Here is a 65571-nt window from a genome sequence, read left to right as displayed (position 1 = left end):
GTTCAAACTGAAGGAGTACAGAACTCGGGCACCTTTAACCCTCAGTGCCCTTCAGTGCACTCAGTAATTTATCAGGATTCAGCCACTTCAACATGCTAATAATGGCGTTGATGAAGTTCATCATATTGGATACTCTGACTACCAGCCCAGATCCTCTCATCCTCAGCATATAGCATTTAGAGAGTTCAGCTTCCCATGAACCCATGTGTTCTGTCAAAGACATGCCACAGAAAGCATAATAATCAGCAATAGCACCTGGAAAGGAAGTCATGTCACACACACACACACACACACAATAAAAAATAAAATGAAATGCTTCTAGGCTGAAAATTTCTGACTATGTTTAGATATTTTACTGCAAAACAGCAAAAAATGCAAGTGTAATATTGAAGTAACAGCCCTAAATTTATATAATTAACCAAAACTATAAACTCACCTTCCACCTGGAACTAAATATTAATTGAAACAGAAACCGTGAAAGAGAGAGAGAGAGAAAGAGAGAGAGAGAGATGAGAGAGAGAGAGAGAGATGAGAGAGAGATGAGAGAGAGAGAGAGAGAGAGAGAGAGAGAGAGAGAGAGATAAGAGAGAAAGAGAGAGAGAGAGAGAGAGAGAGAGAGAGTAGTACGGTGCCCAGTGTGAGGTCTGATGTTGAAAATAAAGTGTACGTGGAAGCTCTCTGGTCCACATCAGCTGCTGGCATTTTTGTAACTACATTAAATAAACCCTCAGAAGGGTTCAGTGATGCATTTTTATTATCACAATTTATTACACACTCCCCTAGCTAAGCACAGGTCCAGTTGTCATTAACACATTAATTAGAATTTCCTCACTTTGTGTGTGTGTGGTTGTGTGAATACGTGCATGATAATGTTTGTGTGCACGGGTGAAACAAACCTTCCCTCCAGCCTACATGAACCACAGCACCTTTTTTTTTTGTTATTATTATAATTTTTCTGCACAACATCATCTTCTCTTGTAGAGCTTGTGTTTCTCTGTCTTGTGTTCTGTAGAGAGGGACACACAAACTGTGTTACATGTACTTCTCTGTCAGCCACTGTCACCTCTACTTTATCATTAACCCTCTTGAAGATATTTAAATGAATTTTGAATTAATCCATTCAAATTTCACAGGCAAATGGCAAACTGTTATACTCGTACTAATTACCTGTAAATGAATACACCACACACTTTTCTATTGAAAAGACAAGCGTGGTCACCAGCAGATTTGTTCTGGATGCTGGTGTGGGTTTGTAACTATAGCTTAACCAGCAAATCTCTCTCAGTCATAGAGTTTGTTCAAAAATATAATATTTTACAAGATGCCCATGCCGGTTCGCTAGCTAGACCAGTACCAAATCTGCACAGATCAGTTTAAACCTGCTTGGACCAGCATGGATTTCCATTTGGTCAAAACGTTTTTACCTGTAGTCCTTTATTTAATTGTAAGTTGTGAGCAGTTGGAAAGGTATCGGTATAAAAGACTCAGAGTTGTATGTAATGCAGTTAAAGTTGCACATAATGAATCAAGCCAAGTTTGTATTTACATCACCTGCTGTGTTTTTTATAAGTGATTTTCACTCATGCTGTTCCTCATTGCTGAAGTCAAGAGTCATTTATTTACCACATTTATTTACTTTTTCTGACTGTGCTCAATCTATGAAGAACAAAACAGCTGATAAGAGTCCTGATTGTTGTAAATGGTAAAGATGCATCATTTTCTTCACAGGTTCTGGCTTTAACAGGGCCACACACAAACTGTAGCTTAATAGAGTTGTCACCTGATTACGTAACTCAGTTGGGTCTAGTTTTGCTCCTGGAGGACCAGTGTCCTGTAGAATTTAGCTCAAACCTGCCCCAACAGACCAGCCTATATGTTTCATTGCAAGTCGTTGCATAGCTGGTTAAAGTGGATTTAAATTGGAACTAAATTTTGGAAAAGGTGAGCAACGGCAATTTCCCAAAGCATCCTACAACCAACTCCTGCTTTTCCATTTCACACTAATTTAAAGGCTCAATATGTGGTCAAATTTAATATTGTTTGACACATCTTCGTGGGTCAAATCTACTCATTTTGAACCAGAATCCACAAGATCAGGAATTTCATGCAATTATTAATTCAAGCTTCTCAAGTAAGGGAAGTTTATTCCCGAGGCGAAGAAGGCAGTGTGAGATTCTCTTCACCGATCGCGCTGAAAAAGTGCGCTGCGTGACAAATGTATGTTACAGTGATCTGAGTGATGGATTTTGCTCTGAAGTAAAACAGTTGATTGATTTCGCTTAGAGTGTTACAGTTTGGATGTGATGCAAGAATGGCTGTGTGACAGAGTTTTGATGAACCAGGCCCTTAAAGGCCTCGCTGAACATGAAGGAAAGAGAAAGTGTGAAAGTGAAGAAGAACGTTTTTGGGAAACAACTCCTGCGGGGAACACATGGCTCAGTCCGCAGAATTGTTCATATTTTATATGGTTCCTCTACTCACACAGGTTGTCTGTTGTGAATAGTGATCCATTCAAAACATTTTTTTTTTAAGTGAACTGGACATAACAGGATGACTGCTCACAGGGATTGAAGTCCTACTTCCAGAACAGAGCCTACCAGATATTATACAATGGACCGACTTCAACTACCCACCTGTTATCCAATGGTGTTCCACAGGGATCAGTACTCTGTATTCTCCTTTTACACAAAATCAATTAGCAAACTCATCACCTCTCATGGCTTTTTCTACCATTCTTACGTCTGTGATTCTCAGTTTTCTCTTTTCTACACCTCTTCAATTCAGTAGACAGCAAAATGTATTTACCCACACAGAAAGACAAGAACGTCACAAGACAGAACTTCTGCAGACTCAGAGCAGTGTAAAACAGGAGGCTAAAAGTGAAAATTCAAGAGGTGCATGTTCATTTTAGCCTGTTTGTACAAATGTAAAATATTATTTAACATTACTAAATTAACCAGAATACATTAAATAAGTAGCTCTTTAAATAGCTATTTAATATAAAAATTGTTGTATTGCAATTTAATTCAATAGTCCACTTTAAAATTCCACTAACTATAAATATATTTGCAACAACGTCAGCTAACTCTCATTACAATTCTTGATTGCTAACACACAGTTCATGAAACAATTCACCATTTTCTCACAACTATAAACACAATCTCAAAACTACACACCAACTTGTGCAAACTTCCAAAATACTATTACAAAAACCTCCTTTTGGAAAATAGGAATACTTTTGCTAGACGATGATTGTTACAGCATGTGGCATAAATAGACGGGTGCAGATACAGTAAAATTGAGAAATAAACTTTAAGAAGAGTTTACTGTCATTGCACTACTGTAAAAAGATCTTACAGTAAATGAAAAGCACAAGAGAAAAGTTCAAAGACCAAACAACAAAATATACAGTAAACGCACACTGGAATATACTGTCAGTTACTTTACAGAAATAAATACAATTTATATTTATAAATAAATAAGCATAGTAAATAAATGCATTCATTCATTCATTCATTCAGCATCCTCTCCCAATTTGCATTAGAGTATTGGGAGTATCCTTACAGTATTTGTTATAGCAGTTTTAGTTTTCTGACAAAAGACTACTTGGCTACAAATCAGTTCAAATATTTTAATTCAAATTCAAACAAAAAAAATTCTCTCATCTGAAGTACTGCTTCTATGTACTGCAATTATATTGTATGTGTCAGCAGTATTGAAACCTTGTTGGACAACTTCCCTCGTGGTCAGTCCATGCAGAAGAACATGGTCAACTATAGTGCTTTGTAGTTCATCAGGAACAAATGATCTTTGAGCTCATCCACTTCGTTTTTATTTTCCCCTCCTATTCCTCTTTGTCTCCCACTAGCAGGATTCATTTTTCCTCCTACTGTCTTTGTTTCAAGAACTGTAAAAAAATATTGGCCAAATTAATCAGTTATAGATTGTTAGCAATCGAGAAAAACAGTAACATTACAAAGGCAAACTTACAAAGTTACTTATAGTCAGTAGATTGTCTATTGAGGATAATCAATGCTATCTCAAATTTGTACGGTCTCACTCGTACGATTTTATAAGTGTTGTCTAAACCCCATTGTTGGTTATGTTCGGGGGTGGGGTTAGGTGTAGGTCATACGTACAAATTCATATGAGTTGTGCAACTCGTAAAATATGTATGATTTGGCAAAAATCGTATGAATTTGTACGAGTGTGGTCATACGAATTCGTACAAATTAGCCACCTCGTAAAATATGTACGAGTTGCCATGAGATCGGGTTGGGATAATCAAAATATACTAATACTAAAGTTTTAGTATATTTTAAACAAAGAGTTTACTAATAATCTAACAAGAGTAAGTTGTACTTACAATAACTATGTAATAACTAGGTACTAACTCTGTACCTACCCCTAAACCTAACCCTACCCCATGTAGTTACCTTGTGTTACCAGAACTTTCTTAGATAAATACACTGTAAGTACACTGTAAGTACATGTTAGTACACGTACTGTAAAATAAAGTGCAACCGTTAGTAGAACGTCTCAAGTGGACTACTGAAATAAAGTCTTACCCAAAAATAAAGTCTCACAGAAAAGACACACTGCAATGTTAAATAAAGCTCAAGACCTGGGAGCAGAGAAAGCAGCTAGTCAGATATTAGAGAGAAGAACAAAAGCATGCAGTGAACGTGAGGGCCACAGACCTGCTGGATTCATGAGCAGCTCAACCTTAATGATGCACCGAGACCATCACTGCTCAGCTCCATCTTTCATTTATGAGGGAGAGAGAGAGAGAGCGAGAGGGGCTAGGATGAGGCCGATTCATTAAAGATTAATTAAGACAAATGCAGGGACAACACTTACCTCCAATCGCTTCAGTGATCTCCACAAACTCTCTGTTACACACATACAGCGAGGGATAGAGGGAGAATGAACAGAGACAGATGCCAGAGGAAAATGACAGCAGACGCTCAGTATCTCACAAAGGCAGATTAACAATAAAATACAGTAAAATAAAATAAACTAAGAAAAAGTATGTGTATAGGTATTACTAGGCTGTTCTCTGCAGAATTTAGTTAGTAATCTGGCTTCAAAGGTAAAAAACAACAACAACTTTATATATAAAAATACGTAAAAAAAAAAAAATTAAATAACAAAAAAAAAAAGGTTTAGTGTTGAGGTCTATAGTAATGATGTGCCCCCATTTAGCTTGGTGTGTCTGTGTAATCTTGTTTTTAGTTATTTCTAAGTTTGTGGTGTGTGAGGTGTGTGTGTGTTTGTGTGTGTGTGTGTGTGCGTGCGTGCGTGCGTGTGTGTGTGTGTGTGTGTGTGTGTGTGTGTGTGTGTGTGTGTGAGAGAGAGTGCCAGCAGTAGTTCTGTCAGATGATGTATGTGTTTCTTCAGCGCTGTGATTACTGCTGTGGTGTGGGAGAGCTAGACTCACCTCATCAGTTCCACTCACTGTCTCACACACACACACACACACACACATCATATCACTCCACACTGGACAAATGACGTGCAGACGTGCGTGTGTATTCCTGCAGATGGTCGTGCATCTTCACACAGAAAGAGCTGAGAGGGCTGTTTTCACACACATCTACTCTCTCTGCTCCTTCACTCGCTCTGTTCCTGCTACTTTCTCATCTCTCCCTCCATCATCCTCAGAGTAGGAGGTGTGGTCAGGGAATGGAGAGAAGGGGCTGGCGTCAAGGTTTTTTGACACAATAGAACCACAAAAAAAAGTTCTGTCTAACATACACATAAACTTCTAAAATGTAAAGTGCCAAGAGTGCTGGGATAAGTTATTGAAATAATAGAACATATAGATTATATAATTTACAGTTTTGCACTAATCTTTGTTCAAATATGGTGAAATTTCAAAACTATGCCACCCTCCAAGACCAGCCTTAACTTCATTTCTGATCAACACAACAAACAGAAAACACTGTCATTTAAATCACCAAATAAAACTGGAGCCAAACCTAAAATAAATAAACTAGTGTTGTAAACTTAATTAGTGTTGAAACTGGGTTTGGTCAGTCATGAAAAAAAATGAAAATATGAATTTGTACAATATGCTCATGTCCCACTAAAGGTGAACCTTCATGTGTATTTTCCTCTCATAGTTCTGTACAAATCAAATTGTGCAAATTCATAACTGTCGACATTTAAAACAGATGTCATGAGAACAGAATAGTCATGATATTTCCTTTTGTGTGAAAAAAAAACCATCCAAAATGCCTAGCATCTCCTGCAAAATATTATTTCCTGAGATGTGATTTTTTTGTGTTTCATAGAGAACTGTTTGTTGTGTTTTCTGAAACTGAAAGCGGAGTCAAAGGCACAGAATTAGTGTATGGATTTTTAAATAAGGTGTGTGCTTCTGGTGTTTGAGTGTCAGCTTTCAGAAACTGTGTGACAATCAACGATTTTGTGTGTAAGCAGTTGAAAAAACAAAACAAAAGAGAGAATCTGCTGATCTCTGATCAGTTGTGCCTTTCAAAATTGCCTATGATTATATGAAATAATTGATGTGAAGATTTGCTTTCCGACCTCATTTGTCCTGTAAGTTCTTTTATATTTTAACACTTGGACTTCTCTCATCTCACTAGTCACACATGATAGTGATTTCCCCTTGTAGCTCATTTAGGTCACACTGATTGGTTAAACTGATGGTCATATAACACTGACTGTCCTATAAATATTTGATGTTTTGCATCTGCGCAGTATTTCTGTGCCATGGGTCTACTCACTCGGAGAGGAAGTATATTTCCAAATCATTTCTCATCAAGTAAAATACAGTGTTTCTAATGTTGTTTAAAGGAAATGAACTATTCCTTCCATAAAGCACTGTGAATAAGGTAATTAATAATATTAATCAATCTGGTGTTTTGTTTTTGTCTTATTAAAATAAACTTGCACTGTATTTTTGGTCTATAAAGCATTCCATATTAAATAAAGTAAACGCTGATAGCTGGACATCACTTTGCCTGTGAAATCTCATTGCTGAGGCTCATTTCTCTTTTCCATGGTGCGTCTCATTGCAGGACAGGGTCCTGGGGAGGGTCATACTTTACCAGGAATTTTCCAATGTAACACTATGCTTTAAAAAATGTTGAAACTTCCACATAGAAAAAATGTACCATCATTACAAATCCTCACAATGGTAGGTCTGTATAGAAATGCTTTCTTCCTTATTTTGAGCTCTGTTATGTAAGGAATGTTTGAACTATTGAAAAATAATGCAGACCTGAGATGGTAACACAGAAAGCACAGATAAACAGCAGCAGTTTGAAACTGGTTTGAGCAAATGTTAAGTTAGAAAGAAGCGCTTAGCATTCTCATGCTACATTATTAGACCAAAACACTGACGTGTTAAAGACGCTTTGAGGAATGTGCAGGTCTCGATGTGAGTTGAGTCTTTTAGACAATAGATACTAAATTATACTAATTATAAGAAAATGAATTTTTACTGCTGTTATTGTTAACAACGTGCTGGCTTGACAGCCATGCAGTGCTTTCTTCTCATACAAAATCTGAAGAAGCTACCTGGTCATTTATCAATAAAAATCCCTGTTATATAATGTTTCATCTAAATCTGTAATAAAATAAGATAAACGCCTCTCTATCCTTCACACGCAGTCAAATGCTACCTGCGAATCCTTGGCTTCAGTTCGTTTTCGCGCATGGCTCAAGTTTCCAAATCAGTAACTCGATTAATTTCATTTCATATGGTTTCAGGTGTTGTGTTTGGTTTGATATAATTTTCCAGCTGAAAACAATCTCAGTGGCACATGAGCCTGTTCAGGGCTGGGGTGCATGGAGCAGTACACAATAACAGCCAGCACTCGGAGGCATTCTCCAAACAGCTAAAAAACAACACAGAAACACAGTGTACACAGCCAGATGAATCATGCATGCACTGGAGCATGTCTGAGATGCAGCATTTGTTTCAGTTTGGTCTGGCTGGCTGAAGTCGGTCTCCTCGTCGGCCCTTGCTCATTTGAGCTGTGCAGTGGTGTGTGTAATGACACACTGAGTATCTCCTGATTGCATGATTGTACAGCGCGGGAAGAGGTGAAACGCTGTGAAACAATTGCTTGTCATGAACATTGTTGGCTTTGAATGGAAAAACGAAGTTGACATACAATGTAAACTAAACAGCAGCTGTGGTTGCCAGAACCAAAATCTGGTAGCAACATCTTAGGGTTTTCAAATTTTACTATGCAGTACATTTATATTTAATATGCAGAAAAATATTACAATAAATATATAAAAAAGTGATGTAATGTTACAGCTACCCTTAAAAGCACAGGTGGTTAAGAGAAAGGAAAATGAGGATTCAAAGTTCATCAAAGCTTTTCAACTTACGCAAGTAAATACAAACATATTGAAGTGTCCTACACACAAATACAAAACACACTTAACACTAAAATAATGCAATAAATATTCATTTAACAACATAAAACCTCAACATGCATAACTGATTAGAAAAAAGGAGAAAGAGAGAGAAAAAAACTATTATTTCAAATGTTTCAATGTGAAAACTGTCACACAGGAAATTCTGGGAATTGACCTTAATCAGGCTGTGAGGGATAGACTTGCAGTCTTTACAAAGGCATTGCATTATAGTTGTAGATCACATAATATTCACAACTCGTAAATACTGAAAGATTGATTTTATTTTTATTTCAGAAAGACATTTTTCAGTAAAATCCACTAAACACAGTGTACTTCCTCTCAATTAAATATGGCTCCACCCTGATAATGAATAACAACAAATAATAATAATAATAATAAATATAAATATAAAAAGTTATATTTTTGGCAACTGTAAAGGCCCTTTCACTACCAAAAATGAAATTAATAAACGGCAAGCTAAATAAAGTGACTGTATGTGAAGGAGAGAGGCGTTTATCTTATTTTATTACAGATTTAAATTTAAATTATTGATAAATGTAGCATCTTCAAATTTTGTATGAGAAGGAAATACTGCACGGCTGTCAAGCCAGCACGTTGTTAACAATAACAGCAGTAAAAATTCCTTTTCTTATAATTAGTATAATTTAGTATCTATTGTCTAAAAGGCTCAACTCACATCGAGACCCGCACATTCCTCAAAGCGTCTTTAACACGTCAGTTTTTTGGTCTAATAATGTAGCATGAGAATGCTAAGCGCTTCTTTCTAACTTAACATTTGCTCAAACCAGTTTCAAACTGCTGATGTTTATCTGTGCTTTCTGTGTTACCACCTCAGGTCTGCATTATTTTTCAATAGTTCAAACATTCCTTACATAACAGAGCTCAAAATAAGGAAGAAAGCATTAAAATCTCCATACAGAACTACCATTGTGGTGTTAACCGTAGGTGTCATCAATAGTGCTCAATCATCACTGGTAGAGTAATTCTACTTTATTTCATTAATTACAACAATGCGTCAGTGTTACTTTTACTCTCTATAGACCAGGACCCTATGGAAACTGAGCAGTGTTTGTTTAACCCTTTCACTACCAAAAGTGAAACTTATAAGCGGCAGACTAAAGAAAGTGCCTCTGCACGCCCTTCTGAACAATCCAGCATTGCTGGTCACCAGCACAAGGTATGTCTTATCTGCTGGGACCAAAGTGGGATGCTGGTTGCTGGTTGCTGGTTCCCAGCACTGTAAGAAAGTGTGCTGGTGGACCAGCATAAGGCATGTTTTGTCTGCTGAGACCAGCTTGGGATGCTGGAGTTCTGGTGGGCCAGCATTTATTGTCTTTTGGGTTCTGGTATGATCTCAGCAAGACAAAAATAAAATGAAAAAATAAAAATTTAAATTTAAATTAGTTTGTGATTGTAGTTAAAGACCAAGACAATTGTCCAAATTAATTGTAATAAATTATTTAATAAAGAAAAACACGTTGCTGGTTACAGATTTCAAAATTCCCAGAGTTAAACAAACACTGCTCAGTTTTGATATGGTCCTGGTCTATAGAGAGTAAAAGTAACACTGAAGCAGTGTTGTAATTAGTGAAATAAAGTAGATTGACTCTACCAGTGATGACTGAGCATTAGTGGTTAAACAAGCAGAATCACAGGATAAGAAACAGAAAAAAAAGTGAAGAGGACCTCACTGCACTGATATCATTTTTACCATGTGCACTTTTTGAAATCAGTGACTGGATTTGGACATGTGTTTTTTCATATCTCTAAATGATTTTGTTATGCAATGTTCACAAGCTCTTTTTTACTGTTTTTACTGTAATTTAGTTTTTTTCTGTGTACCGAGCTCATGAAACAGGAGACATTTCCTTTGATGCTTTAAAACGTTTTGCAAGCTTACCGGTGACACTGATTAATAATGTAATCAAAACAAAAGCAATTAAAATTGACATATCTTCTTTCAGCACAGGGAGCTAAAGAAAGTACATAATTTTCATATAATTCAATTAATCGTGTTTTAACCTTATATGGTTTTCCTTTGCATCATTAATGTGTTAAATAGAGAAATACTCAAGAAAAAACAGTTTGTCCCCAAAACACTACTTGCATACAGACAGCTGACCTACTAACACTCAACCCATCCATTTTGCTTACTTTACTACTTACTTTAAAAAATAAATCTGATTATATAGCTCAAGGTACTTATAATATGTACCCCCAACACTGATTACAGCTAACCAATGTTTTTACCATTGCATTTCAGTAAAATTATATCAATTTTTAGAGTGTATCAATTTCGTATATGTAAACGTCAACGCAGAAAGCAGAGCAGACAGATGAAAACTGCATTGTAGCAGTGACACACAGTGAACATGAGTCGTGTAACCGACCGAGACGGTTTTGATGGAGGACAACCGTGAGTGTGTATGTCTGCTGCATGAGCAGAACACCCAAGATAAACAAATATTATCGGTGGCAATGGTGGCGCTGTGTCCAGATACTAAGAGATAGTGTCATCGAAGCGAGCAGCAGCCTCCAGCAAACACACACACATGCAGTCACACACCACCACGGGACTTCACCATCCCTGGATTCCTTCAGAGTAAAATTGACTTTCACACACCTCAGTGAATAATGAAGTGCCTCCCTTTCATTTTAACACTCAGAAGGTATCTTTTCATTTGCATACGCAGCATTCAGCCCGGTCCGCAGACCTAACTGCCCAAACTGTATTAAATGACAGCTTTAAACCCCCTCAGAGTGGAGGCAGTGAAGGGCAGTAAGTCAGCAGTGAGGCAGGGCAGTTCCTGTGAGCGCGATAATTAATGTGTGCCTCCAAACCATGAGTACAGCTGGAGAATAAAAAAACCCTCCTCAGTGACTAAACCGAGTGCCGCTGCACGGTAACAGATTTATTTTTAGTTCGCACACCTATTTCGCCGGCCCCTGGAGGAGCTGGCAGAGTTTGGCGATCTGTTTGAGGTCGTGTGCCCGACTGCAGAATGGAAAACAAAGTAATCGCACATACACTCAGGTGAAGCGAGCTGTGTTTCTGGTTCTTTTCTCAGGAGCACCCAGCGCGCCCGAGATTGTGTTCGGAAGAGCCGGTCTGCGTGGGATGAGATCTGGCTCCGTCCCTCAGTCTGTCTGGAGCCAAACAAACTTTGGGGAAGGCCTTAAGATTGATCACCATGCATTTATTTAAACAAACATCAAGCGTATGAATCAAGGTAATTCCTTTGATGTGCCCTCAAAAGCCACTTGAGTGCGTTCCTCATGAATCAGCAGAAGAGAGGTGCCGTGCCTGTCTTAGAATCACAGAATGACATAAATCATGTAATTATGGTGTCAGTGTGGCGTTTAGACTCCTGATCAGAGAGATAAAACCCTGCTGCATCTTTGCACTTAGCTAAGAGAGTTTATGCACGGAGGCTTAGCAAACACACACATACATCCTAATTGCCCTGAAAACCACATACAACTTTTTTATTTTTTTTCACATAGAGCCGTTTTTGCTTTCTTGCCCCGGGGGGCACTAAAAAAGCACAAATTACTTACAAAAATGTACCAGGAAAATTAGCTTATGACACAACTGTACAGTTGCTATTGTTAATATAGTAAACTGGGGCATTAGCCAACATTTCTGTAAAAAGAAAGAAGGAAAGAAGGAAAGAACTGAATCAAACTGAATAAATGCATTAAAAAATACATAAAAAAAAAGAATTGAATTAATTAATTAATTAATTGGAACAATGAGAATGAAAAAGAATGATAAAGCTTCTCTCAACATTCCTGGCATAAATTAAACTCTAATATTAAAGAGGCATTTTACATTAAAAAATTAAGCTTATTTATATAGGATCCTTAATTATTATTATTATTATTATTATTGTGCATTGAGACATAACTGAGCACATTTATCTCTTTTCAGTAGCATTCTTTAATGTGAATACAATATACAGTAATCTCTTTAATATAATGCAAGAAAAATAAAAATATATATATTTTTTGAATAATTACAAAGTATATTTGTGCAGTTGTAAGCTTACATCATGGTGGTTCTACTTTATTATACTTTAATTTATACAGATTTTTTTTATAAAAACGACATATTGTTAAAACTAAAATAGCTTTTTTCTTTCTTTTCCTTTTCTTTTTTTAATATATATATATATATATATATATATATCAATAATGTCTTTGAAAATATCAGTAGTCCTTAAATTGGCTTTTTTTTTTTTTTCTTTACAGAAAATATAATTTCTCATTGTTTTGTTTTATATTGAAGGGTATCCAATGTATAATGATTGTTCAGTTATAACTAACACTTTAGTAAAAAATAGCATTTTGTTAATTTACAGCATTCACAATCAAAAAGAGACCAATCTATTCTATAGCTGTGTAATTCAGCAGCACCGTTTGCTTCAGATGTGTGTGAGTGTGTGTTTGTGAGCATGTGAACACACACCAGCACTGTGGCCATGACATACAGCGTGTGAGAACACTGCTCTAAACCTCTCTGTTTGGATGTGTCAGGTGTTGATGGGTCATTTTCAGGGAACAGCTCGCCCTTGAACAGCAGTCATTCAGCATGGAGACCAGTGCTCTCTCTCTCTCTCCTCCTGTGGATGCAAACACCAACCATAACATCAGAGCACCACCATTAGAGCCAGGCAGCTGGAGAGAGAGAGAGCTGAATATCATGTGACCTGCTGAAACAGATCCGGAGAGGGGAAGAGAAGTAATGAAGATGGATCATTGCGATGTCTTTATTTCTCATTCAGTTAACAGCCAGCATATGCTTTTATTACCACCAGAGCTCACCTCTCGGCCCTCTCTGCCCGCAAATCACACCCTCTCTGCCTCCACACACACACACACACACGCACACACACACACACACACTCAGCCGGTCTTGTTTGTCTGTGTGGGTAATGTATGCTGGAGAAAATGTGCCAGTGTAGTAGTTCTGGACTAACTATCCTCCCCAGGGATGCACAGAGATTCACACAAACAAACACACACAGACTGGGATGTGTGTAAGTGGGCCATGTTTTTGAGTGTGTGTGGGTCTCCTGTCCTCTATCAGGATGAATCTAATTCGGCTCGCGTTTGTTACTCTGTGTGGGGCTGAATAGGCTCATGCAACATGAGCTCTGGAAAATCTGGGTCTCTTGACCGTTTTCATGAGCTCTCGGCCCACAGATAGTCCATTCGTCTGATGCTTATTCTACACAGACCTGGAAAACACTTTCTTGATCTGGCTAGATTTAATCTAACTGCCTTTATCTAGTTCAGATAAAACCTGAAAACAACACAAACAGTGGTTAGGTGCATTATATTATGATCAGATGGTTCTATATTCAATAATCTCATTATATAACTATTACATTTAATTTATTAGTTTTATTAAATTTAATTTATGAATCTATATGCTCACAGAAATCTAACATCCAAAAGGTTCCATATATACTTTTAATAGTGTTTAAAGTGAACACTGAAGTGATTCTTTCTAAATAAATAAACAATATAATTTAAAAGTTTTTTTTATATATATATATATATATATATATATATATATATTATTCAGCAAGGCTTTGTTAAATTAAATTCAAAAATGAAGGTAAAGACACTTAAAATGTTACAAAAGATTTCTGTTGCAAATGAACCTCTTATTGATAAAAAAATGTGAAGCAGCACAACTGTGTTCAACATTTATAATAATAATAATAATATGACGCTGAAGACTGGAGTAATGATGCTGAAAATACAGCTTTGCATTTAATATATTCAACGGAAATCACTTATTTTAAATTGTAAAAAATACTTCACAATATATTTCACTAATTAATCACAGCATTTTTGATTATACGGTATTGTAGTTTTTTTTTTAATAAAAGCAGCCTTGATGAACATACAGTAAGAACATTTAAATAATCTTACCGACCCCAAAGTTTCAAGCGGTAGTGTATATGTGTGTGTGTGTGTGTGTTTATGACCTTGTCTGACTGAAGCCTCTCCATCTGCATCACATAGTGGCTTTCATAGTGGCTTGACTCACACAACCCATAACCACAAACATTAAAGTTCTGTACTTGTGATGGTTAAATCTAACACCAGGGATTCATCAATCAGCTGAGACTTTATCCAGAAGCTGACTGAACAAAAACTGCACTCACCTCATTAACACATCTGCGAAATACCACATCAGCATATCTAAAGTGCATACACTCAAAAATGAAAGAGACAAGTGAAGCTAGATAACTTCATGAACTAGTCGGTTCAGACACGGTGGTGTGTGTTTGTGTGCATGTCTGAAGCTGATGAGTGCTGTGCGATATGACCAGAGATAGGTCAAGAGGTCAGAGTTCATGACCTGCTGATGTCAGATGTAGAGTGACTGCCCCCTCAGGCTGACAGATACACCTTCACTTCACCTCTGCCGCAGCAAACACACATGAACTCTACAGCATGCACTATTCAAACGCTTGTTCACTGCACTTATTTGTGATATCATTTGAAATTTTGTGTAACAGTGTGAACATTTTTATTCTCCCCTTCGATCATATGAATGCATCCTTGCTCATTTCTTTCTAAAACATATATACATGCACATATAAAAGCAGGTCATATTACGTAAATAGCAGACATTTGTCAATTGGTATTTTTTTTCATTTGATTAAGTTGATGACTGGCACTGCTCTGTACTAATATTAATATTAATGCAGATATTCAGTGTATTTGTGGGACGGGCAGTGTGTTGCACTGAATAAAGAGAGTGCACTGCACAGACAGATGTCAAGAATGCCAATAATCAACAAAAGATAAATGTTGCTATTGAGTAAATAAAAATAGTTACAAACATGTTTCATATATCTAGCTATATGTTTTACATTGGATGGTCCCAATGGTCCAACAACAAAATATTTATTGGTTTTTCAACAAGGACAGCAAAGGCATTAAAAAAATTCATTGCATTCACATTAAATGAAAATCTTCCCTTCCACTTAAGACCAAAATTATATTTGTGTGCAAATTATTTATTTAACAGTATCTAATGATAATTTGGCATTACATTATATAAAATAAAATAAAAGAATATAAAATATGATATGATATCAGAATGTCTATGGCAGTTGAGAGTGTAAAATATGAACCAAGCCTGGATTTAAATCATACTGACAGCACTACTTACACAAACAGTGGCCTGCGAGTATTAAAAATCCTATCTCAATTTCTATGTAAAAATCATGACTCTTATGTGAAAAAAATAAAATGTAGTGTTTGACTTTCTGCATCATCACTTCACTGTTCACGAATAGAAGCAGCACGGAAGAGCAATAGTGGCAGAAGACTGCACTAAATCACACTAGCGATGGGCAGAGGACAGGAACTGAGCTAGCACAGGTAGATGAACTTAATTTGCTGGAGGTATCAGTGGCATTAAATTCTGACCATATAGAGAAGCGGGGGGGGGGGGGGGGGGCACTGTGGCATTAGGATGGGCCCCGGGATCTTGTGCAGCGCCCCTGGCTGTGGGACTATGTGCATTCATGTGTTGTCATGATGTCATATTTAATTATAAATATTATATTGTTTCTTTTACCACTTGACCTGGTTTTGAAGAATAAGTACTTTACTTTGCTCTCATTTCTTGTGATCCCACAAGCAGACAGAGAAAAAGAAAGAAAAAGGGTATTTGAGAAATGCCAGTCGGTTTCTACAGACTCTTAATGGAGCGCTCAGAACATCACAAACCTTCACGGTCATAGGCATCACCTTCACCCTATTCACAGAGCAGTAGATTTTACAGTTGATGTTTGAAATTAGCTTATATTTCTTTACATATTAAATCATATTACATTTCCATGTTTAATAATTGGAAATGTGAAATGATTTTCAGCCTTAATAATGCTAATTCAGTCATAACAATGCTCAGAGTAAATGATTTTGGGGATGTAATGAACATAAGCTTGATTTTGGTGAATGAGATTCTGGTTGCTACTTCTGCCAAAGAAATATAAGAATTTATTCAGCTTGGCCATGATGACGATCAAATGGACAGACTGCCTCAAGAAATAGTAGAAACCCTGAAGTAGATCTCTACAGGTGGCACTGGGGAGGAGGAGGGACAGAAAGAAGTTTTTATTATTGAGCGACATGGCAACGCAAGCTTATGGTATGGATGTTACATGAACAAGGAAGTACTTCTATATACTTTTATATACTGTATGAATGATTTCTGAAGAATCATGTGATACAGAAAATGGCAGCTGAAAATTCAGCTTTTGCAATCAGGAATAAAACAGAAAACAATTAAAATGTTTTACTGAATTTTGTACTGTATTTTTGGTTGCATTTTGGGATTTCAACTTTTGGGTCACAGGAGGGGATGCTCCCATCAAATTATTTAGGCTAAGCATCAGCATTCACAAACCAGTGTCCGCTGTTATTTTTAACAGAAAAGAATGCAAGGAGCTCGTAATCTTGACTTCATAAATGGGAAATAAGAAGTTTCCGATAGCACGTGAAGACAGCAGAGAAGCGCTCTCGCTCAACACAGTGGAGTGCATTGTTTTGTTAACTTTGTGGTTTATTATTTTGAGTCGTATGGGATGCGGTAACACACGTCCCTCTCACAATATGTTGCTTTACACATCTACCGCTCAGAAATATTCATGCAATCATGCAGCACGTATCAGAAGATCTGCACTCCGGCTCAGCTGACCTACAGTACAGTACAGAACAGTGATCTACAGAGCGATCACACTAGTCAAACGAACCAGGATTTGGGGGTTAAGTTTGTCTAGAGTGAGCACCCCCTAATTATTTTCCCGCATCCCACACACACAAGCCTCTACCCGCCCATTGAGTGTTGTCCCGCGCCGCACTCTGCTGCGTTGGGTCCCGCGATCATGCAGGTCTCTAATAGAAAGGTGCCTTTAATAATGTTATAATCAAGGCTCTGGACTCTGAGCATTACTTGTTTTTCTATATCAAACAGTTACAGATAGCTTGTTTTTCATTTAATTTAATTACATTAATGTTATAAGGTAAGATTTACAGGAAACATTTTACAGCTACTATGTAAAAAGAATACTGCTGTAAAAAAGCACCTTGTGTAGGTGTTTAACGAAATGTTATGCTAACCAAATGTTATTGCACTTCTGTTCATATAGCAGTACTTTTAAATGAAAAAAGTGCACAATACACTACTTTTAAATGCATTATTAGTTTTGTGCAGAACAATGCAATTAATTGTGATTAATCGCAGACAATTATGTGATTAATCGCAATTAAAACTATTATTTATTATATATACATCATCATAACATTATGAAGTGAAGTGAAGTGAAAGTGACATTCAGCCAAGTATGGTGACCCATACTCAGAATTTTTGCTCTGCATTTAACCCATCCGAAATGCACACACACAGAGCAGTGAACACACACACACACTGTGAGCACACACCCGGAGCAGTGGGCAGCCATTTATGCTGCGGCGCCCGGGGAGCAGTTGGGGGTTCGATGCCTTGCTCAAGGGCACCTAAGTCATGGTATTGAAGGTGGAGAGAGAGCTGTTCATGCACTACCCCCACCCACAATTCCGTCTGGCCCGAGACTAGAACTCACAACCCTTCGATTGGGAGTCCAACACTCTAACCATTAGGCCACGACTTCCCGACACTAAACTTTGTTGGACAACACATCCGTTACAGTTTGTGCATCTGAAGAAAATACAAAAATATTTAGTGTTTTCTAAAGCTTACTTGTCTCATTTTGTGTATTCATATGAAATGTCCTCATAAATCACAAAGACCATTTTGTTTAATTAACATCCAAAAACAGCATTTTTCCATTGCAGAGAGCGAATGCATCCTGCTTCTATTCATAAAGTGAGAAAGTGTCTCCTCTCTGTCCACTCTGAAGTGTTTGGCGATCAGAATAAGGGTTTCAGTGCTCATTTAGGGGCACTGTAATGGGCAGATGACTGTAATAATGGCCCGCACACAGCAATGTTATACAGTGTCTCTTCTGCCACCTGGGAGGTAGATGCACAGACAGGTGGCCTAGATTAGATAAAGCTGTGTGTGTGTGTGTGTGTGTGTGTGTGTGTGTGTGTGTGTGTGTGTGTGTGTGCGCGCGTTTGTCCTCCCAGTCTTAAACAAATCCATTGTGCTGGGTAATATGGAGGCCGCTGTTTCTGGCTCGCAGCGATGGGAGACGATGACCTTTTACTGTCAGTGTACTGTGTGACAAACGAGCAGCGTGGCCCAAGCGTGTTTTCCAGGAGTGTGTGAGAGTTCAGCAGCTGGTCAGGGAGGCAGAGCACCCTGAACACCACTCCCAGCCTTTAACTAACAGATAATGGCTGCAGTAATGTGAGGAGACATCGAGGGTTAAATATACCCATCCTGGAGGGGGTGTGTGTTTGGATCGGCGTGGGGCAAGAAGTGGATCAAATTACAGTGTGATGAGATCAGACGTATGTGTCGGACTGTATATGAGTGAGCAGTCAGTCATGAGTAGACCATGATTTAATCCAGATTATGACACTTGGAGACAAATGACATCATTTATCTCTACAGTCTTCGTGTGCGCATGCATATGTTTCAAAGACTCTGCACATAAGTGTGTCTGTGTATACTGTAACTCAGGGAAGGGGTCACTTTTAAACATTTCTGTAAGTAATATTCATCTCACGGAACTCAAATTCGTTTTGCAACCCTAGAACAGTTCAGGAACAATAACAACTTTTTAAACAAAATTGTACAAAAGTTCATATTTACAATAATAGCTGCAAGTAATACAAGTAATGGACATGTTATCCAGTTTGATGCTACAAGACCAATGTAGTAAAACTCGATCTATGTTAGTCATGTTATGTTCTTATCAGCAATAATCACAACAACATTGTTTGATAGCCTACTACAATAACAGAAAAACAGCTGTTTATTATTATTATTTATTTTTTAGCAACCCTGGAAGAGTTTGCCAACATCAACCACTTTTTAAACAAACAGTCTCTTTTGTGTTCATCTCTTCTTTTGGGGGACACATCACAAGAAGTATGTATCTAATAATAATAATAAATTATGAATAATAGGAAAACATGATGCCCCTCAAGTGAACAAAGCTTCAGTTTGGTGGTAAATTCAAGATCTGACAACATTTAGCAATGCTTTTTATCCAAAACAACTTAATTTGCATTAAAGAAATGCATTTTATTTTCAGTTTAGCTAATGCATTACCTGGGTACCCATGACCTTGACATTGTTAGTGCCTTGCTTGACTGTTTGATCTACACTACTAACAAATGCCATTAAACAAGCTGTTTTTAAAGGGTTAAGCTGTTTTACAATATTGTCACATTTTATGCAGTATAGTTCCTATTACTCTGTTCATTCATAAAAAAATATAAGTTTTTTTGTTTGTATCTATGGTTCCATGAAGAACCTTTAAAATCATTGCAGCCATGCATCCGTGCAATTTCCAATTATTATTATTTGATAAATCTATGAACTGAACTTTGAATCAGTCATGGCTGTATGTTTGGGATATGTGATGTGATGGACAGTTTGCCTAAAATTACCACCACTGTACACAGCAAAATGAAAAAAAGTGTGAATCAGACATGACTCAAACAAAGCACAATTACTGCTATTACAGCAGCATCTGAAATGTGACTATACTGGAGCATGAATGTATGTGTTGGATGTGTCTCTGCCACAGTGTACAGAAACCCTGCCTCCACATAATTTGTCTGCTCTGACAAGAGAAACACACACACACACACAGACAGACAAACACACACACACACACACACACACACACACACACACACACACGGGACATACATTTTGTCTTAGCAGGATTAGGCAGAAATTATTAACTGTGCAATGAGTTGAATTGTGAGCAAATGTCATGTTGTATTGGTCAGGATAGACCGTACCGAAACACCAAACTGACTCTTATTGTTGTCGTTTGTCAAATAGGCCAGAAGTAAGTACACTTCAGGGACTCCTAAAACAGCAGCTATGAAAGCTCGTCTCTGCTTACAGCTCAATAACCATCTACTGTACATCAATAAACAAAGAGTTTATTTCATATCAATAGAGTCTGTCCAAAGACTCTCATCTACATCACATTTCAGCACCAAGCAGAGCTCATCATCAATAAGGAAACATTTAATCATATTTTCTTATTTTATTTTTGGTATTTTTCATTTTGATTTAATTTGCATTAAAATGTAAATGTATCAGGAAAAAAAAATATTTATATGTAATTTTGTACATTGTTTTCTTACAAGCTTTTAGTTTTATTTACTATATATATATATATAAAGATAACTGGTTAAAAGATTTAAAAAAAAAAAAAACCTGGATAATCTGATGCTTCAGTTCTCAGATCAAATCTATTTTAGCCAGCAAGATTTTATATTTGGCATATTTAAATCATCACAAATCACATCATAAAAACATGCACATGGTCATGTGCAACAGCGTTCATATCAACTACTGAAGATGATGATGATTTAATTATTTCAGTATTTCAAAGTTGAAGTTATCCCTTTAAATGAAGAAATGACACTGAACATACACATCTGTCTAAAGTCTGTTTCAGTTCTTGTGAGGACTGGAGTAAACGAGTTATTTCAGGTATGTACACTTCAGTCCAGTGCACTAGAAAGGGTTTATTGGTACCAAACTGCGTGATGTTTACCGGGTAGGGAGTGCAGACAGTTTGAACCATGGACTTTCATATTAAATCATATTAAACACATTAGGTGAACGTGTGGTCTCCCAGTGAGAGTTCATTTAGCACAGTGTTGACTGAGGAGGACAGTGTAATCTGCAATCACAAACTTCACTGCGAATACAGCGCTCCATACATCCTAGGCTGAAGAAGAGAGATGGGATGGTCAAGAGACCATTTCCTCATCATTCTTCTCCTTAAGAGCACAAATATACCCACTTTCTCCCTGGCAAATATTGACAGTCATTTGCCTTCAGTTAAACCTACTTTACAGCTGACACAAACCATTTGAGGTAGTGCTAGGCAATTATTTATCTACATGTAGCTATATAGGCTACAGATGGTTTATGTAGTAGATTTCTAATTAGAGGACTGTGGGTGATCCTTTAACATTAAATGTAGCCACCAGTAGACATCAGACACCGTGTGGTGTGAGCCAGGAAACCAAACGTTTTCTAAACCATTATTTTTCTAGTCGAATTCATTCATAAATCACTGGATTATAATATCAAGAGAACATTGGAGGTAAAAGTGAGAGGCAAGTGACCTCTTGGATTGATAACGAACGCTGCTTTTGATAGACAAAGTCAAACAAAAGTAATTGACAACAAATATGTTTGAAACAACACGGCTGAAACGAACCGATTCTTTTAAACGAACACTATGAGCGAATCGATTCTCTAAAAACAGGAGCTCTGTGCTAATAATGTGTTCGGTTCCCAGGCATAGTGAACTCACACATGAGGACAGACTCCCCCAACTGGACAAAAGAGGCACTGCAGCTTTCCACCAACACACATACACACACACACACACACACACACACACACACACAGACGGTCTGAGAAAGTCTGAGAAACTGACCTTCTGATGTAAGGAAAGGCAAGAGCATGCCAGTCTGTGTATGTGAGAGCAATTATATGATAGTGAAGGAATGTGAACAATGTAATGTCAATGATGTAAAACAGAAGAGCTGGAGAACTCATCTCCGATGGCAATAAAGATAAGAGAGGTGGAGACAGAGAGAGGCTTCCCCTTCTGCCCAATATTTAATAGGTTCTGATGTTGCTTCTGGATTGGTTGTGACATTAGCTGAATATTTACATCTTAATTGCTCATTTTATTGTGCCATTATTTTATTTTGTTTATTTGTATTACTGTTACACTACTTTTATTCTACCTATTATGACCTGCTTAAATCAGATTCATCATTTATTTTCCTGTAAATAAAGCAGACTAGCAGAATTCAATTAAAATGTGAGAGAAATTGAATTGAAGCCTAAATCTCCGTTGTTGTATTTTTGTCTTATAATTACACATACACACGTTTACATTTGCTTTTAATCATTAGCACACACACACACAAATACATGCAGTTTCAATTTGCAGACACACACACACACAAATACATGTAGTCTCACACACATACACACGTGCCAGAAATGAATCTCTTCATCAAAGGCAAAATAAAGACAGGGCTGAGCGGAGGTGTGTGATGTGAGAGAGAAGAGAGCGTGAGACGGGACTGAGCATGTGTGTGTGAATATGATTGCATGTGTGCCCGAGAGAAAGAGGAAGTGCAGCCCTTTGGCAGGGAGAGCAACAGGAAGTGACCATCTATCATCGCTCTGACCCTCTGATCTCCAACTAAAGAGAGATTTCATCATTACTCACACACACACACACACACACACACACACGGACAATAACTGACCCAAAAGGTAAAACGCCGGCTCTGGGCTGAATTATTAACACACACACACAAACTCTCTCTCTTTCTAAGGAGACAGCTTGAGTCATGTACCATTTCCTTTATTAAGTGTAAAATGCTCCGCCAACAATGAATCTTGCTGTTGAGTTTGAGTAGTGCTTCTCTCTCTCTCTCTGCTCGCACAGATTTATCGTGGATGTGAGACACTGTGGTAGATGTTGGTGAGAGATGATCACTGTCAGATCCCGCTCAGGTCCTGAGATTTGTGGTAGGTGACGCTTCTGCATGCTTCATGAGTATCGATCGGTATTGTTAGCAGCAATAAAGCGGCCGTATGTCTTAATAACAGATACAGATGCTGAACCAGGATGCGCACACAGAGGAAGAGAGAGCTTTAGAAATGTACAGAGGAAGGCATTTTAATGAGAAGAAAAGGACTCAAGCCTTGAAAATGAATGAAGATTTACAGCAGCTCCAAAAAAAAGGTGTTTGGTCACTTAAGTCACATTTAAAGCTGAAGTCTTCACTAATTTTTAAACAAATTCTCTTCACTTTTCCACTTCTCTTCATAATTTTTCCACAACGACTTGGTAATTACGCTGATTTTTCAGTCACTGTTTTACAAGTTGGCTATTTTGTACAGATTCACACAACAATCTGTAAAACAGTTTACACAAACCTGCTTCCCACTGTAAAAATGTACAGTAAAAAAAAAAAGTATAATTCAGTAGCAACACTTCAAGTTTTGCAGACTAAAATTACATTTACAGTAATAAATAATAATAATAATAATACAATTACTAAACTCTATTTTCGACCCTAATGCTGACAACCACCATATAAACACTGGTGGTAATAAAAAAGTCACATGATGAGGTAAAAACTACGGTAACACTGTTGCTTATTAGCGTGCATATAACTGGCATATTGGCTGTTTATTAGTCCTTATAAAGCACATTTTAATGACTTATTTTGCATGACCCTATTGTAGATCCGCTAACCCTGTCCCACACTTAGCGATTACTAACCATTAATAAGTAACCAAATTAGATGAAACATACTTACAGAACTTACAGTACTGTTGACCAGTTCAGTTTTTTACTGTAATATTTGAATACTGTAATACTGTAATACTGTAATACTCCAGCCCTAATCTTCAGTGGGGCATGAGCAGATCGTATAAAAATCCAATGACATCTACAGATGTATTTCATCATATCAGCTAACCTGTTACAATGAGTATTGACAACCAAATAAATTTTGTCCTAATATTAAACACTATATCTATTGTTTAAACATTTTAAAATTGTTTAACATTTTTATTTTTTTGCTTGAATTCTATTTATTTATTTGCAAACACCTTTGAAATTTTGTCATGTACTATAATGCAACAAAATGCATTTTCAATGATGGCTTAACGTAGATAATTACTTTTTGGGGTCACTGTGTTCTGATTTATTCCTGTTCACGTGTCTTGTTTAAATTGTTCGTGTACTGTATTTGACTGTAGACAGAAGTACTGATAGCATGGAAACACTTGGAGTACGTTTAGAAGTTCAGACTTAAGGACACTGCCGTAGACCTGGATGTGTTTAGATGAATGTGTGTTTCTGTTACTGCTGTTTTTGCACTCACACAACCTCAACTCGGTTTTCTAGGGAAACTGTAAACGAATGTGGATAAGAGCTTAGGAAGGGATTTGTTTATCTGCGACTCAGTAAATCTGAAACTCCAAAGAAGACACATGAGAGACAATTTGAGGAGCAGAAGATGCAGAAATCTCTCCATAATCTATCTGCTGCCAACGAGAAACACCTGCGATATTAAAGGCGTCTCGTTTGTGATTGTTCTTTGCTGTAGGTGACAAATGGTGGGGGATTTGGACTAGGCTCGGTGGGCACCTGCGGAGCGGCCTGAACTGTGTAATGAAAAGAGCACAGCCCTGCTGGGGACAGACGGACGGGGTGCAATTGATTGTTCTGGAAACCGATGAGGGTTCAGGCACAATTAAATTGTAGGAGCTGTGTATGCGTGTGTGTGTTAGATGCCTGCTTGTTGATTGATGGTAAAATCATAACTACAGTGTATTAACTATAGGGTTCAGCGCAGGGTTAAGGTGGCCTGAAAAACAGACGCTCTTATTAGATTGCAATGGGGGCAAAACAGGGTGAGATTCAGAATAGATGCATGTATTACAGGATCTGCTGTTTACAAAATGTAGTCCAAATCTTAAGAGCCTTGTTGACAATTACAAGGCAGCAGTATAATCTCCATTCATGGTCGACCACGACGAGTGCTAGCGGTTAAAAGCATGAGGTTTCAGCAATGGCTCCTGCAGTAAGTTTTTACAAGAAAATACAATTTCAGTCTTCCTACTTTAAATTTTTTTCTAAACAGAAATATATCTATATATATATATATATATATATATATATATATATATATATATATATGTGTGTGTGTGTGTGTGTGTGTGTGTGTGTGTGTGTGTGTGTGTGTGACCCTGGAGCACAAAACCAGTCATAAGTAGCACAGGTTTATTTGTAACAATAGCAAAAATACACTGTATGGGTCAAAATGACCGATTATTCTTTTATGCCAAAAATCATTAGAATATTCAGTGTAGATCATGTTGCATGACTAATTTTTGATTAGTAATATGCATTGCATTAGACAACTTTAAAGACAATTTTTTTCAACCTATATAGGCAGCGTATCAAGTCAGTATAAATATAGATTAATGTCACAGTGTCTCATTATTCATGCTTTTTATAATTACATAATTACATGCTTTTTATAATTGATACAAATAAATACTATTTTCAGTAATAATCCATGTAACTTATTTAAAAGTGACAGTTAACATTGTTACAAAAGATTTATATTTCAAAATGCTGTATATAAATCAGATAATACTGAATTTATCATGTAAGATGTATCATGGTTTGCACAGAAATATTAAGCAGCACACCTGATTACAACACTGCTAAAAAGCACTGTTTCTTGAGCAAATCAGCATATTATTATGACTTCTGAAGCTCATGTGACACTGAAGACTGGAGAAATGATGCTGAAAATTCAGCTTTGATCACAGGAATAAATTACATTTTAAAATATATAATTAAATAGAAAACAATTTTTCAGTTTTTCCTTTGCTCTATCAAATAAAAGCATCTTTGGTATCCTGCTCACACAAGTCAATCTCTTGTGTTAGTATGTGTGCACAAGTTTATGTGTAAGTGGACAGTTTCTCTTTGCAGTAGTGTTCAGGTTTCAGTACAGTGCAGTCAGGGTTCGTGAGACACACTCCTGAAATTACAGTTCACAACAACGACATATCCCTGAAAACTAACCAATCAAGAGAGCTTTCCATCAGCCTTGGAGGCATGAGGCAGAGAGCCCTTCAGACAGACACATGGGACAAACACACACTGACCCAAGCACAGATTTTCCCCCTAGTGGACAGCAGCACGAATGAGAGACACAGTGCCACAATGCTGATGTAGCACTAAGCAGCTATTTAAGCTACTTTACAACCCAAGTGACAAGCACTGTGTTCTGCAGTCACAATCATTCAGAATGATTGTCTGTGGTAACTGACTGCATGCAGTGCATTACATTTCAAATGAACTGGAATATCCCTTAGTTATTATCTGTATGCATGTTAGCAGGCTTTTTTTTTTTAGGGAATGGCCAAAAACTTCTGTACACTAATTCTTGGCCATTGCATTACACGTAATTAAAGGGATAGTTCACCAAATAAATAAATAAATAAAATCTTAACTTATTTTCATTTTTTATTATTTAACACACACAACTAAAATTCCAAATGGAATTTACAGTTCAGCTCATGGACATCCAGTTTACTTAGAAGTTTCTCATTGACTTATGTTAATCTTTGAAACACAAATGAAGATAATTTTAATGAAACCTGAGGGCTTTCTGTCGCTCCATTAAAAGTCCAGGTATCCAAAACTTAGAAGCTCCAAAATGGTCATAAAGTCATCATTAAATAAATTCATATGAACAGACTTGTGAAGAGACACGATCACTTTATTCGATGAACAGATTTATTTTAGGCCTTTATTATTTTAATGGTTACCTGGACTTTCAGTAAAGGAACATACATACAAAGATCTTCATTTGTGTTCCTAAGATTAACCAAAGCCATTTGAGTTTGGAATGACGTGAGTGTGACTAATTGATGAAAGAATGATGGTTTTGGGGTGAACCTATCCTTTTATCATTTTAAGTAACTTTATCCATTTATATATTTTTCTCCACATTGACAGTAATTGACCTGAAAGAACCCACAATAGTGCCCCTCGCAGCAGAACAGTTCTAGTGTTTCTACAAGCATTTGTGCTAATGTCTTTGCACAGAGTAGAGGTCTGGAGAGACTGTGTGAGATGTGCAAGGTTTTCTCTCTGAACCTTCAACACTTCAGATAGAGCAGCTGCCCTTCTGCCCTCTCAGAGATAAGCACCAGAGATCCGCCGTCTGTAGCTGAGATCAAACACTGGACTCATGCTTTACACTGTCCGCTCTCTGAGAGTTATCATACACCTACAGACCCACGCACGTGCATGAGCCAGAGGAATTTCACTTACACTAGCATACACAAGCAATATATATATATATATATATATATATATATATATTAGTGCTGTCAAATGATTAATTGCAATCAATCGCATACAAAATAAGTTTTTTACATGTACTAACATGTCTATATTTATATTCATAAATATATACTACTCATCAAAATATATATATATATATATATATATATATATATATTTTATAGTTCTAATGCTCACCAAGGTTGCATTTATTTGATCAAAATACAGTACAATATAACTGTAAATTATTACAATTTAATATATATATATATATATATATATATATATATATATATATATATATATATATATATATATATATATATATATATATGAAATTAATGAATTAATGCAATTTATTCCTGTGATGATAAAGCTGAACTTTCAGCAACCATTCTGATATGAGAATATTTTTGTGAAAACCATGATATATATTTTTTCATGATTCTTTGATAATAAAAAAAAAATGAAGAGAACAGTGAAAATATTTGAAATATATATTTTGTGTAACAATGTCTTTACTGTGACTTTATCAATTTAAAGTGTCCTTTCTGAATTAAAATATTAATATTTTATAGTAATATTAATGTTAACCACTGTGGATAAAAAGTGTCTGCTAAATGAATTAATCATGAATAATCGTTTGATAGCACTGATCAATATAGAAACATACACCGCTGGACTTAATTTACACCATTGTGTCAAGGGCGAGACTGGGACTCAGTTGCAGGTGCTCAAAAGGTCAGTTTATTTGATAGGCTTAAATTTCAAAAGGACAGAAAAAATAAAAATAAGAATTAACAAACATAAACTATCCAGGAACAGGGCAGTCTGGAGCAGATCCAAAAGAGCCTCCTGGACGAATTCCACTTGGAAATCCTCTGATGCAATGCCCGGATAAACTAACAGGGAGGCGGGGGCGCTGTTGAGGCGGGGAACTGGTGGCGCGCTGTGGCGCGGCGAAGAAGAGGACTGACAGCGATCGGTGAGCTCTAACACGGAAGGCTGGAGAGTAGCGCTGCCTGAAAGCAGGAGGAAGTGGGAAAAAACAAAACTAGAGGATGAAAACAAAACGGGCACGATCTCTGTGCAGGCTAAACAAGAGATGTGGATAAAGTTGAGACATGGACGAGAACAACTCGATGATCTGACAACAGACAGCACACATGAGGAGACTAAATAGAGAAGGAGTGATTATCATAATGGAGAGCAGGTGATGGTGACCAATAACAAGATAATAATGAAACAAGAGGGGGGAGACGGGCACCACGGTGACACAGAAGCACATGGTAAGTGTAAACAACACACACTATGGGGAAAAACAGACAGATCAGCCCGGGGCGTGACATTACCCCCCTCCCCAGGAGCGCCCCCTGGTGCTCCAGGGAAGGTACCACCACGCTGCCGGTTGAAGTCCTCGATCAGCGACCGATCCATACTCTCTGACCACATACGTAACGGGGAGCAGGAATACGGTGACGGTCAGCCGCTGCTTTGGTTCGTCTGGAAACCCGAGCCAAGGTTTCCTCAGCCCTCCTCCAGGTGCGGCGACACCTGCGGACGAAGGCTAAGGCAGACGGAACAGCAGCATCGGGCTCCTGTGAGGGGAACATAGGAGGTTGAAAACCAATGGAGCACTGGAATGGAGACATACCTGTGGACGCCACTGGCAAGGAGTTATGGGCATATTCAATCCAGGATAACTGTTGGCTCCAAGAACTCGGATTATGGGACGTCAGGCAGCGGAGAGCTTGTTCCAGAACCTGGTTTGCCCGCTCGGTCTGCCCATTGGTCTGAGGGTGAAAACCTGACAATAGACTCGTGGAGGCCCCGATCTGTCGACAGAACTCCTTCCAGAACCGGGAGACAAACTGATGGGTAAGGGGTGTAGCAGACCAACAGGAGGCTGATTAGAACTCTTGTTCTGGGCGCAAATTGGGCAGGCAAACACAAACTGCCTGATGTCCTGGGCCATGGATGGCCACCAAAATCGCTGGCGGATGGCAGCCAGAGATCTCCGAACCCCAGGATGACAGACTAACTTGGATAAATGCCCCCACTGGAGGACTTCAGGGTGCAGCCCAGCTGGCACAAAAAGTCTACCCTCTGGGCACTCCCTTGGCACCTCTCTCTCTCGTATGGCTTCCAGCACTCTCCTCTCCACGTCCCAGGAGAGGGACCCTACCACAATTTCTTTAGGGATAATTGTTTCAGTAGATACACTGGTTCTTTTTGTATCCCTGTAAAGATGGGAGAGGGCATCAGGTTTTATATTTTTGGAGCCTGGGCGAAACGAGAGAGAGAAGTTGAACCGGCCAAAGAAGAGTGCCCATCGGGCCTGGTGTGAACTCACCCTCTTGGCCGAACGGACGTATTCCAAGTTCTTATGGTCCGTCCAAACCAAGAAGGGCTGTGCTGACCCCTCCAACCAGTGACGCCACTCACCCAAGGCCAGTCTGACCGCCAACAGTTCCCAGTTCCCTACGTCATAATTCCGTTCTGCTGGGCTCAGGCGGTGAGAGTAGTAGGCACAGGAATGTACCTTCCCATCTCTGGGGGATCTCTGAGAAAGGACCGCACCTACTCCAATCTCAGAAGCATCCGCCTCCACAATAAACTGACGTTCAGGGTCTGGAAATGAAAGAACAGGAGCAGAAATGATTCGGGACTTTAGGTCATTAAAGGCCTCCTGAGCCTTCAAATTCCACCTAAACGGTACCTTAGTGGAGGTAAGAGCTGTCAAGGGTGCAGCAACCTGACTAAAGTTTCTGATGAAGCGCCTGTAGAAGTTGGCAAATCCCAGAAACCGCTGCAGTGCCTTTCGTGAGTCTGGAGGTGGCCACTCGGCTACGGCCCTTACCTTAGCGGGATCAGCTTTGATTCCCTCCGCCGAAATGATATAGCCCAGGAAGGGAACTGATTTGGAGTGGAAAACGCACTTCTCCGCTTTAACATATAGCTGGTTCTCCAGCAGCCATTGTAGCACCTGGCGCACGTGTTGGGTGTGTACCTGAAGTGAAGGAGAAAAAATAAGAATGTCATCTAGGTACACAAAGACAAACTTGTTAACCATGTCTCGCAACACGTCATTAACCAGGGCCTGGAAGACAGCTGGGGCATTTGTCAGGCCAAAGGGTAGCATCAGGTACTCATAATGTCCCGAAGGAGTGATGAATGCTGTCTTCCACTCATCCCCCTCTCGAATCCGAACCAGGTGATAAGCATTACGGAGGTCCAATTTACTGAAGACCTGGCTCCCTGCAAAAGCTCAAAGGCAGATGACATTAAGGGCAGGGGGTACATATTCTTAACGGTAATGTCATTCAAACCTCTGTAATCAATACAAGGGCGCAAGGAGCCGTCCTTCTTCTTAACAAAGAAAAACCCTGCCCCAGCAGGAGACGAGGAGGGACGGATGAGACCGGCATTAAGGGACTCACGAATAGATTTGTCCATAGCCTCTCTTTCTGGACCAGACAGGGAATATAACCGACCCCTGGGCGGAGAAGTGCCTGGGAGGAGGTTGATGGCACAATCATAAGGCCGGTGAGGAGGCAGGGACACAGCCCGGGACTTGCTGAAGACCTGCCGCAGATCGCAGTACTCCTCTGGCACCCCGGACAGATCAGCATCATCCACCTGCACAACAGGAAACTCAACACCAGGAAAAGAGGCAGAACCCAAACAAGACTCAAGACAAGACTGTTTCCAAGACAAGACTGAGTTTCTGGCCCAATCCACATGAGGGCCGTGCTGCACCAACCACGGGTGTCCCAGAACCACGGGGGCACTCGGGGAATCAAGAAGGTACAGCTTGGTTATCTCATGGTGATTGCCAGAAACGATAAGACTTACAGGAGGGGTGAGGTGAGTGATGGTAGTGATAGGGGAATCATCCAGAGACCGAACAGAGATAGGAGTAGAGAGGGGAATGGCGGGAATTCCCCACTGCTTGGCCAATGCCGTGTCCAGGAAACTACCACCAGCCCCAGAATCCACCAGGGCCGAACAGGAGTGACTAGAACTGGACACCCACAGGAAGTAGTGTGCGGGAGGAGTGGGGGAAATTAAGCGGAGATGTGCCCACCAGAATCCCCCTGGCTACTGATGGGCCTTGGCTTTTAGTGGGCATTTTCCGACGAAGTGTCCGGCCCTCCCACAGTAGAGACATAAGCCCCGGGTGAGTCTCTCTTGCTTCTGCTGAGGAGTAAGACGCAGATGTCCCACCTGCATGGGTTCAGGGTCAGCAGGAGATGGCAGAGGCAGGACCGGGGTGGATTCGCTGGTCATTTCACCCAACCTCCAAGAAGTGCGAGCAGTCAATTGTTGATGACGAAGGCGAAGGCGGCTCTCAACACGGTGGGCCAGGTCGACCAGATCATCGAAACTGCATGGAAGCACTTGGGTGGCGATCTTGTCTTGGATCTCCTCGTCTAGTCCAGCACGAAACACAGCTCTGCAAGCCCCCTCATTCCAGTCACAGGCCGCTGCTAAGGTCTTGAATTCAATGGCATACTCAGTCACTGAACAGCCTCCTAGCCGTAGCCGTGCCAGCTGGGCTGCTGCCTCATCACCCCGAGCAGAACGGTCGAATAATTTGACCATCTCCTGTGTCGAAAAGCCTCAAACGAGGCACAAAAGGGAGCCCGGGCCTCCCACACTGAAGTTCCCCAGTCACGGGCCCTGCCTGTGAGGAGGGTTAGAACATAAGCCACCTTAGTCTCTTCCTGGGCATACCGGCGGGGCTGGAGGGCGAAGACTAGGGAGCACTGAGACAGGAAGGCTCTGCAGGAGTTAGGGTTCCCATCATAGGGAGGTGGGTTGTTGGCATGAGGCTCAGGATCATGACGGGTAGAGGAAAGGCTAGTGGGGTCCTCCGATCTTGCAGATGTCTGTCTCCGAAGTTCCTGGAGCTGGGCAGTCAGCTCCGACAACTTGGCATTAAGGAACTCAACCTCCCGGGACGTGGATGTTAGCTGGGAGGCATGAATGCCCTGCTGGGTGACGGCTGATCTGAGGGGATCTGCACCTGCTTAGTCCATGGTGGTCAGATCGTTCTGTCAAGGGCGAGACTGGGACTCAGTTGCAGGTGCTCAAATGGTCAGTTTATTAGATGGGCTTAATTTCAAAAGGACAGAAAATATAAAAATAAGAATTAACAAACAAAAACTATCCAGGAACAGGGCAGTCTGGAGCAGATCCAAAAGAGCCTCCTGGACGAATTCCACTTGGAAATCCTCTGATGCAATGCCCGGATAAACGGACAGGGAGGCAGGGGCGCTGTTGAGGCGGGGAACTGGTGGCGCGCTGCGGCGCGGCGAAGAAGAGGACTGACAGCGATCGGTGAGCTCTTACACGGAAGGCTGGAGAGTAGCGCTGCCTGAAAGCAGGAGGAAGTGGGAAAAAACAAAACTAGAGGATGAAAACAAAACGAGAACAACTCGACGATCTGACAACAGACAGCACACATGAGGAGACTAAATAGAGAAGGAGTGATTATCATAATGGAGAGCAGGTGATGGTGACCAATAACAAGATAATAATGAAACAAGAGGGCGGAGACGGGCACCACGGTGACACAGAAGCACATGGTAAGTGTAAACAACACCCACTATGGGGAAAAACAGACAGATCAGCCCGGGGGCGTGACACATTGTAGCTCACTTGATCTAAAGATAACTCGACCATAACGTTATAATTCATGCATGTGATTTTAATTGTTTTGACAGTTTATTATTTTTATTTATAATATTTATGTTTTTATAGGATTTAAAGACAGCACATTAATTGTTGGAGAAAACAGGAGAATAAGAACGGTTGCAAGCTGGATTTGAACCTGTATTGTTCATATGAGCTCCACAGCTCAATGTTTTAGGCAAGGCCTCCAATGTAACATTATTTTCACAAAAACATGTTCTTTCTTTAGGCACTGGCTCTCATCATCAACTAAACCCCGTTCCCGCAGGAGACGTGCACTTTGACCATCTTACTATTTCTGTAACACGCGATTGATTCTGCTACGTACGGTAGATGCACTGGATGACTTCACTGCGGTTTTATACTGAAGCAATGATATGCTAGAGGAATTTTTTTGGAATTTAGTTTCTGTTTTTGAAAATAGTCATGATGATATTAAGAAAAAAAAATCACCAGGACATTTTACTGATCATTTTGTTTTTATATTTCTGTGGTGTAATGTTAATAAAATAATAAGAAGCATTGTATTTCTTAGGCATATAAACCGTTTTTGGCCATGACCTCAAACCAAGCTTGTGGAGTTTCTGGTCACCGGCCAACCTATTTAAATCATATTCCCTCTGCAATGCTAATATTATGTATAAACCAGCAAATGCAAAAGGAAATTTTAGATTTCCACTGAAAATAAACAGATTCAGTATAATTCACCCCTGAGCTCAATACGGAAACAACTGCACATTTTCACTTTTGGGTATATTGGACAGAGCAACAGTTCTGGAGAGACTTTTTTGGCTATTTATGACTTATTTCTGAATTTTACAAAGCATCCTTTAAAAACCTACCACTGCTGCTAACTTTACATTTTACAGTATGTACTTCTGAAATGCACTCTGGCAAATGAAACTGACTAATATATACATTTGCAGTCTGTCTTTTCCATATTCTGCATGTACTATGATTTGTACTATATTTTATATTCATTGGATGAATGCCTTTCCTATACAACTTGGTGTTGTTCAATCATCAGATCTTCAATACTAATACAGAATGATAGCTATAAGTGTGTTAAGAAAAAGTAATTAAATGTAGTGTTATGAAACTCTCACATACTACACAAGTGTTTTTTAACAGATTTACTCCGTAACACTCAAAGCATCACTCGAGCAGACAGTAAGTGTGTGTGTGTGTGTGTGTGTGTGCGCGTGTGTGTGTGTGTGTGTGTGTTTGTGTGTAATCCAGAGTTCTGTAGCAACTGTCTGCTCTGTGATGTTGTTCAGTTGATTTTGACTCTGAATTTGTCTTCTCCTTTTGTTCTCAGCTAAATTCTGATCACAGTTTGAGGCCAGCATGACTCCTGAACTTTGACCTTTCAGATGACCTCTGCTCAGCTAAGCAAGTTCATGGCAGGGTCAGAAAGTCCTCCCTTCCTAAACCACGCTGACACACACACACACACACACACACACACACAGACAGATTCCCATACGTTCTTGTCTGATCATTGGCTCCCAGCGCAGAAGGTATTGAATTAACATTCAACTGCTCACTAAACATGGATAAATGATGGTGTGTGAAGTAAAACTGTTGAGCCAGTTTTAGCAGAGCTGTAGACTTAAACCTGCGAATGAAATACTGATGACAAACTTTGCAGAGTGTATGTTAAATGAACTCAGAAAAAAAGCAGTTTACATCACCGAAATAAATGTATAATAGAAAGGGGTGCCAGCAAACTCATTTAACAGTGGCTACTTGTAAAAGCACTGCAATAATATGACTAACAGCCTTATTCTCCACAAGACAGTTAACCTATTACATCGTTTACATATTTAATGACAGGATATGTCCCCGAACACCTTTGATATTTAACACAGTTTTTTGCTTTAAGTGATTATTTTACAGTTTAATAGTTTAACGAATTAAAATATAACGATTTTACAGTTTAAAAGCAGAACTCTTGGTTAAATGAATAGTTCATTCAAAAATGAAAATTTGCTGGAAATTTATTCCTTGCAGCCATCCAAGCTGTTGACGTTTGTGTTGTTCATGAGAACAGGTTTAGAAAACTTTTTCATTACATGGATGCTCTGCAGTGAATGGGTGCCGTCAGAATGAGAGTCCAAACAGCTGAAAAAACCATCATATTAATCCACAAGTAATCCACACGACTCCAGTCCAATAAATAATGTCTGAGGAAATGAGAAGCTGAGTTATCATCATCTAAAGCAGGAGAGAATAAGTGAAAACAGTCCAAAATGTTTCAACAGAACACATATAAGGTTGTCAACTGGAAAGGGGAAATTGTAATTTGTCATGTCTAATAGATTTCTTAGGTCAAAAAGTGGAATGAACAGCACATTAATACATTACATGTCCAGCACCCACTGAAGAGTTTAGCGTGAGTGTTAATGATATGGACAGGTTACAGTGTAGATCGGACACGTGACATGATCTCTTCACAAACACCTACCGCTGAACACCGCACACTCAGACACGACAGGGCCGATGGCTTTGGGGAGGGTCTCCAGAGATAATTCGCCTGTGTGTCCAGCACAGTACAGTGGGATGAGCACTGTACAGAGGAGACGCTGACCCCTGCACTACAGCACGAGGAGCTGATGACAGCCAGCTCAATGGTTAGCAGGGCATACTACGCTTTTTAAAAGACTCGATCATACATGACAGTCAGGAGCTGATGACGGACATCACCCATACAGTCACTGTTCAGCTCAAATGACACTAGTTTCAGATCAAATGCTTTCAGCTCAATAGAGGAATGAGGAAAAGAAAAGTCGTTTAAAGGTGCATTACACAAAAAGATGGGTTGCAAGTCAGCATCAAGGGATAAAAAACTGTGCTAAATGTAAATAATGAGATGCAACTAACCATGTAATGGTGTATAGTTATAGCTCGGATAGCAAAATTAATAGTGATTTAGCCATATAGTCTATGTGTTGTTTGTGGATATTTTAATATTTCTGTTTGATTGTGGGGATCTGTTGTGATTTTATGATTCTGTGTTGCTTCGCCAGTTAATACCCAGTTTAATATCTGGGTCCCGAGTGTACCTGCAGTGGATGTGTCACATTAGAGAAGACGTTGTGTGTGAGTGCATGCGACCCCCACCTGAACCCAAAGATGAAAAATCCCCTGAGCTGACGAGTGTGTGTGTGTGTGTGTGTGTGTGTGTGCGCGCGAGCAGGAAGATTGATGTGAACAGTGAGACTCCTGAGTAACGATGTCAACAGCAATCTCAGCAGCGTACATTACAGCCATCACAACAAAACACACAGCCCATTCAGCAGGGCTCAACATCACTAGGAATTACGATTACTCATTATAGAATAATCTTAAACCTTAGGCCAAGACTACTCCTTCTACTGTCATTATTATTATTTAAAATAATAGAAAAGAAAATAATAATTACAAAAAATGGCCAATAAGAGCTTGGTAATTTGATCATGTGACTGTAAATCAAGCAGATCATGAAGTCTGTTTTGTGGCTGAGGCAAGACAGTGCATGTCTGTCTGTTTCATCTGCCAGAGCCAAGTCCCTTTTTCTTTTCTTTTTTTTTTTTTTTTTTGGCACAGCAATCCTTTTTAAGAAGAAGAAAGAAAGAGAAAAGTAAAGTGTGTGTGCATATCATTTAGGTTTGTGTGGATTGTCAAGGCTTCATAGATACAACCTCACAACAATCAATAGAACATTTTACTGTATTCCCAGTGTTAAAACACTGTATTGACCTGACAGTCACAAAACTGTCCACTTTTCACAAAGACCACACACACACACACACACACACACACACATGGTTGGACAGGAAACACTTTACCCAGAAGCTGTGATGCTTTATTTATAACCCCCCAAATCCTGTTTCCACAGCCTTTCACCTCACATGTGGCACACAAAATACATATTTTACAGTCTAATAGTGGGTAGTTACATTACATTTAGTCATTTAGCAGACGCTTTATCCAAAGTGTCTTTCAAATGAGGACAGAGGAAGCGATCAAAATCAACAAAAGAGCAATGATATGCAAGTGCTATAACTAGTCTCTACGTAGTACACGTAGCAAGGGCTTTCGAAATTATATCTTAAATAAAAATAAAACAGATAGAATAGAAAAAGAATAGAGTAAGCTAGTGTTAGAGGTCTTTTTTGCTTCTGTTAATTATAAAAATAAATATAAAGAAAACACATAGATAGAATACACAAAGATTTGAAAGACTAGTGTTAGTTAAAAAAAACAATATCTATTTTTATTTTAAAAATAAAGAATAGAATTAGAATAGAGAGTGCTAGAGTTCAAGGGTCAAATAAAGATGTTAGAGATGTGTTTTTGGCTGATTCTTGAAGATGACTGAGGACTCGGATTGAGTCGGGGAGGTCATTTCACCAGGAGCGAACAGTTTATGTAAAAGTCTGTGAAAACGATTTAATGTCTCTTTGGGGATGAACAATAAAACGACGTTCACTTGCAGAACACAATCCAGAAACACATACGTCTGAAATAAAGAGTTTAGGTAAATGGGTGCAGAGCCAGTGGTAGTATTTTTTTTTTTTTTTTAGGCAAACATCAATGCTTTGAATTTTATGTGAGCAGCTATTGGTAGCCAGTGCAAACTGATAAACAGAGGTGTGTGCATTCATTTTGGCTCATAAAAACATAATCTTGCTAGTTGAGCAAATATATAACAAAATAAGGATGCAAACTATGTTGGATGTACAGACAATTGTGAACCGAGAGAGTTTGTACTAGTCAACATTTTAAGACTTCAGTATATATCAATTCTTATAAAATTACTAGTTTATTAATGAAAGTAGGATTGTGTCACCTCTGTCACTTGAGGAGATTTTTGGAGTTACTTTGCCCCCTGGTGGTGAGTGGATCAAGACTGCGGTGTGGGGAACAACAGGAACAGCCCACCATCAGCAGCACTGTGAGGAGATAACGCTCCCTATAAGAAAACAGCTTCATGAACATACTAAATAATGTCTTCATGAAAAATTACAAATGCTTAATGGTTTGTGAGGGTGAGGTTTTTGTGTAGGGGATAGAAAATGTCCTTATTTTAGATTAAAATCTATAAAAGCCAGTGAACGTGTGTGTGAGAGAGAAAGAGAGAGAGTCCACATTTCATCCTCAAAAATGACCACCTATGATCTTCCCATCACTTAGATATCAGCACCACAGATTTCACACAATGATTCAGAGGTTGAACTCTAGGTGAATCTCAATGGCAGTCACAGTAGGAGAATCCGTTACTGGACCTTTCGGCACTTAGTAACATTTAACAAGCAGATTTTAATGTTTATAGGGCCATGGAACGGCAGGCAGGGTGTGTTTTAGACCCATGAGCTCCATAACTCCTGACCTGAGAAGAGAGTGAGCGCTACAGCAGACTCTCTCTCACACACACACACACACACACACACACACACCGATCAGCTCCACAGAAACCACAGAGATATTCACAAATCACCATTCACTGCATCTTTCACAGAGAAAGTGAATAGTGACTGAGGCTGTCAGTCTGCCCATCTTCTCCTTTTTTATTTATATGTCAAATGGTTTTGGAACGACGTGAGGGTGAGTACATGATGACAGATTTAGGGTGAACTGTTCCTTTAAGCACACAAACTGTAAAACATTATGGTTTTAAGACATTGGTTTTGTTTAAACGCACTCAGTGGGAAATCATTTGTTAAATTGGCAAACAGTTTTTTTGTTAGCATGTATTTGAGTGTGTCCATCTGCGCATTGGCTTTTAACATCTGCTCAAAAACCTGAAGAAATTAAGAACACTTCTATCCTTCTTCTAATGCCAAATTTACCCTGTAATGATGGCACACAAGTGCTACTAAAAATGGCAAAAAGGAGCAGTTTTTACATAGGTTTGCTCTAGTATGCTACCAGACTGCACTGTATTAGTGCACTACATTAGCATTCTACCACACTTTTAGCATACTATATAAAAAACCACACTACCTACATTATTTCTGTGGTATACCATATCAGATGACTTCCCACACTTACCAAAAAGTGCAGTATAAGGCTTTTTCCTGCGAATATGTGAGACTTCTGATTCACTAGCTGAACAGTAAATAACTGTAAGTTCAGTAAATGCTAAATCTATTTGGACTAGAAACCAACATGTTTATCATTATGATAATAAATTAAAATGTCATGATAACAAATATTAAAAATTAGATTTACAAAGAAGAACATACTGCACTGAATACAATTGTAACCCACAATGCAATGCATTCAATCTGAGCTTTACAGTGTTAGTATTCCATTCTTAACATAGACACATTTTCTGGGTTACTAAGTGGATATAGGATGACACAAACACCAGCATCTAACACATTGTATGTATATATATATATATATGACTGCTGGTGGCCCAGGGAAGGTGTGAGACATATATGTGTGTGAGTGTGTGTTGATTGATCTGACCTCTCACACCAGCTTTAGAATTTGCTCCGGCAGAGAAATTGGACACAACCCTCTTTACTCTCTCAGAGTGTGAATTCAGGAACTGGATTCAGGCAACAAATACACACAGATGGACAGACGAAGACACGGGACACCCAAACATGTGACACCGCACACAGGTCGTGACAGGCCCACACACAGCACATGATGAACTGCAGCAGGACGGACGACCACAGACTGATCACATGACTCAAATGGACAAAAAGCTCAAATAAAGATGTGAATTAAAAGGATTATTATGGGGTTTTCAGTAATGCCTAGAGCACTGAGGACATATCAAACTCTGCTGTCCCTGTACAGTAAGGTATAAAAATCATCTGACGCTGAGAGCAAAGAGGACCTGGGGTGTAAAGAGCATGATTTCTTCTGTGTCACCGTGTTTCCTGAGGCATCCTACCAACAGCTGTTTCCTCCAGAACTTCACCTCCCTCTCTCTCGTTCTCTCTGTTTTTCTTTCTCTCAATCCACCTGTAAAAGTGTGTGCACCCTTCATCATCAGCTCTGGCTTCCTGTTCTCAGTTTTCTCATGCTGTCACACCCTGGATCCAAAGCCTGACTGCTATATATCTCTAGAAACCACTGAAATGACTGTTGAAATGTATCCAGACCTCAATAACAGAGACATGTTTTACTTGGTGTTATAGTGCATTAAAGGTGCTGTAGGGAACTTTTGTAAAAAAAAAAATTATTTTTTACATAATTATTAAACCTGTCATTATGTCCTGACAGTGGAATATGAGACAGATAATCTGTGAAAAAAATCAAGCTGCTCTGGCTCCTCCCACTGCTCCTATTGCCATTTGCAGTTACAGACCGCTCCTGTTAAGAAACAACCAATCAGAGCTGCGGTCCGTAACTTTGTTTGTGTTCAAAATGTAGAAAAATGAACATAATAAGCGAGTACACCATTAACCTTTTTTCAAACCGTGTTTTCGGCTTGTCCTGAATCACTAGGGTGCACCTATAATAAGTGTGTATATTCGGACTATTTTAGATTGCTTCGGGCGTACCGCGGCGGAGTAACCCAGTACCTTTGTGATTCTTCATAGACATAAACAGAGAGAAGTAGTTCCGGCTACAATGTTCTTCCGCAAGACGCAAGCAGTTCTGTTTATTAACCGCTAGAGCATCAAAAGTTCCCTACCACAGCTTTAAGCCCAAAGTAAAATGCTATTGCTCACAGATGCTTTTTCACAGGTACATTTTTTTTTTTTTAATGTACTTGATTGGAGATTTCCAATTCAGTCCATCACATTTACATTGCATTAAATTTAAATAGAAATCTTGTGGAAAGTAAGTTTCTGTGGTAGTACCAGAAAGGTCACATTTACTGGTTTTAGGCAAATTTCTGCAGGCAAAATTCAGTCATTTTAATAGGCATCCATGCAAACTATAATTTTGCATGAGGGGTAAATATTTTTTTTTCTTTGAATTGGGTTTAAGTTGCTTACATGAACTTGTCACACTGGCCAACAGAAAGCTATATATATATATATATATATATATATATATATAATGAATTACTTTGTTATTTATGACATTGTTAACTCAGATGACTAAGAATGGAAACAAATGAAAAAAAGGGATAGTTGTTGAAAAGAAAAAAGAAAAGCATAATTGTATGTAGTTATAACAGTATTTAGTTTTAAAATGAATGTGGATAATCAATTGGCCCTGATGAAATATGATTAAAATGTAAATGTAAAATGTTCGGCTCATGAGATCTCTGATATTTAACTGCAGACTTTGATAGCAGATCTGCCTACAGTTTAAAACTGAGGTCTGTTGTAATAACTTAAGAGAACCGTTAGATTTCAGTGGTCTTTTCTTGGGCTTCAGAAACTCTGTATTTGCTCATCATCTCATCTTGCTAATATCTGTGAGAAACTATTGCAATCTATATTTTTCATAAGACTGTTAGTTGTGCGAGTGAGTAACGAGGAGCTCATCTGTGACTCCTCAAGTGTCACGGTTGCTGTTCTGACACAATACTCTGAGACTCTCGAATGTGTGCGGCCCATTCGGAGACATCAGCACCCTTATTCAACAGCCTGACAAATATATAGTGAGATCTGACGGCGATCTGACACCCCATTGGTCCGCCTGTCTGCACAAGAAGGAAGTAGTAAACTGAAGAAGGTCCCCGAGCAGGAAGTGCCTGTCCAGAGAGGCCAAATCTCACAGTGAAAACTCCCAAGCTGCAAGCTCCAGCCAAACGAAACAATTCGGGTCCACACTGGGGTTTCCTAATGACCTCACATCACTAAATCATACTCTCTAATAGACAAGAAGCAGCTCAGATCACTTCTGTATGTCCGAGGGAGAACTAGTCGTAAAAGGATGAAGACATTCAGTCAGAGTTTCTCAAAGTCCACACTAAAGCTGTAATTGTTGTATTATTTGATTAATAAACCCCATGCATGCTGAATGGATTATTTTAATGATTTGTCATGTTCGATTCCTAGGGAATGTGCAAACTTATAAAATGTTTAGCTCCAATGTCAGTAATAAACATCCAATATGTTCATAATATGCATGTTAATAAGCAGTTAGGTAATGGCGAATTATATTTCCATAATCTAAAGTGTAAAAAAAATAATAATTCTGGTCCCACTTTATAATAAGTACTATGTACTTACATTTCAGTTAATCATTTGATACAATGCAATTATGTGTACATACATGCTTTTACATTGACCAAATAATATATATATACATATCTTTGTGTGTGTGTGTGTGTGCATTTAAATTTAATTATATCTCTCACCAACCCTTAAACACCAAACCTCTCCCTAACCTCACCTGTATACCACCTCAGTAACAGCAGAAGTGTTTTGTAATACAATCTGAACACAATAACACTGTACTTGGTTTCTGATGTTGTATTTAAGGCCACCTAATATTAAATGGGACCGAAAATCTTTAATGTCCCCAACATTGTGGGCAGTAGAGTATGCCAAAAAAAATTGGTTTGGCTGTTTTTTTTGTTGGCTTTCTGAACAAGTCCTCCATTCAATCTATACATTGTATGAGTGTGTCCCCTGGGAATCAAACCCATGACCTTGGAGTCGCCAGCGCCATGCTCCACCAGCTGAGCTACGAGAAAACACACAGACATACAGAAAATATACAAAAAGCCCTCACAAACGGATACACACATTCCCTGAGACACTAGAAACACACACATGAGTAGTGTGCATCTGGATGCCCGTGGCTCTGTTTATGTGGGGCTGTAAAAGCAGGGCCGTAAAAGCCCAGCAGAGAATGAGGCAGAATTCTGTCTAGACAGGACAATGCTTTCTGCAGAGGTGTAGTTCACCAGCATTCAGAGCAACCCCCGCTAACACTTCACCATGTGTGTCCATGCTAGAAGACGCCTATAATCGGATGCACATCTACGCGGCACACAAAAGGTTAGGCTAATAATCGCTGCAGATTACACACTTGTGAATTAGACCCACCGCAGGGACAGAGCTCCTTCATTAATAAAAGAGCCAGCGAGTTCCTGTGCCGTAAACATTACCTGCTGTCACCAGCCAACAGACCTCGATTATATCACACTGATCAGATACTCTACAGGGTGGATTTATTTTCAAAGCAAACATGTTGAGCAGTCAAACAGCCATCCGTCTTTCTGCCAACACAGAGCCGGAGTTGTTGTAATAAATGCGAGCGTTGCAGTCAAGTGTATTCACATAAAACAGAATAAATTCTCCGTTTTTTGGCATCTGTACTTCTGACATTGTTATAGATTTCCTCATGTGGTCCCAGAGCGGAGGCCCTGGCCAGCCGTTTGATTGTTTGGGACAGAGGGGTGTGAAATACGGAGCAGGAGAGGAAGGAAGAGGTGCAGGCAGGCGAGAGAGAGAGAGAGAGGGAGGGATGAAAGAAGGGTGGAGGTCTCAGTCTATTCTAGCTGATGGGTTTCACTGCCCCCCGCATTGTTCTGTCTCATTCCAGCCCCATCCCTTCGGAGAGGCCTACAGCAGAACACATCCTGTCATTTTACTGCCGATATGGCACGCACACACATGCTTTACGAGCGGGCCAGCCATTATCTTTGTTTGGCCATGAGGGGTCTTGGTTGCACCAAGAAATCTAAAGGAAGAGTCGAGGTGCGTGGTGGTATTTAAAGACGTGGGTAACACGGAAACATTAAGCTGCACGAGATTCCCAAGACCAAATGTGTGCTGTAAGGGCAGAGTGTGTGAACACAGAAGAAACACACACACACACCCCTCCCCCCACCACCACCATCATCATCATCATCACTAAAACTCTTCACACAGCACCATCTAGTGGTCATTCACGTCAACAAAACGGCTTGGACTTTTACAAAACAACTAGTTTAAAAATACATAATGTAAAGACAACATGACTTGAGGTATCTTATAGTACCATATAAATAACATGGAATTCATACTGCTGCAGTAACTATAAAAATGGCACCATATGGAATAACAAAAGCATTTTATTATATAGCATGGTACTGACATTACATAGTTTTTTTATGACAATCAAACATAGGAAATAAATCATTTTTTGTAGTTTTTTTTTCTTTATTTATTTATTATCAAAACATTATATTAAAAATCTAAATGTTATAAATGTTGATCTTTTTATACCTAATGAATCTACTGTAAAACCCTGGTTTCTATTGCTGCTGAATGATCATATTGACACAAAAATTCCATGTTGAAAGTTATTCCACTCAAAACCAGCAAATGTAACTCATTGAATTAAAAGTAAAATTTTGCAATAGAAATACAAATTTACTCCAATAATTTTAGTCCTTTAAAATAATAATAATAAAAAAACTATAATTAGTGTGCACGCATGCATGTTTATTTACATTATTTTATATAAAATACCATTGTATTCTTCAAGATATTTTATAGTACCATTTAAACACCATGAATATGACCCTTGCATAAACATAGTATGAGATTGCAGTATCATGGTACACTGAAATTCAGTGCTCTTACATTTTTCCAAAAAGACCTTATTACTACCATGGTCCAAGCCTAAAAACATGGCAGTAGCATAGTACCTTAAGAACTTTTTTATAAAATGGTAATATGGAAGTATTTCCACATGATACGCCATGGTGTTCTTTGGAGGACCATATTGCACTATTTACATACTATGGCATATGAATATGGTAACAGTACAAGTTAGCATCCATCAATCCAGTTAGCAGAAGTACACTTTTATCAGTATGTTTGATCAAATTGTAAAGATCTCAGGATAGAAATGTTCATCTTTGCATAACATAATGAAAACCACTGCTGTCTGTTGCTGCTTAATGATCTCATCTACATTTCCTAGAGCGAACGAAGAAGTGCTGGCTCGATGATTTCCCCCTCCGTGCTCCTTCCATAGATTGGATTTCTTTCAGCTAATGATTTTGACAGACGGATACACCAGTGTTTATAGGTTCATGGAGAATTAACACATTTATATTGGTTCCTATGAGGTTTAGCTCAGCTGACATCAGTGTGTTTCAGTGCGTGTGTAATTAGCAGAACTGTGCCCTCTGGTGGAAGGGGAATAAATCATCTTATGCACCCAATGCCTGTAGGAAATAACCTCACAAATGAGATTGTTTTTCTAAAGACAGCATTGAGACAAAAATGAGACTTTGTCTTGTCTGACAGTTTCCTCCTGTGAAGAGTGTAGGCTGCATCTCCTATGAACTCAAGCAATACTTTATCAGTTTCTCCAAGACCTGGAGAAAATCAGGAGTTTATTAGGACACATGTTTATTCGATAACTGTTTTATTTTCCATTTTGGTTTATCTTTATGTTGTATTTTTAAGATGAACTGTTATTTTGGGGTTGTTAGTGTTTCCTGTCGTAGCTACGCAAAGACTTGATTTCAGAAACAGTATCATAGATACTAAGCTATTTCTTGTTATGATTTTAAATCTGACTTTAACCTCAGAACAATTTCACAGTAAAAAAAAAAAAAAAGAAAAAAAAAGGACAATTTCACAGTAAAAAGAGGTGTTAAAGTATGATTTTCTGCTGTCTGTGCTCTTAAATGAAATTATTGTAATATTAATATACAGTAAGTGAAGGAGAATTTGAATCAACATTGAGTATAGGCTGCTATTAGGATAACCCTGCCTTCTTTAAATCTCTCAAAATGATTAACAGTTAAAAACATTAGAAATGTAGGAAGTAATCAAATGTAATTCATTACATTAATATAGTAATTAGTTGCACTACTTATTACATTCTAAATAGGATAACTTGTGATCTGTAATCTATTACATTTCCACAGTAACTTGTCTTCCAGTACAGTATCACATATAGACTTAGGCCTACGTGGGATGTGGAAGTGCTAAAGGAAATCTCCAAATAAGATTCCTCCGAAATTAAACATCCAAAAACACGTAAAGGAAGAGCGATGGTGTAATTCAAAGCCTCTGTGTTTAAGGTGCTGACCACAATTCAGTAGCAGTTGGACTAATTCAGACACACTGAGGTAAAAACATCTCATAAATCACGGCCTGCGGTGGGCCGGTGGCCTCCACGGCTCTCAGACGTGGAATGAGATGCGCTATACTTGTGTGACGAAACCATTAAAGGTGTTCCTCACCTGAGCACATCCCAGTCGTAGAGGTCACGGTGCTCCCACGCAGTGAGTAAACACAGCGTGTGATGAATGTGTGTACATCGCTTATTTCACCACATTAATTCAGAGAGAACATCTACAGTTACGCCAAGACACAGTCTGAAACTTGAGCAAACACTGAAGACGGACGATTTGGGTATTTCTTAAGTTATTTGGAAATGTGACAGAAGTGCTTATGTATGTAACTGCCATGCTACCATGGTGTGTTAACACCATTTTTGGGCACTACAATGATGTCCTTGGTATCATGGTATAAGAGTATGAAATACTCTCACTTAAAAAAAAATACTATGGCAGTACCACAGTGACGACAAACGTTCAATGTGCAGATAAATGAAATTAATCCAGTTTAAATAAGATGTGCGGTAATGTTGTAATATGAACATGAATCTGCACAGACCTACAGGTATAAAATATCCCCCCATCATGCATTCCAAATTTAATAGATAGGATAATAAGTTGGACCAGATTTCTTTTCTTTTTTTTCGTTAAGTGATTTTACAATATACTGTGCAGATCCAAGTCTTACAAAAGCTGTTCTTTAGGGAATCTGACCATCGACTTATAAAGCAGTCACAATCACGTGTTCATCCAACGCTATCTCACGACCAATTCATACGTATTTTACGAGGTGGCTTATTCGTACGAATTTGTACGACCTCACTCGTACGATTTTATACGACCCCAGTGACGGTTAGGTTTAGGGGCGGGTTAGGTGTAGGTCATTCGTACAAATTCATACGAATTGTGCAACTCTTAAAATACGTACGATTTGGCAACAATCGTATGAATTTGTATGAGTGTGGTCGTACGAATTCGTACGAATAAGCCACCTTGTGAAAAATGTACGAATTGCCGTGAGATCGGGTTGGTTCATCCTCTATTCAAGCTACATGCCCAGTCCATCTGTGCTTTTCCGTTGCTGCTTCTGTGATCACATCTTTTACTCTTGTCATCTCCTGCAAATATTTACTTGAGATTTTGTCTCTTAGTGTGACTTTAAACAATCTTTGCTCCCTTGCAGTGAGTTTCTTCGTCTCACTCCCATATAACACTGTGTTTTTGAAGAGATGCGCTTGAAGGATTGGCTCATTAATGGTAGTGATCACCTCATTGATTGTAGAATAACTTCACCATGCTGCTTTCCATCGGTGAGATACAGTAGCTTCCAGCTGCTGATGAGTGATATACACTTTAAAACAATACAAGTTTATGGAATGCACTTTATATTTATACAGCTAAGTGAATGTGTGTGTGTGTGTGTGTGTGTTGAAGCATGTCACTGCCCTCTGCTTAAGTCTAATAATGCAGCATTTGAACGTTACAAAAATACACTGAAAGGCATTTATTGTAGGCAAGGAAAAGCGGAGTGGGGGAGTTGCTACACGCACTTACTTTTCATTAGTAAAGCAATTGTATGTTTTTCATCGCTCTGCTGAGATACGGCAGAAAATCCTCCATCATGAGGCTAACACATTAGCCTACACTGACAGACAGAGGGGATGTGTTGTGTGTAAGAGAGCACATAACTCTGTGTATTAGACCGTAAGTGTGTATGGACGGTTTCATAGAGGGGGGTAAAGTAGGACCTTGTTTGTGTGGACCTCTGTGAATGTAGGTTTTGTTCAGTGTATGTAAGGCTAATGAGGAACAGCTAAATGCGACAAAACTGGAACAGTGTGGTTTCAGTCAACAAAGGTGTCCAGAACGCTCTGAAATAAAGCTTGTTCTGTAGCCAGCATTGCTGATTACAACAGGCCCATTCAACTTTTCTAGTTAGTTGCTTGCAGGTATTGCATGATAGGAAAGCAACACGACTAAACTACAACACCCTCTTTTTAATCAACAAAGTGGATATAGTGCAGCTTTGTCGGTATAAATGAGAGTGATCTGGTGTTGTTGCTCTTGGCAAACATAAAATTGATTTAAAATGTTGCCTTTGACATCACAGCTCTCTAGTGAAGGGTTTCGAGACCGTACGTGTCCTTGTGCTTCTTATCTCAGTTATGATGTAATTTCCTGTGGCTCCAGGGTGGTTCGTCACATGGCGTTTACAGCTGAGTTATTGGCTCAGAACTAGCAGCAGAATCAATGACTCGTTGGTCAACATTCGGTGCTTCTCAATCTAAAAGTTGCATATCTTGGCTACCACATCATCAAATTCTGTTGAATGACTTCAAATCTCAATTTGAAGCATATTTTGTAGGCAGACTTTATTTTGTGTCCTCCAATTCTTATTAAGGTCCACCATTAACTACAACTTTTTTCTCAATAATCACTAATTACTACTAATTAAGGTAGTTGTTAAGTTTAGGGACGTAGAAAATGGTCATGCAGAATATCTGCTTTATAAGTGCTGATAAATAGCCAAAATACCAGCAATATGCATGCTTATAAGTAACTAGTTAATAGTGAGAAATGGTCTCTATACTAAAGTGTTACCCGTTTGTTGTTGTTTAGTTGTAAATAACCACATAATGCTAAAATGTGCATAATGTGCACCACTGATGAGATATTTGATATTTGACACATGCATGTTTCTACATAAAAGATGCAAACCACATACTAACGGATTATGAAAATCATATTCATTTGGCAGGCTTAGAACTCAAAAAGCTATGGAGATTGTATAGTCTGTAATGACAATTGGGTAAAACCTTAGTTTAGGGTCCAATTCTCACTATTACTGGTTTATTATTATGTTACTAGGAAATTGAATGTTTACTAGTACTATCAAAGACTTATTCTGCATGACTATATTTTAGATTCACCAACTATTAATAAGCAGCCAATTAGGAGTTTATTGAGGCATAAGTTGTATTTAAAATCTAGTTAAAGTAAGAATTGGTCATTAAAATAAAGTTGAAACTGTTGGCTTAAATGAGAAAATAAGAGCATTTTCACTGATGGTCTCAGACAAGCTCCACCTGTTGCATAAACAGGTCTAGAGAGATTTTTCCATACTATCATTACACAATAAATCCATAAACTACATAGTCATTTATAGACACTCCATCTAATGCTGTCTCCACATGGACCATCAAGTGAAAATGGGTTTGAAATGGGGCAGTGGTTAGCAGAAAACATCCAGATGATGGCAGGATGTCTCTGAACGCTGCGGTTCTGGAATACGCTCACAGAATGTGACCTCATATTGCGCCTACCAATTAAAATCACATCGGTTGAAATTACGTAAAAAGCTCCAAAATGATCAGCTTCACATTATTAGAGAGGATTGTCCTGATTAGAAACTCCATCAGAAGTTAGGAAAACAAATACCTTGCAAGAAAGTGCTTTCAAACTTTTGGGTAATAACGTTGTTGTGAACGAGTCTGTCCCGTTTATTGATTACATCTTCTAGTTATTTTGGTCCACAGCACTGCAGCATATGGAGGAGCTAAAAGAGCGGGACTGTGTGGCCTCCTCTGGGGCTGCACACTCCAAACAATGCACCACGGACAGAGGAAACATATTAAGCTAAACTGCAGGAACAATGCATCCAGTTTAAAAGTGTTTTACTCAACAATATAACAGGCCACCGGAGACGGGGAAATGCGTTGGAGAGAGACAAGAAGAAAAGAGAAACCGAGAGCGTGCGCGAGAGAGAACAAAACAACTGACAATGAGATGAGAGGTATTGGGATTTCTATAAACTTAGCAGCATATAAGCTCCCTGAACAATTAATAGTGTTGCAGAGGGAGCTCTAATCTGAACACTAAATCACCGCAGTGCATCAATATAGACAGAAATAATGATGGAGTATGCTTTCCTCACATGCAAACATGACATGCATTTCAAAACTTGTGCAAAACTGCGCACATAGGCAGCTGCCTTCAAGGTAGGATCCCAACTGAAATGGACCCTTAAGCTAAACTAACTCTTCACTGCACTTGCCATGGCCAGTGACTAGAGAAAATATACTGGTTGTAATTTATTTATTTATTATTTTGATTAGATTTTATTTAATTCTTATTTTTTTAATTTATACTTTATTTATCAGATTTATAAAAAAAAATTATATTGTTATTATTATTATTATTATTTACACGGTTTGATACTCTCTTTGCATTATTTCATTAAAGTGGTTATAAACTGCATTTGTTTTTTTTTGTGTTTTTTTTTTTGTACTGTTCTCTGAGGTCCACTTGTAAATTTATTAAGATTTTTACATCAAAAAACATAATAATTTAGATGTAATAGGCTATTTTCTGTTCTGTTTTGAACCGCCCTCATAAGAACGCTCTGTTTGATTAGGCGTGGAGGATTCAGAAGTTAACGAGCATTGTTTAACATGAGACACTGAAATAATGAGCTGCTAGGACATAAATGAACACAATGCAATGTTCTACTCTAAATCACTCCAAAAAATATATTATATATATTTTATTTATTATCGTGATATACAGTATGTTTTAATATTATCAAATTGGTATTTGATAATTGCACTAAGCCATATTGCATTATCACTACCATGCACTGGGCCATTTCCAGACAGATGCTTTTGCAGGCATTGTGTGGCCAAGTTTTTACACTGTTTCCATGGGTCGTTTTTTTAGTCTGTGTGTAAAGCATTTCACTCATCCCTCAGACTATGATTGCAATGTTGCAAATCTGCCAACCTTGTTTCTGGGTCAGTATGTCTACCCTGGGTCATTTCAACAAGTGTGTAATGTTAATGCAGATATTGGATATAACTCATTTTGAAAAGAAAATGCAAGTTGGACAATGAAAAATAAATCATATATATACAACAAATGTGGATTAGAATACATGGCTACTTTTGAATACCCATAAATACAATTGAACTAGACGAAATGAATGGCAACATGGGCACTATTATCTCTAAGACATTAGAAACTGTTTCCAACATCAAATTGAAAAAGGTTGGAGAAAAACGTACGGTGCCATGGTACAGTAATACTCATTCTCTCAAGAAAGAAACTCGTAGTCTTGAACGCAAATGGAGAAAAACTAACTTGGAAGTTTTTAGAATTGCTTGGAAAAACAGTATGTCCAGCTATAGACAGGCTTCAAAAACTGCCAGTCCCAAGTATATCACAAAGCTTAACCAAAACAATCCAAGGTATTTATTTAGCACAGTGGCTTGATTAACAAATAACCAGACACCACCTGATTTAAATATTCCATCACAGTTTAATAGCAATGACCTTATGAATTTCTTCACTGATAAAATAGATAACATCAGAAATACAACAACAAATGTAGATTCTACATGTTTATTAGATCCTGTACACACTAAATTACTGAAAGAGCTGTTACCTGTAGCAGGAGAACCGCTTTATAATATTATTAACTTATCATTAAAAGTCATCTGGGAATTTGTGGCCTAGTGGTTAACGAGTTTGACTCCTTACCCTAAGGTTGTAGGTTCAAGTCTCAGGCTGGCAATAATATGTCTGAGTATTGGTCACCATACTTGGCTGTATGTCTTGTCACTTTTATTATCTTTAGATCACGTGCCAAAACCATTCAAGCTGGCAGTTATAAAGCCTCTTATTAAAAAAAAAAAAAAAAAAAACACCACTAGATCCTAGTGAACTGGCAAATTATAGGCCCTTCTGGTTACAAGTCCAAATCTCTAACCATTAGGCCACAGCGGCCCCTAGATCCCCATAAATCATGACTTACTCATAGATCGATTACAAAACTATACAGGTATTCAAGGTCATACTTTAAGATGGTTTAGCTCCAACCTGTCCGATCACTACAACTTTGTTTATTTAAACGGTGAGTCATCTCATTTATCACCAGTAAAATATGGAGTGCCACAAGGATCTGTCCTAGGTCCTCTGCTATTTTCAATATACATGTTGCCCCTTGGTAACATTATTAGAGAATATGGGATAAGTTTCCACTGTTATGCTGATGATACTCAACTATATATCTCAACGAGACCAGATGAAACTTCTAAATTATCTAAGATAACAGAGTGGGTTAAAAATTTAAAAGATTGGATGACCAATAATTTGCTTCTATTAAATTCGGATAAGACCGATATATAACTTATTGGACCAAAAAACTGTACACAGAATCTCTTGGATTACAATCTGCAACTAGACGGATGTAATGTTACTTTCTCTACAGTCAAAAATCTGGGTGTTATATTAGACAGTAACTTGTCTTTTGAAAATCATATTTCCCATGTTAAAAAAATATCATTCTTCCATCTTAGAAACATTACCAAGCTACAAAATATGTTACCTGTTTCTGATGCAGAAAAGCTAGTTCATGCATTCATGACCTCTAGACTGGACTTTTGTAATGCACTTCTAGATGGTTGTCCTGCTTCTTCAATAAACAAGCTTCAGGTAGTCCAAAATGCAGCAGAGTCCTTACCAGGTCAAGAAAAGAAAATATGACCATATTACCCCAATTTTACAGTCTCTGCACTGGCAACCTATTCAGTTCTGTATCAGTTACAAATTACTATTAGTTAGTTACCTATGAGGCCCTAAATGGTTTAGCTCCTGCGTACCTAACTAGTCTTATACCAAGCTACAACCCATCACGCTCCCTAAGGTCATAAAATGCTGGACTTTTGGTAGTTCCTAGGATAGCAAAGTCCACTAAAGGAGGTAGAGCTTTCTCACATTTGGCTCCCAAACTCTGGAATAGCCTTCCTGATAATGTTCGGGGTTCAGACACACTCTCTCTGTTTAAATCTAGATTAAAAACACATCTCTTACGCCAAGCATTCACATAATGCATCTCATAATTTTGAACTGCAGTTATATCTGATCAAATGTGCATTATTATGCTAACTACCAAATTTTGCTATAATTGTGATTGCATCATATAATAATTGCTGTTAATAGTGTTCATCATCTGTTTGAGTATGTCTTTAATTGATTTTTCCTTACATTTCTGCCACTGATTGTCAACACTGATAAGCTACTACTCAGTATATATATATATATATATATATATATATATATATATATATATATATATATATATATATATATATCTCCATATATTAAAAAGACTTGAACATGTGTATTATTAATGCACCAGATTTGAATGACAGAAGGGAGGAATTTCAGTGAACAACCACTTTTTCCCTGTTCTTACATGAAGCTAGAGTATCACTTCAGAAGACTTAATAGGCCACACTAAGTTAGTATAGTTTGACTGCAGGCCTTGTTTATTCGTTTCCCGAGCTGCCATGTTTCTTCATCCTAGCCCAGTTTTACTTTATGTCTTATAATTGTTATTGCCCCAGCTGGAGGGCAGGAAGCTGATCCAAGACCAGCAGTTATAAGCGGATCTCCTCTCGGCATTTGTGTGAGTTGGATGCTCCTCCAGCGCTCTGCAGGAGAGGGGGCGAGTAAGTGGACCCACAATTGTATTTTCTCTCTTGCCAGGGGGTCTCAATCTGGCAACCTGAGTGAGAGCTGTGTCTTCTGCCCAGCAGGGCGTTTATGGTGTTAGATTATAATTAATACAGGAATCTAATTCCACCTACTCTGTGTCAGAGTAAGATAATTATAGAGACGCTGATGGACGTCATCTGGCTCACGGTGGGCTGCAGAGAGAGAGAGAGAGAGAGGGTCAAATCTGAAGCTCAAGCTCTAGTATACTAAACGTGTGAATATGCATTCCTGCCAAGAGTGTGTCACCCTGAAACAACATCTGAACAGCTTCGGGGAGCCAGGTACACACCTATACAGGACAGGGTGCCATTTGATTTGTAAAGGTTATTATGAAAATGAATGAAATAATATATATTTTATTCCCTTGTACCTACTGCTCATAAGCACACAGATATTTGCATCTCCCTTCCCAATACATCCCCTTAGAATTATAAGGTTCTATCTGACATTTTTGTCAAAATTGAGTTATTCACATATTCTTATTCTGTGACAATTTATTTACATTATGTGATGTTTTAGTTTAAGTTGTGTACATTTTGGGATTTTTTTATTGAAAAAACAAAAAGGTTTTATCTACAGAAGTCTATGGAACACAAAAACTTTAAAGCTCAATATCTCAAAACTACTCAGAACGCAGATAGAACCTTATAATTCCAAGGGGACGAATATTCAAATTAGAGTTCAACAGATGTAGGTGTTTTATGGGTCGCCAAGTCTTTATCCCCTCCAATCCTAAATATAAGGTTTCTAGTAATTTTGCAGTGATGCATCTTCTTTAACCGTGTCATATTACATTCAAAACTCCCTTATTAGAGGAATATAAGAATGGAAAAATCAAACCTTTATTTTCAAAATTAGTGAAATGTCACACAATTTCTGTATTTCTCAAAAATATAAAGCATTAAAAAAAATAATAATAATAAATCCCATATTGTGAAACTGACCAAAGGATAGGCTAATTATTTTCAACGAAAGCAAATATCATATCAACATTAGTAACAGTCAAAATTACTGAGCTTTGGTTCAATAATTTTTCGGTTGAAATATTGAAGTGACAGTGATAAAGACCATCACCTGCCTCTGAACAACTAACAAACAACTACTGTGACATCATTTTCAAAATGTCACGGTATAACAGGGTTGAAAAGAAAATGCGTTTCGCAGAAATACTGTATAAAGCATAAAACTGACCATGAACCATGATGACCTTTTTTTTTTTTACAATGAAAGCAAATATTATGACACCATAAGTTACATTCAAAATACTTGTGCTTTGTGTATTTATTTATTTAATTTGTTTCTAATAACAGGGTTGAACTATTGAAGTGATAAGTATAAAGAACATTACTTGACTCTGTACCACTAACTAAGCTCAGTGGTTAAAAAAATACCATAAATATCAAACCATAATTCTTGAAAAGGAGGGAAATGTCACAATGTAAAAGGGTTGCAGAGAAATGTAATTTATATTTAAATCATAAAAAAAATAATAATAATAATAATAGGCTTCTGAATTTGGTGATATTCCAATGAACAACAAACAAAAAAATAAAAAATAAAAGAGTTAGCATGGGTTCAGTTTAGCACATAGCATGGGTTCAGATGCTTTCAACACACACAGAGAGATAGGGACACTGATTGAGAGGAGGCCTTGTGGATCATGATATATGCTGCATCTGTAAGAGTAAAGAACACACACACACACACACACACATCAGCTTTCATTTCCTGAGCTGGGCTGAGTCCAGATGAAGCGCTGTCATACTCTCTCTCTCTCTCTCTGATCGAGTGTTTTATTAAGTCACTGTCTAATATGTGCTCTGTGCTGGTGCTACTGTGTGGGTCAGTATATTGTCCAGACAGTGATTTTACTGTAAGACTGATGTGCAGAATATTTCACTGTTATGGTCTTTTATTGTCATCCATTTGTTAAAATGACTGCCCATGGGATAATGCATCTGTCTATATCCATCCACACAGACCTCCAATATTGCTTGACTTACGTTCAACATTCATAATAGCTTTCAGTAACTAACTTAAACACATAAATATAATAATATAACACTGTAAGTTTGTGTTTACCATTTCGACCAAGCACAAACTATGAAACATGGTTGTCTCTCTTTAAATTATACTTTTGCTTGATACATTTTTACAAAATAGTAGTGTTAATTCTGTTTATTTTATTCTAAAAGGTTATATTTTGCTAAATGTCACATTAATCACATAGTTAAGCTAATTTTAAAGAGTTGTGAGAAGCTTTGTGGTGATGATACTGAAGTCATGCAACCAGGGTGTAGTTTGTTTGTTTAGCATTTTTTTTTCTTTAAAATTTATAAAACGTAATTAGATTATGATGATGATCAACCAAGCGTGAATAAAATAATACATTTTATTGATCACGGAGCTATTTTGCACTGCTCCGTTACGACAGCACTACTCACATTCATTTGAGAAAATGTAAAAATGTAGTAAAATCTAGTGGCCTGGACACCTTCTGCATTTTCTCTGATGGAATAGCAATCTGATTTGTTAAAATGGTAGACACAAAAAAGTGTCTCTGATAAATGGATGTTACTTTTAAAAGTAATGCATGACAATATCGTGTTACTCCATAAAAATGTAACTAATTGTGCTATTTGGTTACTTTTTATGGAAAGTAATGCATTAATTTAAATCTGCGTTACTCTTTGTCACCTGAGCTGGGCTTGCTTATTTATATATATATATATATATATATATATATATATATATATATAGTAACATGTGTGTGAACCGTAAAGTTCATTTTACACTGAGAGTGTAACTCATAAGCATCAAGCTGAAGGAAGTGTCTCTGCACCTCAATCCCAATTCTCTTAACATTGGGACAGGAGAGGTACTGTAGTGTTACTTATTTCAAAAGGTAACCCAGGTATGTTGTTGTAAATGTAAAAGTAATGCATTACTTTACAATGACTTGGGGGAGAAAAAAGTATTCTGATTATGTAACTCGCATAACTTGTAATGCTATACTCCCAACACTGGTTAGGTCTGGTGTAACAATATATGTATCCTTTAGTTTATTTTATTTTTTTATAAAGTGATTACTTTGATACAGATACAGTATGCCAGATATATAAAAGAGAGGATGACATAACATGTAACATAGTAAAATCAAGTACTTTCTTTCTTTATTTCAGACTAACAGAGTATGAAGGTTAGGCTGTGAGTTGTGCTGTTGATGACAACGGTGTACATGTGTGTGTTGATGATAGTGGTATAGATCATAATGCTATATGGATGTTATAGATGTGGATGACAGTGTACTTTGTCCAGTATGCTAGCTGTTTACATGTTGTACAGTGATGTGAATACACCGTGTAAAGATAAAAGTGAGAATCAGCATCTGTGTTCTATATACTGTAGGCTGGAAATGTGTTGGCTCAGCTCTTTGGTGTGATCTGTACACAAGGGTATTGAGCTCGCTGTAGAGGAGAGTGATGTCATGCTCTGATGGATGTCACATGTTGGAGAAAACCTTGCTATACGGCTCTCTGATGGCTCACTGGTTTTCACTTGAATGCATTGCTATTTAAAAAATGATGTCATTGTGATTTTAGGTTTATCTACATATTAAATGTACATAAAAAAAATCCAAATTCAATGAAACAATGTGATGAAGATATCAAATGAAAACAAATTATGTTAAGCATTGTGGTGATTCATTTTGATGCAATTCTCTCATTATCCAGATTCATTCTCTGAAGCTGAATCACTACAATAATTTACAAGAAATTATATGATTTAGTTGTAGTTGTGATATGTGTTTTGTGGACGTTGGACGTCTTGTATCTTTGGTTCACTGAAGATATATATTATATGACATGCTTTCCCACTAAATAGTTTAATAGTAAAGCAGCTCACATATTCAGAGTAAAGCGGGAGAGCAGACGCAGATAATGCTCTGAGGACTGTTTCCAACCTTGATGATTCACGAATCTAGAGTTTTAATTACTGGATAATTCGCTTATAAGCAAATTGAACACAACAGTAAAAGCAGGTTTAATTATGAGCTCACCCAAATATCTCCCTCCACCACAACAGACTGCTTTTATACTCACTGAGAGAGGTTTCAGAAAAATCCCAGCGGTAAATATCAACTCTCGACATGCTTTCAATGCCTGTGGATGTTGTATGATTTTCTCATTAATGACATGCGTGGGATTTAAAATCTCTTCATCACGGAACACAGCAAGATAAACTAAGCCAAAGATCAAAGGAATGGATATTATTAAATGCTCATAAAATGCAGAATATGTGTAAGACTTCATTAAAACCAGTTCTGTATAATAGCTTTTATATTATATATTTTTTTATTCTAGTTTTTAATTGTGCCACAGTTTTATTTGCATGATTTTTATTGTGAGATTCTTTACGTGGTATTATTTTTTATTCATATTTATGTATTTATTATTTGAAGGATGTTCTTTGTTGCTGTATTGCGCCATCCAAGAAACATTTTCCATTTGGACTCTGAATTAACCTGCAAAAGGTATTGCCGTTAAAAATAAATAAATAAATACATTAATATTGCTATCATCCTCAGTGGTTGCTTTGGATGAAAGTGCTCAGTGTGTAACTTGTAACTAGACATAGTGAGACGACTGAAAAAGGACAGATTAAACAGTCATAAGACAGAGAGCCTCTTTTAGCTCCGTACAGATGAAGTCCATGTGGCTGATTTGATCCTGTGGTGTGCTTTGATGTGTGTGTCCTGGTCTTCCTCGTTTGCTCCTCATGAGGACAGGCTAATTTCCTTTCATGTGAGTGACTGTAATCTGTCACTTTTACACACACATGCTCCCTGAGTGAGTACTGATAGATGGCCTTTACGCTCTGTGTTACAGACAAAGGCAAGGCACTGTGTAAATTTCATTTCTAGCATTTGCTAAGGCAGACATCTCTGAAGTAGGTTCCGGTTTCCAGTTTCTCTTCATAGTCAGAAGAGTCTGCATTGACTGTGGCTGCATTCATGTACGCGTCTGAATTTAACGTCTGCACATAAGCATTTGGTGGGTCCACGTTCACAGTTGGGTCATTGCTTTTAATAACTACTCAAAGAAGAAAACAGTAAATGGCAATGCAACTACAGTTAACATACATGTAAACAACACAAATGGCTTTGGAGGTACACAGTTGTTTGGGGACGTGGGAACTCAATTCAGCGCGCATCTCTCAGTGCATTATGGGGATTCTCTAGCTGTCGAGCATGCACCAGTTGTACACTTGTTTTTGTGGTGCATTGTGGGATTGAATGAGTGCACTCAAGAATGTCCACTATGGTTTCGGACACCAGTAAAAATGGATGTCCCCTCAAAAAGTGCCCTATTTGAAGGTGTGTGAGGAGAGGGGTTTCGGATAAACTCAGAGTTTTCAGAATGACTAGAAAGTTAACCAAGTGAGTTTGAACCAAGCAGGAGCTAAACTCTACAAACTCTACAAAGTGGACCTCGATAGCCAGAGTTGATAACCCCTGTCTTTAATATCATGATTAAAACGTACAATGTGACATTAAAAGGCTTACAATTCAAACACACAAATTATGATACATTCATGAAAATGAGTTTGTCCACTTTTAGTCATTTCCAGAGGTAGTCAATAACGCATTAGACTTGATTGCCTGGGTGCTCATGTGGTCAAATGCATTCAAACAACCATCTACTGGCAATCCACTGACCTAACATATGAGCATTATAGGATGCGTTTGTGAAAGTGCTCTAAAACAACCGATACCAGTCATACCCTTTCCATTTGGCCTCTTTCACTCCTGAGAAAATGGTGTGGAGTGTGATGAAATACGACGAAATCCAAACACAAGTGGTCAAAGGAGATGCATTTAAAACACACGTTAAAACCGGGTGTAAACTGTAATGTGTCTCAACTGACCACTTCTGCTCGGATCACTGAAAACGCATCTCAATAACAACCCTGGAACAACAACAGAATGACTATGAACACACACTCATACTGTCTCAGTGGTGGGCCTCGTCCTAACGACTGTTTCTCTTTCAGTAAGTCTGCAGCCCGCAGGCTCCTGAAACGCTTCATTATTCCCTTCTCTTCTGTTTCCTGTTATTGATACTCTCTAGATTTCTCCGCTCCATTGATCCCATGCAGCTTTCAGATTAAATGAAACAACAGTGTGTGGTGATGAGAGCAAACCCACATCTGCCTGAGGACTAAATCAACACCATCAAACCATCTATTCTAATCTATAAATAAAATGACGAGGACTTAGGCAAGAAGCTGATTTAGAGTACATCTGCCAATACCGGGAGAAAAAAGGCAACTCCGGACCACGCATTTCTTTTGGATCACACTGCATTTTGATGTGGTCCTTGGCAGTCATTCCCAGTCCATTTGGAGGGATGGCATCAACATTAGCCATTAGTCGTGCCCCATGGCAGGACAACAGAAACACCATTTTCAGAATGAGCGTATCGCAGCCTCTCGGCTCTGTTCCTTCATAATGAGGATTCAGAGGTTTAGGTTAATGAAGGCCTGGACTGGCAAGACCGAAGCCCTGAAGCTCAGCACTGCTGTTTAAAAACCTGCTCACATGATCGGAGAAGTCTTTCACAAAATAGCATCACTAGCAACATTCAGTGACAAAACTCAGTTTTATGATATCAACAAAGCTGTCTACACTTTTAAAGTCTGCAACTTGTTGAATGTTGTGTGGCTTGATCTCAATAAATAAGTTCACAAGCATTAATGACTGGATCTTATCCAACTGTTCAGATCTGATTTGTGTGATATTTAATGAGTTATTATGCCGTTCAGACTTAATACTTATGATCAGATTCCAATCGGATATGCACAAAATGAACAAGGCTAAAATGCATTGGACCAGATATAGCTTTTCGCAGTGCAGATGCTAATGTGGTCCATTGCATTCAAACATCCACTAAAGACCTCCTCCTCTCTACTGACCTTATTCTTAAACATTATGGGATGTGTTGTTGAATTGCGCTAGCCAGACGAGATTTAAGCTTTGCCGTCTAAAAGCGCAAGATTGGTTTGAAGGAGAAAAAATGTAAAAAAAACTCAACTTCTAAGACAAATGCTCAGCATAGTTTTGAGGCTATCAGAACAGAAATGAAAGCGGCTGCTCTCCACTTCATTTTTCATTGTCGGTTTTTTCATTCATACATAAATTGGGAGAGATCATTTCGCAATATTAGTTTGAAATATAAAAAAAAAAAAAAACATACATGCACACCCTCATAGACACTTCCTTGGTTGAACGCGGACAGAAGATCAGGTTTATCAGCCGGGAATGAGTCTCCCTCATCAACCTGTGATCATATTGACCAAAATGTATCTTAATACTAGGTTTAAGCAGGGCCTGAGACAAAAAATCTTCCAGAGTCCCTCTGAGTCAACTACAGCTTAAAGGACCTATGTGCCCCCAAACTGAGTCTTCAGAAGGCTTATATTTCCAGTTGTTCTCCCCCAGATGATGCCCCTGGTGTGGAGTAAGCACATTTTATGTGTGCTTGGAATATCTGGATGATCTACTGCATTGCCAAAATCTGCGGAATAAAACAGAGCACATTGCATGGAATTTTGCGCCCCACAATGCATTGCGCTCAACATGACCTTCCATTCCCAGTATGACAAATGAACAGGAACTAATGTCAACATTTCTTTCTGCTTCTTTTGATCCCTTCTGAAGTCAAACTGAAGCAAGGCACATGATTGTAAGGATTGTCCACTTGTAATGTACTAAAAACAGTATAAAAATATCTGTACTTGCAGATAATATAATATTGATGAAATAAAAGGAGAGCACACTGTCATGTTTCACTTGTGATATGATATGCACTTAAGTACACTTTGTAATACTGTCAAATTAATAATTTTACCTTAAACATCATTTTCAATAAAGGTTTTAATATTATCTGTCATGTACATTTATTCTGATGTATTGACTAACATAAATAAAGTACATGTAAATTACTTGATTATAATTTGAACTCTAGTGTGTTATTTGATATTATATGTAGGTCCGGTTTCTCAGACAGTGCTTAGACTAGGCCAGGATTAAGCCATACTGTGGTTCAATTAGGACATTTAAGTAATTTTTATTAACATTTCTTAGAAGAAGCATCACTTTTGTGCATCTTGAAATAAAACAAAGGCACTGATATATTTCAAGATCAGTCAGTGCAAGTTTCTTTCAGTTAAAACAGATCAGATTTACACTATAGGCCTAAGCCTTGTCTGTGAAACCGGGGGTTAAAGTTTCAATATTTGAACTGCAAATAAACTGCATTTTTAAAAGTCTTTCATTATATATTTAAACGAATGGATCAAAATACATTCTAAAATTCAACTAAATGCATTTAATAAAAAAATTAATTGCAATGCATTTTCATTTAATTGCAATTAACATTACATCCAAACATTACATTTAGTTCACACTTAAGTAGATACTTTTAAATGTTTTATTTCTGTACTGAGCACTCTTTTTTAAAAGTGAATTAAAGTATTTTTGATACATTGACTGAATTAAGTTTAGTCAGGCTATACAGCACAGTCTTGTGTGAATATTTGTGCAAGTTTTAGCAATTTGGAAATATGAATAAGACCCTTAAAAAAGAGGAGAATTACTTCATACATAGCAATAAAATCTGCATGAATTATACAGTGTGTCTGTGCATGTGTGTGCATGTGTTTGGGGATTTTATGCAAATAATGCTGTTGGTTTTATCTTGTAAATTATGGCTTTGGTCTTCTTGTTTCCTTGCTTGCATAAATCCTGAAGTAGTAAATCAATGCAGAGCGCCGAACACAAAGTAGCGCAGAGCAGCTCATTAGAATTTAGAGCATGTGATTGTAATCAACGTATTTTTTTTTTCCTCCATTTTTTCATCTTGCTGTGCATTTATTGCACCTTGTTTACATGTGCAAAGACACACAACCATGTGTCAGAGAAATGCCGACTCAACACACACAGCTGCTTATTGAAAACTGAATAATTCACACATTCACGGTTCTGACATGTGCAGAAAACGTGACCCATAGAGCAAGAGGGTGAGAGAGCTCTTGGATCGTATACTTGGGAATCAATACCTTTCAGCTGGCTGGAATTCCCAGCTGCAGCCAATCAAAACAAGCAAATCATTCCAGCCCCGACTAGCTTTACATCACACATAAATCATGAGCTGCATCCCATAGAGTCCTGGCACATCTCCAGCCCCAATCACCTCAAACACACATAGGTGCTCTCCTCATGTTACTGCAGGATTTCCCCTCATTCCTCTCTGATGATTACTACAGTTTTCTGAATGTATTTGAGAGAAAAGTGTGTGAGAAAGAGATGATGGAAGGCTGTATGCAACAAGCTTTTACTGTTTAGCCTGGCACTGTCTGCCTGGATGAGGCTTTCGGTAACATTTATTTTATTTATCACATCATAAAAATTGTATTAACATGGGATAAATTGTTTTCACTACTTTGGCTTGAACAGATGTTGTCATTTTTGCCATGCAATGCAATGCAACATTTTACATTGAAAAACTTTACCTTAAATTAAAGTCCAGTCAGAAAGTTTTGGGCCATGTAACTTTCTTGGCATAGGCAATCCCATAATTCATTGCACTGATCTCAGTAAAAAGAGAGCAAAAGGCAACTGTTAATTAAAAATAAATGAAACCTATTTTCAGTAGCTTCATACTAACTATTAATATAGTTACTAAAAAAGTATTGATGACACAAACCATTTTTATTTGTTCATTCAGAATATAGCAGCACTTTCTTTTCTTTCTTTTCTTTTCTTAACATAAAGACGTTCTTAAGTCATAAAGATGTTCTTAACTTTCAAAATAATGTTGATTGTTTACATTAAGAGGTCAGATGAAATCTTGTATTTGATTAATAATATTTTATACACATTATAAGGTTTGCGTTTATTATTATTTTTTTTTACAAATTGGGTTTTGTGAAAATATAGTTTAAACCCTGATCTGTTGGATTTTGTTTTGCGAGAGACAGAGACAGAGAGAGAGAGAGAGAGAGAGAGAGAGAGAGATAATAATAAAAAAACTTAATTAGGTATTCAGAATGCATTACAAAAAATTGAAGTAAAATAAAAAATTATGACAAAATAGATTAAGATTAAATTAAATTAAGATGCTGGTTAGGGGCTAAATGTTGTTTGCTATTATTATTAAGCATACATTTTCCATATATTAAATACTATATATTGTTTGATCATTTTTCTTACTTACTGTAACATACAAGATAGGGAAATGGTTGATGAATGTATTGCACATAATGAAATGAGTCCTTTATAATGGATTCATTGCCTGCCACAGCATTTATCTCTTCGTAATCTTAAATTGTCTCACCATAACAACATGCAATCCACACAAACAGGACGCCTGTCATTCTAAACAACAGGCCACAGCAAATACACAGCCCTGATTAAACACTGGAAACAAAACATCCCGGAGCGCTGGACCAGAGGAACACACAGACACACAGAGAGTCCTGCGTGAGGAGAGCCGAGAGGTCAATGATTTCAGTCTGCTGCTCCACACATGCTGAAGACATTACTGACTCTGAGCTACTTTTCTTTGATTCTTCTGGATTTGTTCCAGTTGTATCAGATGTAACTCATGCGATTAGTGTCGGAATAAAACAGATCTGCATTTGTTATTCCTAGCAGAGCTGTATCAAATCGCTTGGAGTGTTATCAAAGTCTTCTGTTATTAAAACATGGGCTTATGGCTGACAATATTTGGCAGATGTAAAGAGTCTATTCAAAATGAATACTGACTGTATAATATCAGCGCTGAAAGCGTATCGGATCGTCACAAACCACTGACAACAATTCAGCAAAAGACAAGGCAAATAACCTAAAAGACGGCGTGTTTCTCTCCCGCGGCCCCTCAGACTACACCGAGTTTATGGAAACTGCTCTTATCAAATTGTTCAAGTCTTTAATATAGCATTCAATATCCTGGGTGAATTATTTTAATAGAATAAGTCATATTTCAGGTAGCCTGGCTTTCAGATGCTATCACAACCACACATTTGTCACCTGTCAAATTATTACCCACTGTCTGTCACGTTCATTTGTCAAAAGGAAGCCGCTCGGAGACACCGACTGTTTGAACCTGGCAAAATCAGATTGGAATTTCCATTCAGATTTGGGCTTCATATTTATGGTAATGTTAAGCTAATAAAACGCTGAGATCCTGATGCCCATTTATTTACGTCTAGGAGTGTATGAAATGCCCACAGTTTTACATATGGCTCTGGTCAGAATGATCCTGTATGTGAAACACAGTTTACACCAAAAAACACTGATCAAACACTGAGTGTGTTTGCATAGATAAACATGGTGACAATTTAACTGCTTGTGGATTACTTGTGGTTTATTGTGATGTTTTTATCAGCTGTTTGGACTCTCGTTCTGACGGCACCCATTCACTGCAGAGGATCCACTGGAGAGCAAGTGATGCAATGCAACATTTCTACAAACCTGTTATGTTGAAGAAGCAATCTCATCTACATCTTGGATGGCCTTAGGAAGATGAGTACATTTGCACATTTCTGGGTAAACTTTTAAACTTCAAAACATTGAATGCATTGTGGCAAACCGTTTTCCACAAAGTGCATTTGGTCATCTGGGAATTACATTGATACTGCATTAAGTGCTAGTATTCCATTCCAAACTTACTCATAGACACTGACGCACATGACTTTTCACTTCAATCTAATTGCAACTCATATTTTATGAATTGAAGCGTAAGTCATGAAGCTGATTTCAGCAGCATG

General features: G+C 38.1%; 1 long non-coding RNA gene across 1 annotated transcript; it reads left to right on the top strand.

Moving 5' to 3' along the window:
* The first annotated feature begins 28278 nt into the window (after positions 1–28278).
* Positions 28279–34123, top strand: LOC127965472 (uncharacterized). Its single transcript, XR_008155309.1, has 3 exons — positions 28279–28722; positions 33025–33100; positions 33436–34123. It is a non-coding gene; the product is annotated as an uncharacterized LOC127965472 (long non-coding RNA).
* Positions 34124–65571: the final 31448 nt, after the last annotated feature.

This window comes from Carassius gibelio, chromosome B9 (assembly GCF_023724105.1).
Source record: "Carassius gibelio isolate Cgi1373 ecotype wild population from Czech Republic chromosome B9, carGib1.2-hapl.c, whole genome shotgun sequence".
Classification (NCBI taxonomy): domain Eukaryota; kingdom Metazoa; phylum Chordata; class Actinopteri; order Cypriniformes; family Cyprinidae; genus Carassius; species Carassius gibelio.
The sequence above is the reverse complement of the archived record's forward strand: the minus strand, read 5'-3'. Positions and strand labels throughout refer to the sequence as shown.